The sequence below is a fragment of the Schistocerca americana genome, chromosome 2 (assembly GCF_021461395.2).
Source record: "Schistocerca americana isolate TAMUIC-IGC-003095 chromosome 2, iqSchAmer2.1, whole genome shotgun sequence".
Taxonomy (NCBI): domain Eukaryota; kingdom Metazoa; phylum Arthropoda; class Insecta; order Orthoptera; family Acrididae; genus Schistocerca; species Schistocerca americana.
Genome location: NC_060120.1, coordinates 992,334,011 through 992,406,099, shown reverse-complemented (window position 1 = coordinate 992,406,099; position 72,089 = coordinate 992,334,011).

The window sequence follows — 72,089 nt, the reverse complement described above, 5'->3', positions numbered from 1 at the left end:
CTATGTCTTCAACTGCTGCTGTGTTCTGTGGAGTCACAACTCGTTCTGCCTGACCTGGACGAGGAGCATCTTCCACTGAAGTCACACCATTTGCGAACTTCCTACTCCATTCGTAGACTTGCTGCTGTGGCAAACATGCATCACCGTACTGAGCCTTCATTCATCGATGAATTTCAAGAGGTTTCACACCTTCACTACGCAAAAATCGAATAACAGACCGCTGTTCTTCCTTGGTGCAAGTTGCAAGTGGGGCGGCCATCTTTATACTGATACTGCAACTGTTTGTGTGCATCTGCACTATGCTGCCACCTACAGGCCATTCTGCACGCTGTTTGCAGCACGCTTACCAACTTACAGGATAACGGCGCTAAATTTCGATTTGTTATTACAAATTTAAGGTTTTCATTTGACTCACCCTCGTACGTTGGCATCGAACATAGGCGGTGGTACTGTTAATGTGACTTGACCGTGTACCGTTTACGTTTTGTTCTAAAGATTCTACAGTTCTATTCGTTTGTAAAAATTACCAGAAGATTGCAGGGCGCTTTATACAAGCCAAAGCGTTAAGGCCCCGGCCTAGAGTTAGCATAAATGTCACAGCGCAGAAAGTGGAGTTCGGAGGTTCGTTTGCTCTGTAAAACAGGATACACGACTTTCTGTGACAGATCAGACGCCAGCTCCAACAAGTGTTTCAGAGGACACCATTCAGCGCATATTGCTGAACGTGAGGCTCTGCAGAAGATGATTCCGTGTGTTTCCATGTTCATCCAGTAACACCGTCTATTATGATAGCAATGGACGCGGGGTCATCGACATTGGACCTTGGATCAATGGAAATGTATCGCCTGGACAATTTACTTATGTTCCTTTTAACATCTGGTCGATGGTAGCGTCCAGGTACACCGTTATTCAGGCGAAAGGTTGCTCGAAATACGCACCACGTAGCGGACGCAGTTTGGTCTGGGCACTATTATGCTATGGTGGACATTCACATGGGCTTCCAAGGGACCTGTGGTAGTAATAGAAGGCACCATGTCAGCTGTGGTCTACGTGCATCCCTTCAACCTTGATATCTTCGCCGACTGAAATGGCGTCTTCCGTCTGTGTAACTGTTCGTGTAGCAAGGCCAGAATTATGCTACAGTGGTTTGAGGGGCGTGGTATTGCACACGATGTCTTGGTGTCACACACCTGACGTCTGGCGTCGCACTCTTCCGGATACCCATCAAGGCCTTGTAGAATCTTTATCACGCAGAATCGCTTTTGTATTCCGTTCCAAAGGCTGTTACGAAGGTGGTCATTATGTGTAAACTCATCAATGTGTATACACCATGTACTGTCAGCAGAAAATCTTCCGTACGTCTGCTTGTTCTGATATCGGCGCGTAGCTACATGTTCTTGTCATAGTCACTTTCAGGAGACCGTTCCTATAAAAACCCTTGAAGTTAATTATTAACTAATTCGTTGCCCGAACAAAAAGAAAGAAGAGGAATTTTCGCTTGAAAATCGTGCTGGTTAGCAACGTTTTTCCTTCATATAAAAAAAATTAAACATGGTGGGCCTAAATTATTTGGACCTATTAGTTAGTGTTTTGCCATAAACCCTCCAATTTGTAGTTATAGTTTTAAAATATCAGTGTCTAAAAGCAGAGACTACAGTGGTCTATATAATTCCTGCACTAAATTTGTACTATTATAACATATTTAACGCGGTAAGACTAAGCCACTGTGGTGCCGTGCGATCAAACCTACGATGTTCATTTGCCGGATGACCTCGTTAATAATGGATTTGCTGAGTACTTTTGATGACAACTTCCTTCTGCAGGACGTAGATCCTACAGATCTCTAAAAGCAACAATAGACACCTAACATTGAAGGGTTCGAAGGCTTCCCATTCCTTGTTAATCATTAACCGCTCCCAAATTGGTAGGAAGGAAATCTAAATGCGTATACAGGAAGTTCATTTTTAGATACATTCTGCATTCAAGATTTTTATAGAACTTACAAGATTTACTACTAACACGAGTATGTCACTGTTTTCTGCTCTTGAATTCCGTGGGAAACAGCTTTAAATAAACATAACGCTGCGAGTTCTAACTGGCTTAATTTTGTTCAGAGTTCTTATCATGCAATAATTCCTAATGTGTGCCGCTATAAACTTCCTTCTTTCAGTTATGCGTCATTTATTTCAGGGAACACTTCAATCAGACGCATGAATTCCTCAGCACGTTTGTCCGTGCCCTTTAAAAAATTCTGGTAAGCCCGAGCTTTATATGCAGTGGGGAAAGGAAGAAATTTTGATAATCTACCAGACGCTCACGTTTCACATTTTCTTCCCTGGACCCAAATTCCTCTCGTGGAAGTCATATTTTAATTGTATAATAGTTGTCTGTTGCACAGCTGTTCCGAAGGAAATAGCAACACTTTGTGAAACCACTTTAGAAATCAGTTAATAAATCAGTAGCCTTAAGATCACCATATTATTCCTGATTCCTTCTGTATAGTTAATAGCTTGAAGTATCTCTAATAAATTTATATAATTCTCTTTCTGTGTCACAGAGTATCCACAAATTGCCATTATGTAATAGCGCAGCCTTCAGGCTTGTCTTAGCGCCTATAAATAAACATCACTCTGCAGCATAGTGTTGTTTTCTTCAGTCCAAAAACTGGTTTGACGTATCTCTCCACGCTACTCTACCATATCGAAACCTCTTAATCTCTGAATGACAATACAATTTTTACACCAACACTCCCTCCGGTACCAAATCCCTTGCCGCCTCAGAATGTGTCGCATCAAACGATTCCTTCTTTTAGTCAAGTTATGCTACAAAGTTATTTCCTCGCCATTTCTATTCAGTACCTCCTCACCCTCGTTACACGATCTACCCACCTTATCTTCACCATTCTTCTGTAGCACCGCATTTCGAAAGCTTCCATTCTGTTCTTGTCTGAACTCTTTGTCGTCTACGTTTCACTTTCATAAAGCCTACACTGAAGACACATACTTTCAGAAAAGACTTTTTAACAATCAAATCAATATTCGTGTTAACAAATTTCTCTTCTTCAGAAACTCTTTTCTTGCCATTGCCAGTCTACATTTTATATCCTCTATACTTCGGCGGTCACCAGTTATTTTGCTGCCCAAGTAGCGAAACTCATCGACTACTTTTAGTGTCTCATTTCTTAATCTGATTCCATCAGCATCACCTGATTTCGTTCGACTACATTCGATTACCCTTGTTTTGTTTTTGTTAACGTTTATCTTGTATCCTCTTTGCAAGACACTGTCCATTCCGTTCTACTGCATTTCCCAGTCCTTTTCTGTCTCTGACACAATTGCAACGTCATCGGTATACCTCAAAATTTTTATTTCTTCTCCCTGAACTTTAATATCGTCCCCAAATTTTACTTTAGTGTCGTTTGGATTCTTCCCGTGCAGATACCGGAGCTGGCATCCGAGAACACGTCTAATTGACTAGGATAGGTTAGTGTTCTCGTTATTCTTTTTTTCTTTAATTAAAAGCTGGTTACGTTAGTCAAACAGAAGTAGAGATCAACAACATGGATTGTGGCAGTCACTTGATCGTTAGTATAGCAGCTTGTAAACACTGTTATCTGCTTTTCAGTCTTTGTGTTGTTTTAGAACATTGGTGCCTAGCCTTTCTGAGACAGTTACCCCTGAATGTAATCAGATATTAGCTCGTGCCCACATCCCCCGCCACCGTTCCCCCCTCCCCCCAAATCCCATCCATCATCAACAACATTAGCGTCTAACTGAACTTTTGAACGAAAAAGAATTTTCTTTGAAGACTTTTGTTTTCAAAATTACGAAAGATAGATGGTAATGTTTTAGATGTCTTATTAAGCCATGAGCTACTGAGTTAATGAGACAAGGTTTTTTTATATGCTTAAGCAATTCCCTGTGCACAATACCTTCTCAGAACAGTAAACTAACTGTGTACATTGTTATAGCACATGCTTCCTCAGCACCTCACTATCGACATTTGCTTCTCCCACACTCTGCACCCCATTGAAAATCATCCAAGTTAAAATGCGTGAACTATACTTACTGTTTGTAAACGACTAGAATGTTGAACTCCTTGCATCTGAACCGCCACAATTGGAAAATTTCAGGCGACCAGTGCTTTGTATCTGGCCACTGCCACTAATAATAATAATAAAACAGTGGCAACAGTGACAATATTTACTTGGTTTTAATCTGCTAAAAAGTAGGATTACAAACTTTCGGATGATCCAAATTCCCTAGTAGTATTCTAATCATAAGTCGAAAAACCATCAATATAATTTTCCTGTTTTCTGTTGAGTGAATGAATGTCGTGTGAACAGGGCCTTCCGACGGGTAGACCGTTCACCGGGTGCAAGTCTTTTGATTTGACTTGGGCGTCAATGGGGATGGAATGATGATGATTAGGACAACACAGCACCCAGTCCCTGAGCGGACAAAATCTCCGACTCAGCCGGGAATCGAACCCGGGTGATCGTGCTGACCACTCATCTACCGGGGGTGGACTGTTTTCTGTTAAAAGTGACTGAGAAGAAGGAAAGATAGCAGCACTTTGACGTGTATACAATTTTCGTGTAAGGTTATATACAAGGAAAATGAATATATTTGAGAGAAACCATTTGTACAATGGTTTAAATGCCGTGCTATCGGAGGTAAAACTGACTGCAAGAAAGAAAACGAAACCGATTATTTCTGCCAGTTGGTTTTAACAGAATTCGTTGTTGTTTAAAAAAGTATACGTCCTACACTCCTGGAAATGGAAAAAAGAACACATTGACACCGGTGTGTCAGACCCACCATACTTGCTCCGGACACTGCGAGAGGGCTGTACAAGCAATGATCACACGCACGGCACAGCGGACACACCAGGAACCGCGGTGTTGGCCGTCGAATGGCGCTAGCTGCGCAGCATTTGTGCACCGCCGCCGTCAGTGTCAGCCAGTTTGCCGTGGCATACGGAGCTCCATCGCAGTCTTTAACACTGGTAGCATGCCGCGACAGCGTGGACGTGAACCGTATGTCCAGTTGACGGACGTTGAACGAGGGCGTATAATGGGCATGCGGGAGGCCGGGTGGACGTACCGACGAATTGCTCAACACGTGGGGCGTGAGGTCTCCACAGTACATCGATGTTGTCGCCAGTGGTCGGCGGAAGGTGCACGTGCCCGTCGACCTGGGACCGGACCGCAGCGACGCACGGATGCACGCCAAGACCGTAGGATCCTACGCAGTGCCGTAGGGGACCGCACCGCCACTTCCCAGCAAATTAGGGACACTGTTGCTCCTGGGGTATCGGCGAGGACCATTCGCAACCGTCTCCATGAAGCTGGGCTACGGTCCCGCACACCGTTAGGCCGTCTTCCGCTCACGCCCCAACATCGTGCATCCCGCCTCCAGTGGTGTCGCTACAGGCGTGAATGGAGGGACGAATGGAGACGTGTCGTCTTCAGCGATGAGAGTCGCTTCTGCCTTGGTACCAATGATGGTCGTATGCGTGTTTGGCGCCGTGCAGGTGAGCGCCACAATCAGGACTGCATACGACCGAGGCACACAGGGACAACACCCGGCATCATGGTGTGGGGAGCGATCTCCTACACTGGCCGTACACCACTGGTGATCGTCGAGGGGACACTGAATAGTGCACGGTACATCCAAACCGTCATCGAACCCATCGTTCTACCATTCCTAGACCGGCAAGGGAACTTGCTGTTCCAACAGGACAACGCACGTCCGCATGTATCCCGTGCCACCCAACGTGCTCTAGAAGGTGTAAGTCAACTACCCTGGCCAGCAAGATCTCCGGATCTGTCCCCCATTGAGCATGTTTGGCACTGGATGAAGCGTCGTCTCACGCGGTCTGCACGTCCAGCACGAACGCTGGTCCAACTGAGGCGCCAGGTGGAAATGGCATGGCACGCCGTTCCTCAGGACTACATCCAGCATCTCTACGATCGTCTCCATGGGAGAATAGCAGCCTGCATTGCTGCGAAAGGTGGATATACACTGTACTAGTGCCGACATTGTGCATGCTCTGTTGCCTGTGTCTATGTGCCTGTGGTTCTGTCAGTGTGATCATGTGATGTATCTGACCCCAGGAATGTGTCAATAAAGTTTCCCCTTCCTGGGACAATGAATTCACGGTGTTCTTATTTCAATTTCCAGGAGTGTATATCTGTCTGAAACTTTATTAGAGTATAATTTAATAATTTGAAGTAAATCCCTCAATAACTTTTCGACATTTTTGCTAACAACGTTTCCTTATTATATATTACATAAATATTCATATGTTAAATGAAATTTAAAAATATGTTGCCTATCCATCCACATGTCCGCCCCCGGTAGCTGAGTGGTCAGCACGATAGAATGTCAATCCTAAGGGCCCGGGTTCGATTCCCCGCTGGGTCGCAGATTTTCTCCGCTCAGGGACTGGGTGCTGTGTTGTCCTAATCATCATCATTTCATCCCCATCGACGCGCAAGTCGCCGAAGTGGCGTCAAATCGAAAGACTTGCACCAGGCGAGCGGTCTGCCCGACGGGAGGCCCTAGTCACACGACATTTGCGTTTATTTATCTGTCCAGATCAGAATATCGTGTAAAAACTGAAATTAAATCGGTCAGGAAATTTTAGAGTTTCTTGCTAGCATAGTGTCCTTTTTATATATTATGTATGTATTTGTATATTAAACACACATTTATTAGACTATCGTGTAAAAATTAGAAGAATATCCGCCAAGATGTTTTCGAGATTTTTGTAACAGTATTTCCCATATATATACCCAGTGTATTAAAAATGTCATGTAAATATTTGAAGTAAATCGGTGAAGAAGATTTTGAGATTTTTGGCAACAAAATTAAACAACGACTTGGCTTCATATAGTGGTTTGCATTACCGCCAGCCAAGTCGTCCAGCAGTAGACATTTAGTGCTAAGCTGTGGAGCATCGCTAGTTGTATACAACAAACCTTTAAGCATGATCAAGAATGGCTTTTTTTTCCTAGCCAGGCACGCGACTGGCGAGAAATGTACGCCGGCCGTCTTAATGAAATGGGTTTCACAGAAGCTGTTATACTCGCCGAAGCCGTTCCTTTAACTGAAAAGAGGAAAACGACCCGCCGCCGGCCGGTTGGCGCTACTCTCCATTATTAAATTAAGCCGACAACAGCGAGCCGGCGGAGGTTCGTATTTCACAACAGGCGGGCGCGATCGTTGCAGAGCAGACCGTCCGGCCAGACGCCGAGGAAGAAAAGAAGTGTCGCGTGTAAACAAGGACGTGCGAGCTGCGACAGTAGATCTTTTCTTCCTCCTCCGACGGCGGAAGGGCGACGTCCGGGGAGCGTGAGGAGAGAGACGGAGAGGGGGGGGGGTTCGTCGGCACGTCGGCGTCGGCGTCTGCGGCGTCTAGACGGCGGCGGAGTCCCGGTAATTGGCGTGGCGACGCATTCACAGGGTTCGAGATACCACGGGCGGTACACAAGTGGAGTCTTCAAGTGACGAGTGAGGGCGCTGCCCAGGCACACTTTTGTGGCTTCTTGTGCATTGCTCCTGCTTCGTTTTCAGTGGCTGTATTTCTCGGCTTTTACTCCTGAGTTTGTGTAAGATGTAGGCGCTGGTAGTGGTTTGAGATAAATCTGAGAGGCGGTTTTGGCGCACAAACAAATCTAAAGAGCACCACAGAGCTGAGACAAGGATATGGTATTTCACCAACGGCGTTCAACAATGCTCTCGGAAAGATAAGGAGGGAAGCTTTTCATATGAATTTCTGAGGTGATCGAGGTCAAAGATGAGGCAATCAAGCATCCCCTATTTGCCATATCGTCCTCTCCTAAAGAATAACTGATGTGGTTGAGTGCCATTCTAAAGGCTGCAGCAGGTAAGATCGGTGTCCTGGGAATGAATCGAAAGATCTAGAATCTGTTGACGCTCTTTTCCAGAAACCTATTCCGCCCACAGTTATTAGTAAATGGATCCTACGAAAGAGTGCTCGATTTTAATTATGTGGGGGAGGTCTTTACTGAGGAGGTGTGAAGCAGAGATCGAAGAACGTATCCATGCAGCAAACGGATCTCGCTTCAGTCTCTGTCAGCTTATTAACTTTCGCATCGGGCCAAGAAATTTCATAGTGCAAGCTGTACAAAACACTGATCCAAAATATAGATCTGTAGGAAGGCCGGAGCAAGTTTGTGCGCGGGGCACGTTTACTAAGAGCACTTTTCTCGGGAATAGGGTTGCCAGCCGTCCCGAGGTTACCATCTGTCCTGATATTGAAACACGTATGTATTCAGTGTATTCATTAACAGCGGTGGCGAGGCATGACAGAATCTCTGACCAGAGAGTTATTTATCGTTGCTAGTCTGCGCTTGACCGCGTGAGTTGCAGTTGTGAGTTGGACTCAGTCGGTAGTTGTGTGTGAGGAGTCGGCGGGCGTCGACATGGGTCTCTGGTCACAGTTCTGGACGAGGTATATTGTTATCGAAGGTAATGAAGCAGCATTGCGCTCAGCTAATAACATATGTTAATTGTAATTAATTTGTTCAAGAATTGCCCCAATAATAATTTTTCTACAAAGTAACCTTTTTAAAGAAAAAGATTCATTGCAAGTTAAATAATATTTCCCATGCATTCCCTCCAAGAATCAAAATTAAATACGGGCCAGCATTGCACGGAGCTGTGCCGAAAAATAAGAGCAGATATAGATGCAGTTTACTGAGGTAAGAATTTTGGTTTTTGTGTTCAGGTTTGATTGTTGCACAGGGCAGAAGGTCAGCGCAGCTGGCCTTATAAAATTTGTCAGGTTATCTTGACGTTAATTTTGTGGGGAGTTTACATTTGGGCCATTATTATTCTTTAATTTTGCAAGGAGGTTACGCTTGGTTCATTTTTATTATGCAGTTTTGTGGGAAGATAACACTTCACTATTATTGACATTTTTTTTAGAAAATTTCACGGGGAGGTTACAATATATCGGGAGCTTCACCCATCTGGAGTTCTAGTCTCGACATCCCGACAAGACCCAAGTTTGTCCCGATTTTGCAAAATACTTACGAGTTTGGCTCAAGTACTGAAGAAAACCCTTCTGTTAACGCAACATGTAAATGCGGCCTCAGTTTAACTACAAGCTGACTTTATTGAAGATTTATACATACGTAAAGGGGAAGAACGATTTGTTGAAGCAGGTGAAATCTTCCGAAAAATACTGTGTACCAAGTACCTCTGCCGCAACAAGTTCAATGTAGTGTTCTAAATAAAAGTAATTATATTGAACACATTTTTTACTTCATTTCTACACCTCATCTCAGAGTGCTCCGATGAGGTTCCAGACAGAAATAGCAAACCTTCTCGGGAACTATTCTTGCTAGAGCACAATCGACAATGGACAACATCATCTACTGGCTGCTCTCAGAAATTTCATGGTACCAGTTGAGTGAACGGCTTAACGCGAAGGACATATTCGTGTTTTTGTGCAATGCGAGTAAATTTTGTTACTCAAATACCGAAGCTCCTAGTGAGCATACCAATTAGACTCGGGAATAGATAAATGTATGTTCGTTCACAGGAGATTTTTCTTCTTTATAAGATACATGTGTATAATTTTAACGCCTGGAAGTTACTACAGTAATTTCGACACTAATTCAAATATGGCGATGGGACAAGTTCATGCTGTACTACTGTGGCACGTTTATGCACTACTTTGCACTGCCATTATAACTGATATCCCAGCCAAGGAAAATTTAAGACAGTGGCAGTTGGAAAATCAATCTTAAATAAATGAGTGCACGGGAGAGTAAAAGGTAGAAATTGTTATGGTTCTCAAGCAGAAAGAATTAACTATATGAGAGCAATAACTGATGAGCAACAAATTGCTAAAAGCAGGAACAAGAATTATGTGGATAGGCCTACTTCTGATATCACCATTAGCGTTCCGCCCAAAGGCAGGTTTTCACGTGGTGCGTAATCTCCACTTTCCTTTATGACTTCTATCATCTTGTGTCTCCTCCTTCCTTTCAATCTCCTCACCTAAACTAGTCCTTTCAAAGCATCTGTTCGCAGGCACTCCCGTCTCAACGTATGTCTCATCAGTTCTTCTTCCTTTCTCTTATGAGCAACAGCAGTCCGATGAAGAGGATGAAAATTGCCTTTGTATTTACTGCTTGAAACGACCCAGCTAATGGAACAGAAATAGGAATTGAGTCCACTGAATAAAAGGTGGGCTTACGACGACTGTGCCACAGGAAATACATTATTTTTTGTGTGCATAAACTGCAACTCGGACAATGATGATGACTGGTACTCAAGTTAACATTCCACCTCTTATGTAGCCTACATTATGCTAACAGGGGAAGGTTCTAGAGCAAGACACACTATTTACTTCCATTAAAACTGCTGTGTTTTAACATGTTGATTGATGCAAGTAAGCCTGTAACTTTTGTAGTGTCTTGTACCGTAAGGAAGCAAAGGATGGGATGTTGTTATGGGTGGCTGGCATCCTCTTTCTACAACACAAATGCACAGGTTGATTAATACAGTTCTTTGTTTACATGAACAGATATCTGCTACTTATCTTGAATAGAATACATGAGTTGTGGTACAAGCTCTTCAGTGATAGACCTCTTTCAGAGAATATCGGTAATCTTGTTATTACATTAATCTAATCGCTATGTTCTGTCGTAACCTGAGATGTGAACAGAGCCCGCACTGCAACTAACTCACAGAACGCCAAACTGGAGTGTGACTGAGCCAGTGAGGCTCTCCGGTCAGCGGGGGCGGCCTAAATACGTGCTGTCGGGAGGGCGTTAGAGGAATCTTGCTTATCGGCGTGTCTCTGGCTTTTCTCGTGATAGCCGCGCTTCATCCATGGCTTATTATCGATCTTCGAGCTACATCTTTGCCAACCCGTGTGCCGGCGACAGTTTACGCCAATACAGTTTTATTTACTCCCAACAAAATATATTTTTAAATGTTTAGTAGTATATTTTGTTTACTCATTATTTTGTTCTAAGCTATGCTTAAACGTACCCTAGTAAGTGAGTAATCCTGCCTCAAACCCGGGGCACGTTTACGCACTCGATTTTAGCCAATACAAAATTATTTTGCGCTATTAAACGTAATACTGAGCAAGATGAGGTCAGTGGGGAATGAAGGATACGGTATAACCGTGAACTTGATGATATCTGCAACAGCTTCATTATTGTATGTCTGATAAGAACCAAACGGCTTGTATGGGCAAATCGTGCCCATCTGGCGGACGAGAAAAGGTCGCCTTTGAAATCCATGGATTCTACTGTGCATGGGAGAGTATTACTAGGAAGTCTAAAGAAAAAGTGAGGAGATGGGATCAACGATGACTTATGAAGATAAACGCAGAGGATGACTGGCGACAGAAAGTTGGAATTAAAATTCATCAGCATACGGTCCTTGGAGGTGTGCGTGGAGCACTTGGACTGATTGCGCAAACGATGATGATGATGACTGCTACAAAAATTTGTAACGCCAGAAGACTGCAGTGAAATGCAGGAAGATAATCTGTAATTGATGCAATGGTGGTTCATCTTAAACATAAATTAATTAAACGTACTGCACATAAATAGGCTAAGATACCCATTACTTTTCGGTTAAGGTATTAGGGATGAACCACTGGAGATAGTGACAACCAAAAATAGAGGATAGATATTATTCCATCGAGCTGTATTTTAAAATACTTCATTCTGCACTACTAGTTTTGGGCCCAGTAAATATTCGCTTACGTGGGCGACTAGCATTCCACAGCTCAGACTTTTTTTTTCTTTTAGTCTCCTAAGCATTGCCTCTGTTTCGTTTCAAGTGGCTGTTTTCTTGCGCTTTTATCCCTGAGTTTCCCTAAAACACAGACGCAGCAAATGGTTCAACAAAAATCAAAGATGATGAACGTTGATGACCGTGCTATGCAAAATTACTCTTGGTACGCAATTATTTTACGAAGGAGGACGGGGTATTCACAGCTTTTGCTATAAGTGCATTTGTAAATGGTGAAATCCCTGGGCTGGCAGGACAGAACGGATGCAGTTATATTTGTGGAAAGGGGCCAAAATAAGTTACTGTCAATTGCACTCAACATATAAACTTTATTTCTAAAAACACACAGTCATACAGGCAAGAATCAAAACTGTCAAGGTTTTAACGAAAGACCTCCTTTGATTTAATTTAGATCAGCTGAAGGCCACATCGAGAATCCAAGGCACAAGGCCTAAGCAAGGAATTCAGGTACAGGAGTTCTTAAGGAGGTTTCACTTCATTAAGAAAAAAAATATCTTCAGTATAAATAGGCTGAAAGCCTTAGCTTAAATTTTTCCCATATAACTTGGCTGAAGGCCTCACATTATACAAGAACAGTGTTAGGGCTTAAGGCAGAGACAAAGAGTTTCAAAGTTTAATCTGAATAGGCTGAAAACTCGGCTGAAGACCACATACCAACTTGAAACAAATGTACGGGTTAAGGCCTAGACACAAGAAACAATTTTTTTTTTTTTTTTTTGGCTTAAGGTCTAAGAAGAAGCCTTGCAATTTTAATAAGCTAAAACTCAGCTGAAGGCCACACAGAGTACTTCAGACTAAAAAGGAAATCATTATGTAAAACACAAGGAGCGGCGCTCAGAAGGTTCCAAGGGTCATCCAGGGAAGATAACACTAATGCATGTTTAGGTGAGACAGGCAGCCAGATGGACAATCTCTTAATTGGAAGGCAAACAAACTGACAGCCAGCCGACGAACGAACCAACAAGATCTGTTCTGCTCCACCCAACCGGAAAAATGACAACAAGAAGTCAATAGCACAACGTTCTGGATACTGGTGCCAAATCCAGACAAGTAAAAATAAACGCCCAAAACTACCAACACACCTCAGCTGTCGAACAACACGCCGTGCTGGACAGCATCAACACGAGGCCGGCCGCGGTGGTCTCGCGGTTCTAGGGGCTCAGTCAGGAACCGCGCGGCTGCTACGGTCGCAGGTTCGAATCCTGCCTCGGGCATGGATGTGTGTGATGTCCTTAGGTTAGTTAGGTTTAATTCATTCTAAGTTCTAGGGGACTGATGACCACAGATGTTAAGTCCCATAGTGCTCAGAGCCAGCCATCAACACGACGAGGAAAATACACTGTGGAAAATTATGTCAACGCCCAGGGCAGGTAACCAGAACTCAATGGCCACAAGGCGGAAAATACTGCTGGTATACTTCATTAATGAAGGAACGAATCAAATTAAGTTAAACACCACACAGGAAAACGGCTGCAACTCTAGCCGACTTCAATGCACGCAATGCATCTTGTTGCTCATGGGAATCTCCCAGAAAGCGACAATCAGGATGAAACGAAGATATGTGATAGCAGTTGAGGCTTGATAGTAGGTTAAGTGAGCAGTAAACTTTAGTGTCCAGGATCAGTGGGCGACAAACTTCGTAATCCTAGCAAGAAACGCTTCACAACTTCAACCGATCGCTCACGCCGCCAGTGGCTCCGGCTTGATTACGCGCCACAGAGACTTCCTCACTGCTCTGCCTCAACCGACCGACTGCCTAGGCTCGGAAACGGTAAAAGGACCCAATAAACGTCGGCTGATGAGACGACCAACCGAACGACCAACCAACGGTCATTCTCGCTTCAGTTTCCTTCCGTCGGAAAGTTCAAGTGTATCGCCAGCGGTCCCCGACTTCACTGCTGCCGCGTCCCAACTCCACTCCTGGTCTGTCTCCAAATCACCTTCCGACACACGACGACCCAGAAATACTACCGGTCGCTCCAGAGATGGTACGACAGTGCACCATCAATACGCGCCGCTGCCACTCATGGGCAAGTAAGGCAGGAAGTTAGTGACACCAGTAAATGGAATAAGAAAACGAGGTGGCAGTACCGTAAGAGAAGATGATAAAAAATAAATGGCATGAACACGAGCCGTGCACGGCTCAGATGGGGCATGTGAGAAACTAGCTTTGTGGGATAAAGTATTTTACAACAGAGCCCTGTGGAATGATTCGTTCTTCAAATTTACTGAAGCTGTGGTCCCTACCCAGAAGAAAATCAACGCTAAGTTGCCTAGGAATAACCAGACAGAGTGGCTGTTGTTGTTGTGGTTGTTGATGCAGCTCTCCATGCTATTCTATCCTGTACAAGCTTCTTCATCTCCGAGTAACTACTGCAGCCTATATCCTTCTGAATCTGCTTAGTGTATTCATCTCTTGGTCGACGATTTTTGCCCTCCACGATTCCCTCCAATACTAAATTGGTGATCCCTTGATGCCTCAGAACGTGTCCTACCAACCGGTCCCTTCTTTCAGTCAGGTTGTGTCACAATCTCCTCCCCAGTTCTATTCAGTACCTCCTCAGTAGTTATGTGATCTATCCAGCTAATCTTCAACCGACTGTTGAATACTGTTCATTAGTTTGGGATCCTTGCGAAACGGGGTTAAATAGAAGAAAAGAGAGAGGGAGAGCGAAGATCCAACTTAGACGGTGTGAGAGCGTTATGAAGATGCCCAATAACCTCCAGTGGCAAACGCTACAAGACAGGCGGTGTGCTTCACCATGAGGTTAATTGTTGAAACTCCGAGAGGGAACGTTCCAGAAAGAGTAGGGCGACATATTAGTTACACCCACACACGTCTCGAGGACTGAACATGATAAGAAAATCAAATAAATTAGAGCTTTTCCGGGGATTTACCGGTCATTGTTTCTGCCAGGCACCATTCGCGAATAGTACAGGGAAGGGCAGAAGCGACAGTGGTACCAAATGTATCCTCTGCCACACATCGTATGATGTTCTCGGAGTACACATACACATATAGACAACTGCCGTTTTAGAGGGAGTGAATGAATTCTGCTGTCCTGGGAACAATGTCACTCATGACGGACGAAGCAAGGAGGAAAAGAGAGCAATCCTGGGTAAAAGAAATCTACTGGTATAAAATATTGGCATTAAATTGTGGAAGAAATTTCTCAGAAAGCACGTGTGGAGCGGGACTTAGTACGGAAACGAATAATGGGCTGTGGATAAAGGGGAAAAGAAGGGTGTGAGATGTGGATGTGGTGTTACGAAAGGATGCTGAAAATTAAAGACTGCCCTGCGGTTTATACTTTAACGTTTAAGTTAGTAAGAGAGTATGAGCCAAGTTTTTATGACCTGTAAGGTCATCCGCTTTAGATTAAATCCAAACTGTATGTCAATAACGCAATTTTATTGAAATTATAAGTTTCGGAGACCGCGTGGAACAATAAAAGGGGAGATAACATTAACCGAGCCAAAATTTATGGCCTCATTGGACTACTTCAGCCAATCATTTCTTGGTCATCTTCCATAGGTTTCCCATTACCTTTTCATTGGTTCCGATCTTTTATGCTATTCTGCAGATGTTCTTTTCATTGTTTGTCGTTTGTCTGTTTTTGGTTCAAATCTTACTTTTATGTGTTTTCAGTGTCTTTAAATTTTCTGTTTTGCAAATCGTGCAGGATTAATTCCAGTTCTTTCATATTCTCTCTGATTTCCTTTATCCATCCTACGTGTTGTTTCATCTTCCAAAGTTTCACTATAATTTTCCTTGGTGATCTGGTTTCTGGTGCCCTCATAATTTAACCAAATAAAACCCTTTTGTTTCGTATAGTATCTGTAATGGACTCCACTGTACACCACTTGATTGGTCACTGTCCGCATATTGTCGAGATTTCTGATATTTCTTATTATCCACGTTGTAGCTGTTCTTCTAGCTACTTTTGGGATCTGTCCATTCCGTATTTCAGGGTGTCTTTGAAAAGAGTTTCCCTTGCGGATGTCACCTCTCATTCAACCACCGTCTTATAATGTTTTAATTTAGTTTTGATTGATAGACCCTTTTAATGCATGTACACCAAGTTAATTTTTGAGCTTTTATCATTTTGATAACTCTCTCTTGACAAGTAAGTTTCTCGTTCAAGTTGTATGTTATAATTTCTCCTAGGTATTTATATTCTTTCGCTCTTTTTAATTTCCTGTTATTTACTGTTATGTGACTGGTTACTAGTGGATCTGTTACTATTATCTCAGTCATATTGAATGATATCTGGAGTCCTATTTTTTGTGTTATATTTTGTAGGCTTTGATTTCTGGATTGCTGAATGTTATTAGCGAGTAACGCTACGTTATCTACGAATCCCAAGCAATTTAAGTTAATTTGATCTTTCTTGGTTCCACTTCTTGTGTTTTTATAATTTTTCTTGTATCAGTCATCTCGTACACTAGAGCATAGTTGTAAAACTAATGACGATAAAACATTTCCCTGTCTTAACCCTATGTCAGTCGTAAATAGTTCACATAACTCTCCTCTAATCTTTACTTTAGATGTGTAGTTTGTTAAAGCTGAGTTTAACATTTTCCTTGATTATTCCTTAGTATCTTTATCATTGAAGATATGTGGATACAGTCATAAGCTTTTTTGAAGTGTACAAAGGATATGACTAGTTTCCAGAATGAGATTTTCACTCTGCAGCGGAGTGTGCGCTGATATGAAACTTCCTGGCAGATTAAAACTGTGTGCCCGACCGAGACTCGAACTCGGGACCTTTGCCTTTCGCGGGCAAGTGGTCTACCATCTGAGCTACCGAAGCACGACTCACGCCCGCTCTCACAGCTTCACTTCAGCCAGTATCTCGTCTCCTACCTTCCAAACTTTACAGAAGCTCTCCTGCAAACCTTGCAGAACTAGCACTCCTGAAAGAAAGGATATTGCGGAGACATGGCTTAGCCACAGCCTGGGGGATGTTTCCAGAATGAGATTTTCACTCTGTAGCGGAGTGTGCGCTGATATGAAACTTCCTGGCAGATTAAAACTGTGTGCCCGACCGAGACTCGGTCGGTAGGAAACGAGATACTGGCAGAAGCGAAGCTGTGAGACTGGGCGTGAGTCGTGCTTCGGTAGCTCAGATGGTAGAGCACTTGCCCGCGAAAGGCAAAGGTCCCGAGTTCGAGTCTCGGTCGAGCACACAGTTTTAATCTGCCAGGAAGTTTCATATCAGCGCACACTCCGCTGCAGAGTGAAAATCTCATTCTGGAAACATCCCCCAGGCTGTGGCTAAGCCATGTCTCCGCAATATCCTTTCTTTCAGGAGTGCTAGTTCTGCAAGGTTTGCAGGAGAGCTTCTGTAAAGTTTGGAAGGTAGGAGACGAGATACTGGCAGATGAAAAGCTGTGAGACCGGGCATGAGTCGTGCTTCGGTAGCTCAGATGGTAGAGCACTTGCCCGCGAAATGCAAAGGTCCCGAGTTCGAGTCTCGGTCGGGCACACAGTTTTAATCTGCCAGGAAGTTTGATATGACTAGTATTTTTTCTTCTTTCGCTCTAGAATCTTTGTTGTAGATATATTTTCGAAATTAATTCGCTGACTTCCAATACCTTGTCATCAGCTGTGTTAGGTGTAGAACTACTACCCAATAGTGGCGTATGAAAATTACTGCCAGAAAAAGATTCATGTGTCTCTCGGCGGTAGTTTGTATAGTTGTGGATCATCAACAGTGTCTGTTACTTTTAGACATACTTGTAAGTTTATTGTAGACCTTCATGCAGTTACTGATATGCATGTAGGAGAAACTATATCTTATAGATACAATTCGTTTAATTTAATTCTTTTTTCTGCAATCTGTGCCGTGCGACAGCTTAAACTGAAACAATGACTAAGCGTGGTAGCAGAATTTATCTCGATGCCTCCGTCTTCGATAGCACATGTCTTGAAGTTCAACAGCAGCACAAATTCAATTTCATAGCTGATAATTTTATTACATAAATCTCTAATCTCTGCTTCCGGCAGGATATTTCCTCACAATCCTACTAAAATTAATGTGGGACGTCTCGAGAATTTGATTCTCGAACGAACTCATATGGAAGCAAGTAACACGTTGAAGCGGGGTGAAAATAAGCTTATAAAAATCCCAAATTATCCTCAAACCTACCGTAATGTTCAGTATTTGATAAGATATCTCATGTGCAAATACAATTTAGCGAACGACGTGTCTTCACATTAACACAGATAACACTATTTCATAAGTAGATGCCTCAATAAAAATTAGATATTGATCCCCACGTGTTCCAAAGAGGTTTAAAGAGCTAAGAGCGAACGTTTCTCACGTTAAATGCGACGGTAAAATAAATCTAATGTTCCATAATCTGAAAAGCCACGTAACGCACAAACACGGAAATGCATCGCAAATGTACGAACGAGCAGCAATCTAATCATAATCCGGAACGAAGTCCTGTGATTGTGTCAATTTCACTACCACAAGACAAAGCTAAGCAGATTATCGGATCGCCATAATGCCAGCAGGCTGAAGAAGGAAAGAGCGCCGTGTGTCTTCCGGCGACGAGGACTTGCGAACCAGTTCTGTCCTTAAGCTTTCTCATTGGCTTGAGTCAACGCAGGAAGATAGCTGAGTACAGATCTTCGAGGCAGACAAGTGTCTATCACCACACGTACAAATACACAGCATGGAAGGTGTTTCGCGATATATAAGACGCCTTTCGAAGGCTTACGTCCTGTGTGCGTAAAATGTATCTATTTGGATTTTTTTATCATCGTCAACAGATGATCGGTAAACGTGGAATTTTCTCACTTTCATATGTAATTATAGATTCAGTTGTTTACAAACAAGGATTCTCCGTAACAGATTCATACATTTGCTCTTCTCCATCTTCTCTGAAATCAACATCAATGAACATCGACGGAACTCCCGCTACAAACGCCCGTGAATTAGGTGATACATTTGGAATAAATGACCACAATCAGCAAGAAATTCAACGAGTATAACATGAAAAAGATGTAATCATTCTGTAAAAAACCTTCATATGCTGACGGAAAAAAAGAAATCCAATAGCAAGAAGGAGTTGTGAGAGATAAACGAAAGTTGGCAGGCGCGTTTCTACATCTGAATGATGACGTTGGTTTAGATTTCGAGCCAGTCGCATGACAGTGGTATTAGTACCGCCTCCATGAGGACGCAAATCAGGTTTGTTTTAAATACGCACTAAAACGATCGTGAGCTTTAGTCACCCTTTAGAACGGACGTAGAGAGTTCATGTGGCTTTTAAGAAGACGAAGAGGCCATTATCAACAGCTCACTGAGTTTGTCGATGTTGCGAGAAGCTGGATGTTACATTCGCGGTACTGCAGAAAGACCTGACAGAAAGGTAGCCACTTTACGTGACTGCTGGCAGCGGATGTCGCGAGAATGTACGGTCGCAATAAGACGGCTCTGGGCGGCTACGTGGCACTACCGTAGGAAAGACCGTCGTATTCGCCGTATGACTGTGGCGCATCGTACTGCATCTGCAGTTACTTCAAGGAGAGCGCCGAGTCAGAAGTTGTGTAGCGTGCATTCCACTGACCCAAAACCTCCTCCATTTGCGATTCCAACGGTGCCAAATGAGAGCTCATTCGAGGGCGGATTAGAGATCTGTTGTGTTTTATGATGAACCTCGGTACTGCCTCAACGCCAGAGACGCCCGTGTGAGGCCCGGTGAGCATATGCAACCAACCTGTCTGCGCCCTAGACACACTGGATCTACATCTGGAGCTACGGTATGGCTTGAGATATCGTATCACAGCAGGAGCACTCTCGTGGTTATTCCAAACCAGGAGGTGTTTTCCAACAGGATAACGCTCGCCCACGTACCGCTGTTGTAACCCAGCATGCTCTTCAGATTGCCGACGTGTTGCCTTGGGTTGCTCGATCACCTGATCTGTCTCCAACCGAACGCGTATGGGTGGGACATTATCGGACAAAATTAGCGCCGTCCACAACGAGCATTAACCGTCCCTATATTGACAGATCAACTGCAACAGCCATGGAACTCCATCCCACAAACTGACGTATGGCACCTGTATGACACAATGTTTGCATTCAACATTCTGGCAGCTACGCCGGTCATTATTGTATCAGCATTTCAGTTTTACAATGGCTCCCTCGCGCTTACATTCACCTGTGATCCTTGTAACGTCAATCTCTTAAATATATTACCTAGACAAATGTAGTCCCAAAATTACATTAGTCTACATTAATTATTTTTGGTGTTGGAATTTTTCCGGTCACCTATTTCTCCTCTATGCAGGGGTGCTAGTGGATATAAATAAAGTGATACTCTACGTCTATAATCGAGTCGTAGATTTAACCTGTAAATCCTGTCTAACTTTGATGTAACCACTGAACTTCATGTTCTAATCTTTGTTCAGTATTATGATTTTCAATAGTGCGACTAACTATGTGAGACTTTCTTACCCTCAGACGAATTGACATAGGAAAATGATGAACAAACGTTGTCTTAACTTAATTAGTATTCAGTCTTTTCAACTTTTATGTTCATGCCAATCAAGTAATTTCAGAACGAGCGGACGAAACACTTCCTGTGCGACGCATTACCAGACTCTTCTTTTAATAGCCATGGGAAAACTCATAAAGAAGACAAACTGGAGCATGCGTAAGATGTTTGGTAACAGAAAATTTTGTGAAGAATGATGCCAGTTTCTGTTTCTGGATCATCAGTCCTCTAATTTGATGCAGCTTTCATGTTCTAAACTTTTCATTTCGGAGTCGTCAATTATTTATTTAATATTGTCCAGTCTCTGCCTTTTCCTAAAGTTTTTATGATTTACAGTTCGCTATAGCAACATGCTAGTTATTTACTGATGTCTTAACACATGTCCTATTATCCTGTCTTTTCTTCTTCTCTGTATTTTCTTCGTCGATTCAGCGGAGAACCTCCTCATTTCTTATCTTATAATTCAACTTATTTTTCAACGTCCTTCTATAGAACTGTCAAGACATTTCTAATTGTTATTATTTTTCAAAGTTTCAGGTCGAGTCAGTATACATAATTTTAATTCACCCTAAAACATTCTGAGAAACGTTTTATTTTGCTGACGTTTATTTGGTAACAAACATGCAACCAGTCGCTTTTTTACGATTTATTCAACCATGAAAATGTTTTCGAGCCACAGCATCCTCATCTTCAGATGGAGGTGTTACAGGGACATTATCTTGTGGACCAGGTGTAGCTAGGTGCAGTGCTTGCGTTGCTCCAGGAAATTACGGAAATTTAGTAATCTGTGTCGAAACATTCACGAATCGGAAAGTTTTTTATGTTTTAGGTACTTACAGTGCACTGCCTTGTGGTATTCAGGTCAGATTGCTTCTTATAATGTGCATTGTTACGCTATGTACGCAAATAAACGCAGTGTGCAGCTACACTTGGTATTACACTGGCCAGTTTAAATCACAGTCGCAGTTCGGCATCCACAATGGATATACTGTTTTATTTTGCATTCTAGGGATACCTCTGATATCATTTGGATATTGTGTTTAATAAATCTCAACGAATATACTAAAGTATTATTAATTGACTGGTATGACTGTCGATTTTTCTTGTTTTTCTTTTTTTTTGTTATATGTGTCTTGTGTGTCTTTTGGGTATGAGCTCCGGCGTTTATGTGGTCCTTGAAGTTGCTGGGGGATATTACATGTTTATGTGCTGCATTTTGCGACATGTGTGCGAGCTGTGGGGTCCACCATTATGGATCTGGTTGGGGCCTATCAGAATTAAGTAAATTATTTCTCACTGGGGAAAGGTGTAAATAAAGTAGGAATTTTAGTTCTGGCGGTTGTACGATGACAGATTCCTAGGTTTTCTTTAGAAGCTCGCTATGTTGCAATATTCCCGAAGTAACGCGTGAGCTTACATACTTTTTCAATTATCTTTGGTTGTTATTGCAGTTTGTTTGGCTTATTCTACAATGGCATTCAATGCAATTTCATAATTTATGTTTTTTTTTGTGTTTTTGTCTACTAAATGTGTAAGTGAGTGTAGTAACGGTGATGTAGAAACGGGGTTTCCCAGCTCTCAAGCCATTAAATGTTACTTCACCACGGTTCTGAACTAAATATTTAGGCACATTCACAGTGAAAATTCGGCAGTTTACGTAGCGTATTGTTATCCAATGACAGGGTCGTACTAAAAGTATAATTTGTCAAGGTAACTAAAAAAACACACTTTTGTTACATAAGGTTCTTGTCATAGCCCGTTTCGAATTTTTCCACGTCTCAATCGCTTCGATTCTCTTCTTTTCGGGTTCTACATAGTCCATGTCTCACTTCACACATGCTGAGCATTCAACATACCTTTCCAGAAATTTCTCCCTCAAATTAAAGTCATAGGTTAATACTAGCAATTTTCTTTTGCCCAAAAATGCCGTCTTTGCCTATGCTAGGGATGTTTGATTATTTTCACAAAATATAAATTTTGGTAGTTTAAACATCGCTGTTTCAACACAGTATTGATGTTCTGAAATATCTTAACATTTATATTTTCGGTGTTGCAGTTTAGAAATATATAACTATCTCAATGTTTATTACACTATTGTGTTCAAATTTGAAGGAAATCGTGAAAAACGTTTCCGTATTTCTAGCAACAACATTTCCGTATTAACCATTTCAGGGGCAAAATACAAATACATTAATTTTTAATTTTTCCTTGTTTTTATTGTATTAATTTTCATAGAGTGAGACAGAAAAATGTAAAAATTAAATGAAATACACATAAACTGACCACATACAGGGTGGTTTCAAATGGAGCCACTGCCCGCTAAATGTCATCACTTTTGATGAAATCAATTCCTTTCTGCAGATAAGCATAAGGCTAACTGGCAGTGACTACATGTCCATCTGCTTCTGTGGGGTTCTTTCTTTGTGCTGCAGTGCACACAGCGCCTTGAGGTTCCATGTTTTGGCAAATGTTTTGCTTCCGATATACGTTTCTCATGGGGAACAACACTTTTGAATTTTTTTCAGATGGTTCTGACGGTGTACTGGGATGGCCAAGACTATCTTTGAAGACATTACTGCCTACCAGGCCTGTGGCAACACGTCTTCGAAAATCCTTTAGCACTTGCTTCGCTGTTGGATTACATAATCGAAACAGAATAAATGCATTTCCAATAGAAATATCAACTATATACAAAAATAATCTTAGCCACCACCTTCGTGATTTCCTGTCTATTGCATGAAAATTGTTCATTATATCTGCCTTATCGACACATCCCATATTTGCATTATATGATTTCACTAGTTTTGAGCAAGGTACCTTTGTGATTTTTCCATCCTTTACGGCTGACTTCTTCAACACGTCAACTGTAGACAGCAACATGACCACACGTTTGTCTTTCCACTTGATGCAGGCAATGCCATCAGAACGAACTGACCAGTCAAACTCTCCTCTTTGCAACTCTTTGTCTGCTTTTAGCGTAGGAAGTCCGTTTCTGTGTGATCTATTTGTTCCACAGGCAAAAAGTCTGTCATCTTTTAGCTTCTGTAAAAGTGAGACACTGGTAAAAAAATTGTCAAAATATACATGGTATCCCTTTCCTTCCAAGACACATATCTCTCACAGTTCTCTCTCCTAAGGATTTTTCCACTATGCCTTCAACTTTTCCAGTTGTTGTTGTTGTTGTTGTTGTGGTCTTCAGTCCTGAGACTGGTTTGATGCAGCTCTCCATGCTACTCTACCCTGTGCAAGCTTTTTCATCTCCCAGTAACTACTGCAACCTACATCCTTCTGAATCTGCTTAGTGTATTCATCTCTTAGTCTCCCCCTACGATTTTTACCCTCCACGCTGCCCTCCAATACTAAATTGGTGATCCCTTGATGCCTCAGAACATGTCCTACCAACCGATCCCTTCTTCTGGTCAAGTTGTGCCACAAACTTCTCTTCTCCCCAATCCTATTCAATACTTCCTCATTAGTTATGTGATCTGGAGTAGACAATATTCCATTGGAACTACTGACGACCGTGGGAGAGCCAGTCCCGACAAAACTCTACCATCTGGCGAGCAAGATGTATGAAACAGGCGAAATACCCTCACACTTCAAGAAGAATATAATAATTCCAATCCCAAAGAAAGCAGGTGTTGACAGATGTGAAAATTACCGAACTATCAGCTTAATAAGTCACAGCTGCAAAATACTAACACGAATTCTTTACAGACGAATGGAAAAACTAGTAGAAGCCAACCTCGGGGAAGATCAGTTTGGATTCCGTAGAAACACTGGAACACGTGAGGCAATACTGACCTTACGACTTATCTTAGAAGAAAGATTAAGGAAAGGCAAACCTACGTTTCTAGCATTTGTAGACTTAGAGAAAGCTTTTGACAATGTTGACTGGAATACTCTCTTTCAAATTCTAAAGGTGGCAGGGGTAAAATACAGGGAGCGAAAGGCTATTTACAATTTGTACAGAAACCAGATGGCAGTTATAAGAGTCGAGGGACATGAAAGGGAAGCAGTGGTTGGGAAGGGAGTAAGACAGGGTTTTTGCCTGTCCCCGATGTTGTTCAATCTGTATATTGAGTTTGCAGTAAAGGAAACAAAAGAAAAATTCGGAGTAGGTATTAAAATTCATGGAGAAGAAATAAAAACTTTGAGGTTCGCCGATGACATTGTAATTCTGTCAGAGACAGCAAAGGACTTGGAAGAGCAGTTGAATGGAATGGACAGTGTCTTGAAAGGAGAATATAAGATGAACATCAACAAAAGTAAAACAAGGATAATGGAATGTAGTCTAATTAAGTCGGGTGATGCTGAGGGAATTAGATTAGGAAATGAGACACTTAAAGTAGTAAAGGAGTTTTGCTATTTGGGGAGCAAAATAACTGATGATGGTCGAAGCAGAGAGGATATAAAATGTAGGCTGGCAATGGCAAGGAAAGCGTTTCTGAAGAAGAGAAATTTGTTAACATCGAGTATTGATTTAAGTGTCAGGAAGTCATTTCTGAAAGTATTCGTATGGAGTGTAGCCATGTATGGAAGTGAAACATGGACGATAAATAGTTTGGACAAGAAGAGAATAGAAGCATTCGAAATGTGGTGCTACTTTTCCAGTATATATCTGAAAACCACAAATATATCCAAGCTTATCAGCTCTGATCCAGATTTTGTATCCCTTCTTGATTGGCTTTTGGGGCATATATTGTTTGAATACTATTCGTCCTTTGATCGTCACCATGCATTCATCTATAGCTTGCTCCTTAGTAGGTGCATAGAATTCTTTGAAGTTTATCACTATCTAATTGATTAGTGGACGGATTTTATATAATTTGTCATAATTTCTGCTCCCCTTTAAGGCATAACAGTGTTGTCATTGACGTGAATATGTGTCAAAATCCAGCTGAACCTTTTTACCGACATTAGTGAGGAAATGTACTCATCTCGAAGCTCCTTATCGGATGACCAGCAATCACGATAATAACAAGGATTCTTGATTCCCATTAGAATGTTTATAGCCAAAAATACTTTTAGTTCTGCTTTAGAAAGAGGCCTGAAATTGCCACCTTTCTGTGTTGCATACAGGTTAGACTGGAAAACTATGTGTTCTAAAGTAGTGTCACAAAACAGACACACAAAAAAATCTACTGGTTGCGTACCTTCAATGTCAATTTTAAGTTTTCCTCGTACACCAGCTTCCTCTGAAAAGTTGGCGGCAAAGTACATTGCACTGACGTCATTTCCCCATGAAAAATTCGCAATGGAAGACAGTGGCAAATCGTCATTAGTGCTGAAACTGTCATCACTGTCATTGTCAAAATGGTCCTCACTCTCACTTTCCGAAATAATTTGAGATAAATCACGTGTTTTCATTCGCAAATCCAGATCACTGTCTTCAGCTAGCACATCACTTTCACTGTCACTGCTGGTGTCAATCTGCGAGTCGGGATCTGAAGGAATGTCTGCGAAAAGCCACTCCAGAATTTCCTCATTCTTTAGTATGTGAGAATACATCACGTGAAAGTGGGAAAAAAAATCGTCGTACTTACTAATGCTGCCGTTACAGGAGCAGTGGTTTCAAATGGAACCACCACAACATTCACGGAAATAAATGCATTATTTTCGTTATTATTGCAGTACATATTGTATTAATGTAAACACAACAGTATTCTGCATTTAAATACATGCACAAAAGTTACCTAATACGGAAGAATACAGTCACAATTTGAGAACAAAGACGTTCGCGCACAGCGTACAAGAATGGCTATCCAACTCGCCTCACTGCTTGCTAATATTTACAGATTTTGAAGCGGTTCCAGTGACAGCCGCCAGAGGACAGCACCAAGTAGACTGCTGAATGGTGTCCCCAAATGTAGACAATGCCATTTTGCCACAAAATGTGAAAATTGTAGGTGGTCTCAAACGGAACCACTTCCCCTGAAAGGGTTAAATATGTTTATACACCACACATATTAAAAATTATGTTGCCTATGTCGTATATGGTGGAACGCTTAGAATCTTAAAAGTTCAAATATCTCTGGTACGACAATAGATACTGAAAACGACTTTCAAGGGAAATGAATGTAAGCCAGGGGCACATCAAAGTAAATACTATGAGACATTCCAATACGTAAGCAAATATAAGTTTCAATACTAACTTATGTTTTCTTTATACGGACACCCCCTACATTTTTCTTACGCAATCAATAACATGAAAAGTCACACAAAGAATGGAGTCCGTTGCATAGCAGTAAGTCAATTACACCCCGAGACTTTGCAAAGCCAAGTTTCCGTTTCAAATAAACGAAACGCCCCGCTAGTGCACATCCCGAGATGCAAGCGTGATCCCCACATATCAGTGTTTGTGGGAGGAAATCATGTTACTACTTTCCGACCTCGTGACAAAAGTGACAGTAAGAAAACGTACGTCAATCACATGGCGATTATGAGCAACGTGGGGTTCACTCTTGCATATCGAGATATGCAATAGCGGTGCGTTTCGTTTATTTCAAGCGAACTTCGCTTTGCAGTTTCTATGGGTGTAATAGACGTGTTGCAATGGAGCCAACGCCATTCTTTTTGTGATTTCTCATGTCACTGATTGCGTAAGAAATAATAATACGGGGTATCCACTTAAAAAACCATTAGTTTCTGTTGAAACTAACATTTGCTTATGTTTTAGAGTGCCTCATAGTATTTATTTTTATGAAACTTTGTCTATCCTATATCCACCCGAACGTTTATTAGCGTTTCATGTAAAAATGGGGAGTAAATCGATCAAGAACTGTTAGAAATTTTTGGTAACAACATTAAATAACGACGTGGCTTCGTACACAGTAGTATATAAGTTATAACACTGGTAAATCTAGGATGAAATGACAACAGTATTATGAAGAGGATAGATTGCTGCTCGCCATTAGAAGAGAAGTGGAGTCGCTCCAGGCGTGACAGCCAGAGACAGTAGTCGTGTGTGTGCGAACTTTCTACTTCAGAAGAAGATCATTTGGCCGTTTGTTAGTTACCGTGACGAATATCTCTAATAAGTTCAACAAACCGTGAGACACAAAATCCAGCACCTTTTGCAATGCTATAACGTGTACAAATGCATTACCTCCATTTTGCTACCGGTGCCAAGAAATTCTGGATGACAAAATGTTCAAATGGTTCAAATGGCTCTGAGCACTATGGGACTCAACTTCTGAGGTCATTAGTCCCCTAGAACTTAGAACTAGTTAAACCTAACTAACCTAAGGACATCACAAACGTCCATGCCCGAGGCAGGATTCGAACCTGCGACCGTAGCGGTCTCGCGGTTCCAGACTGCAGCGCTAGAACCGCACGGCCACTTCGGCCGGCTGACAAAATGTTAGGAGTCATAAACTTCAAGTGACCGTTATCGCATACTGAGCTAGACTTCGCACTGTTTGACTATAACAGCGGAGAAAGTATTTATAATTAGGCAACGGACTATTTTGTCGCCATTCCCTGACTCATTTAGCTAGTGCACCGACTCAGATTCAGAAGGTACATTAAATGTGACCTTACTTTCTTCCACGCGTAAACTGTCATCCTCTCATTGTAAACTTTCGCGATCGCTGCTTTCTTTCGCCAGAGACGTGAATACACAGAAGACAATATGAACAGCCCGAAGCGACATCCACAGTTTCAAAACCTCGACTAAGAACAATGGACGAAGACACTACGTCCTGCATTATCTTCCATCTATCGTCAAATAAAAATAAGGAACACTGTGGTAATGCCGCTTCCTTGTTCAGAAGAAACCTATTGATTTCAACTCACGGCTGTGCATAGCAACGACTGCGAGAAACACGAGAGCAAATACGTCACCCATTATGACGAACTGTCGATTGTCCCAATACTTGTGGCAACTTAGCTGGAAAACAGCTGTCGTACGCTTCTCCTGTAGACTCCGGGTTTCTTAAACTTAATCTTCTGCTTACGATTCCCGTAATTACGTGACACGAACTCTTGCAATGAGCCGCTTTAGTGACGTAACGATATTGTTCGACAGGTATCGATTACGGGATAGAAAATAAACCAAAATTTCTCAACAAAAGAAACGTGCATGGGCCATATGAGAAACCTACAAGATTTTACACAGTTTATGTGAAACCATCTGGTGAGCAAGATGTATGAAACAGGCAAAATACCCTCAGAAGAATATAATAATTCCAATCCCAAAGAAAGCAGGTGTTGACAGATGTGAAAATTACCGAACTATCAGTTTAATAAGTCACAGCTGCAAAATACTAACACGAATTCTTTACAGACGAATGGAAAAACCAGTAGAAGCCAACCTCGGGGAAGATCAGTTTGGATCCCGTAGAAACACTCGAACACGTGAGGCAATACTGACCTTACGACTTATTTTAGAAGAAAGATTAAGGAAAGGCAAACCTACGTTTCTAGCATTTGTAGACTTAGAGAAAGCTTTTGACAATGTCGATTGGAATACTCTCTTTCAAATTCTAAAGGTGGCAGGGGTAAAATACAGGGAGCGAAAGGCTATTTACAATTTGTACAGAAACCAGATGGCAGTTATAAGAGTCGAGGGACATGAAAGGGAAGCAGTCGTTGGGAAAGGAGTAAGACAGGGTTGTAGCCTCTCCCCGATGTTGTTCAATCTGTATATTGAGCAAGCAGTAAAGGAAACAAAAGAAAAATTCGGAGTAGGTATTAAAATTCATGGAGAAGAAATAGAAACTTTGAGGTTCGCCGATGACATTGTAATTCTGTCAGAGACAGCAAAGGACTTGGAAGAGCAGTTGAATGGAATGGACAGTGTCTTGAAAGGAGGATATAAGATGAACATCAACAAAAGCAAAACAAGGATAATGGAATGTAGTCTAATTAAGTCGGGTGATGCTGAGGGAATTAGATTAGGAAATGAGACACTTAAAGTAGTAAAGGAGTTTTGCTATTTGGGGAGCAAAATAACTGATGATGGTCGAAGTAGAGAGGATATAAAATGTAGACTGGCAATGGCAAGGAAAGCGTTTCTGAAGAAGAGAAATTTGTTAACATCGAGTATAGATTTAAGTGTCAGGAAGTCATTTCTGAAAATATTTGTATGGAGTGTAGCCATGTATGGAAGTGAAAGATGGACGATAAATAGTTTGGATAAGAAGAGATTAGAAGATTTCGAAATGTGGTGCTACAGAAGAATGCTGAAGATTAGATTTGTAGATCACATAACTAATGAAGTATTGAATAGGATTGGGGAGAAGAGAAGTTTGTGGCACAACTTGACCAGAAGAAGGGATCGGTTGGTAGGACATGTTCTGAGGCATCAAGGGATCACCAATTTCGTATTGGAGGGCAGCGTGGAGGGTAAAAATCGTAGAGGGAGACCAAGAGATGAATACACTAAGCAGATTCAGAAGGATGTAGGTTGCAGTAGTTACTGGGAGATGAAAAAGCTTGCACAGGATAGAGTAGCATGGAGAGCTGCATCAAGCCAGTCTCAGGACTGAAGACCACAACAACAACAACAACATGTGAAACAGCTTGTACCTCTTCTAGCATCAGTCTGACGTAGGTCGCAGGAGGAAAAGTGCGTCAGGACGCTCCAGTTTACAGGAAGGATCGCCGAAAGGGCGCACATACTTGTAACAGGCCTTTATCGCTAACGTGAGTCAGTAGTAGAATTTGGAAACATGTTTTGTGTTGGCGTATTATGATACTTTTGGGGACTGAAAATCTCTTCGTTAGGCATCCACATGGATTCAACAAACTATCATATGAATCCCAGGCCGAACGGAAAGCTGTGGCTACCGGGGCCCCGGTTTATGCCGGGTTACTTGACTTTCGGAAGGAATTTGATACAGTTTCACCCCCTATTCTAATGATAAAAATCTATATGTATGGAATACCCGGACAACTTTGTAACTGGAATGAAGCGTCCCTATTAAATACCACACGGTACGCCATTCGTAATGAAGAGAAATGTTCAGACGTAAAAGCGGCTTCGAAAGTAGCCCAGGAGGGTTGTAGAACTTTTATTGTTCACAATATGTGTAAATGAAAATTGTCAGGAGCTCCATGATGATGTTCACGGATGGTACTGTTGTATACAGAGAAGTCGCAACTATAGAAAATTGTAGATGAATGCAGGAACTTCTTCAGAGGGTCGACACTTGGACAGGGATTGGTAGTAGACCCAGAACAGAAACAAATGTAACATGTTGCGTTTAAATTAATGGTGAGCCATTATCTTATGATTAGACACGACAGGACTTACCTAAGACGTGTCTCATAAATAAACGTCCATACAGTAACATAAATTAGCTCAACAATTTTGTGCCTTCATTGTGCAGTGTGTACTAATATATGAATTGTATGATGTTATTGTCAATGTTCATGTAGCACAAGAAATAATTAAGATGATATTCTCAGTATTAATGGTAAATGCAGTTGTAAGTGCAGAATATTCAATTCTACTAACACGTAATGATGCTCTCTGATATGAAAGGTTGCAAATTAGAAAGTGCAGCACTATTAAAGCCACCTTAATTGAGCTTTGCTATTTTCAATAAAAAGAAACGTACTTTCCCTTGGGCGCCTTGGCCCCAGACACTTTAGATTTATGGGGCCTGTCGTTTTAGAATATTATGTCTCACGTACCTTCAGTCGTTTGCAGACGCAGGGTGCCTCTGTGCAACACGAAGTTGAAATGTTGTGTGGACATGAAAAGTAGCAAAACTAAATGTCGCGTAGATTAAAACCCTACCAGTTTCATTGTTCTGTTAATGAGAAGAGACTCTGGGTTTTCTATGCGGTTCTGTTATAGAACTGATTAAAATTCTTTGAAAGCTATTTTCTATTTACATCTGAATTACAATTATTTTTTATGTAGTGGATCTTGTGAGACCTGATCCGTGCTGACTGGTCCAGGTTAACACAAAAATTGTTTCTGCAATGAAATGTTCATTCACTTTCAAGTGAAACAGTTCAACAGATAATTCTCAGCGAGTGAGTTCCTATTTTTAAGCTGTAATGAAAAATATTAAAATTATGTTCCAACCCGTAATGGCGCCTTTGGAACAAAATTAGCTCAGTATATGAAAACTGCAAATTATTCAGTAGTAATTATGGGATGCCTTTCCCTACACTATTGAAAGGAAAACGCAAGTTTACACATTTATAGAATTAATTATTATTATCATAAGAATGAGTTTTCTTACACTATTACCAACAAACACATACCATTCTCATCACGAATCGTCAATGACGTCCTTCCACAATCAAGAGCAAAACGAAGAGGACTTAGTTTGTTTCTCTTTCTTCTTCGTTGGAGGACTGTCTATTCATTTTTATCTTTGATCACAGATTATCCTTGAAGTACATAGTTTTGATATTAATAGTAATTTTAATTGTTTTTTTCTATATCATTTTATAATGTTTCACTGCAATAATCACATCGTCTTTATGGCTGTTATCAATATTTTCGTTATTACGATTGTTTTTATATCGTCGCACTAGTTTCGTAGATTTTCACAATAACGTCATGGGGATGGCACAAGTGTCTTCATGCTAACAAAGATAGGAAGCGTTTCTAACTAGCATGATAAACATAGCTTTATAGTACTCACCTATTCCAAGTAGGTTTCCCTCCTCTGGAACATTTCCAGTTCTACATAGTGCCACTATGAGGGGTAGATCAGGTTTGCTTTACATAGACGCTATAATGGTCGTGAGCGTTAGTTACCTTTGATAGTGTACGTGGTAAGTTGATGCTGTGAGAATGCTTTTAAGGCGACAAAGACGCCATTATCAAGACCTCTCGAGATCGTGTAAGAGGGCTACGAAAAGCTCGATACTCCTTCCGCGATATCGCAGAAAGACTTGCCAGGATTGCAGCCACTGTACATGACTGCTGCAGCCATGACCACGAGAACAAAGTAAGAGCATATGGATTATCAGACCAATTGTGCAATTTGATTGAAGAGTTCCTAGATAACAGAACGCAGCATGTCATTCTCAATGGAGAGAAGTCTTCCGAAGTAAGAGTGAGTTCAGGTATGCCGCAGGGGAGTGTCGTAGGACCGTTGCTATTCACAATATACATAAATGACCTTGTGGATAACATCGGAAGTTGACTGAGGCTTTTTGCGGATGATGCTGTGGTATATCGAGAGGTTGTAACAATGGAAAATTGTACTGAGATGCAGGAGGATCTGCAGCGAATTGACGCATGGTGCGGGGAATGGCAGTTGAATCTCAATGTAGACAAGTGTGATGTGCTGCGAATACATAGAAAGAAAGATCCTTTATCATTTAGCTACAATATAGCAGGTTAGCAACTGGAAGCAGTTAATTCTACACTCCTGGAAATTGAAATAAGAACACTGTGAATTCATTGTCCCAGGAAGGGGAAACTTTATTGACACATTCCTGGGGTCAGATACATCACATGATCACACTAACAGAACCACAGGCACATAGACACAGGCAACAGAGCATGCACAATGTCGGCACTAGTACCGTGTATATCCACCTTTCGCAGCAATGCAGGCTGCTATTCTCCCATGGAGACGATCGTAGAGATGCTGGATGTAGTCCTGTGGAACGGCTTGCCGTGCCATTTCCACCTGGCGCCTCAGTTGGACCAGCGTTCGTGCTGGACGTGCAGACCGCGTGAGACGACGCTTCATCCAGTCCCAAACATGCTCAATGGGGGACAGATCCGGAGATCTTGCTGGCCAGGGTAGTTGACTTACACCTTCTAGAGCACGTTGGGTGGCACGGGATACATGAGGACGTGCATTGTCCTGTTGGAACAGCAAGTTCCCTTGCCGCTCTAGGAATGGTAGAACGATGGGTTCGATGACGGTTTGGATGTACCGTGCACTATTCAGTGTCCCCTCGACGATCACCAGTGGTGTACGGTCAGTGTAGGAGGTCGCTCCCCACACCATGATGCCGGGTGTTGGCCCTGTGTGCCTCGGTCGTATGCAGTCCTGATTGTGGCGCTCACCTGCACGGCGCCAAACATGCATACGACCATCATTGGCACCAAGGCAGAAGCGACTCTCATCGCTGAAGACGACACGTCTCCATCCGTCCCTCCATTCACGCCTGTCGCGACACCACTGGAGGCGGGCTGCACGATGTTGGGGCGTGAGCGGAAGACGGCCTAACGGTGTGCGGGACCGTAGCCCAGCTTCATGGAGACGGTTGCGAATGGTCCTCGCCGATACCCCAGGAGCAACAGTGTCCCTAATTTGCTGGGAAGTGGCGGTGCGGTCCCCTACGGCACTGCTTAGGATCCTACGGTCTTGGCGTGCATCCGTGCGTCGCTGCGGTCCGGTCCCAGGTCGACGGGCACTTGCACCTTCCGCCGACCACTGCCGACAACATCGATGTACTGGGGAGACCTCACGCCCCACATGTTGAGCAATTCGGCGGTACGTCCACCCGGCCTCCCGCATGCCCACTATACGCCCTCGCTCAAAGTCCGTCAACTGCACATACGGTTCACGTCCACGCTGTCGCGGCATGCTACCAGTGTTAAAGACTGCGATGGAGCTCCGTATGCCACGGCAAACTGGCTGACACTGACGGCGGCGGTGCACAAATGCTGCGCAGCTAGCGCCATTCGACGGCCAACACCGCGGTTCCTGGTGTGTCCGCTGTGCCGTGCGTGTGATCAATGCTTGTACAGCCCTCTCGCAGTGTCCGGAGCAAGTATGGTGGGTCTGACACACCGGTGTCAATGTGTTCTTTTTTCCATTTCCAGGAGTGTATAAATTATCTGGGAGTACGCATTAGGAGTGATTTAAAATGGAATGATCATATAAATTTGATCGTCGGTAAAGCAGATGCCAGACTGAGATTCATTGGAAGAATGCCAAGGAAATGCAATCCGAAAACAATGGAAGCAGGTTACAGTATACTTGTTCGCCCACTGCCTGAATACTGCTCACTAGTGTGGGATCCGTACCAGATAGGGTTGATAGAAGAGATGGAGAAGATCCAACGGAGAGAAGCGCTCGTTACAGGCTCATTTAGTAATCGCGAAAGCGTTACGGAGATGATAGATAAACTCCAGTGGAAGACTCTTGAGGAGAGACGCTCAGTAGCTCGGTACGGGCTTTTGTTGAAGTTTCGAGAACATACCTTCACCGAGGAGTCAAGCAGTATATTGCTACCTCCTACTTATATCTCGTGAAGAGACCATGAGGATAAAATGAGAGAGATTAGAGCCCACACAGAGACCCACCTACAATCCTTCTTCCCACGAACAATACGAGACTGGAATAGAAGGGAGAACCGATAGAGGTACTCAAGGTACCCTCCGCTACACACCGCCAGGTGGCTTGCAGAGTATGGATGTAGATGTAGATGTAGAATGCACGGTACCAAGAAGACCGCGCTCCAGACGGCCACGTGAAGCTACCCAGAGAGATGACCATCATGTTCAGCGTATGGATCTGGTCATCGTACTGCACCCACAGCAGCAATTTGGGCAGCTGTTGGCACGATAGTGACAAAACTTCTGTTAGAAATCAGGTACTTCAAGGATAGCTCCGAGCGTGCATTCCGCTGACCCGAAACTGACGCCGTTTGCGACTTCAGTGGTGTCAACCGCGAGCTCATTGGCTCATTGAAGGGCAGGATGGAGGTATGTTGTGTTTTCTGATGAAAGTTGGTTTTGCCTCAGTGCCAGTGATGCTCGGATGTTGGTTAGAGGAAGACCAGTTGAGCGCCTGCAAAGAACCTGTCTGTAGCCTAGACACACTGGATCTACACCTGGAGCTACGGTACGGGTTGCGACATTGTATGACAGCAGGAGGAGCACTCTTGTGGTTATCCCACACACCCTGACTGCAAATCTGTGCGTCAGTCTTCCGACTTCTCCTGTTGTGCTGCCATTCCCGAACAGCATTCCCGAGTGTTTTTCCAACAGGATAACGCTCGCCCACATACAACTTTTATAACCCATCATGCTCTTTAGAGTGTCAACATTTTGGTTTGACCTGCTCAGTCACCAGATCTGTCTCCAATCGAGCACATATGGGGCATCATCGACCGACAACAACAGCGTCATTCACAAACAGCGTTAACCGTCCCTATATTGGACGACCGCGTGCAACAGGCATGGGACTCCATCCCATAAACTGACATCCGGCACCTGTTACGACACAATACATGCACGTCTGCAGGCTTTTGTTCAAGATTCTGGCAGCTAATCTGCTTATTAATGCATCAGCATCTCACATTTGCAGTGGATTGCATTAACCTGTGACTTGCAACGCTAATCACTTAAGTGTTTTATCTAGACAAATATATTCCTTAAATTTCATTACTCTACGTTAATTATTTTTTAGTGTTGCAATTTTTTCCCGTCAGTTTCTACGGGATATTAAAGCTTAAGATTTAGAACAAATGTGAACAGCAGCGTCATAGCAGCGTTTGATGCCGTTCAGATACCCAGTACCCTATTGTTGTTGTTGTGGTCTTCAGTCCTGAGACTGGTTTGATGCAGCTCTCCATGCTACGCTAGCCTGTGCAAGTTTCTTCATCTCCCAGTACTTATTGCAATCTACATCCTTCTGAATCTGCTTAGTGTATTCATCTCTTGGTCTCCCTCTACGATTTTTACCCTCCACGCTGCCCTCCAATGGTAAATTTGTAATCCCTTGATGCCTCAGAACATGTCCTACCAACCAGTCCCTTCTTCTTGCCAAGTCATGCCACAAACTCCCCTTCTCCCCAATTCTATTCAATACCTCCTCATTATTTATGTGATCTACCCATCTAATCTTCAGCATTCTTGTGTAGCACCACATTTCGAAATCTTCTATTCTCTTCTTGTCCAAACTATCGTCCATGTTTCACTTCCATACATGGCTACACTCAATACAAATACTTTCAGAAACGACTTCCTGACACTTAAATCTATACTCGATGTTAACAAATTTCTCTTCTTCAGAAACGCTTTCCTTGCCATTGCCAGTCTACATTTTATATCCTCTCTACTTCGACCATCATCAGTTATTTTGCTCCCCAAATAGCAAAACTCCTTTACTACTTTAAGTGTCTCATTTCCTAATCTAATTCCCTCAGCATCACCCGACTTAATTCGACTACATTCCAGTATCCTAGTTTTGCTTTTGTTGATGTTCATCTTATATCCTCCTTTCAAGACACTGTCCATTCCGTTCAACTGCTCTTCCAAGTCCTTTGCTGTCTCTGACAGAATTACAATGTCATCGGCGAACCTCAAAGTTTTTATTTCTTCTCCATGGATTTTAATAACTACTCCGAATTTTGTTTCCTTTACTGCTTGCTCGATATACAGACATCGGGGATAGGCTACAACCCTGTCTCACTCCCTTCTCAACCACTGCTTCCCTATGCATATACCTATTCTATTGCGGGCATCTTGAAGATTGTATGAAATTAAAATGGAATGTAGACCTTTAGCTGCTTACAGGCGTTATAAATATCAACGAGGATAGTTGAAAATGTGGGCCACGACCGGCACTCGAACCGGGATCTCCCGCTTACATGACAGCCGCTCTATCCGTCTGAGCCACCGAGGACACAGACGGTAGTGTGACTGCAGGGACTTATCTCTGGCACGCTCCCGGTGAGACCCACATTCCCCACTAACTGTCCACACACTACGTTTGTAGTGCCCCTGCCCACTATACTCATTACTCGCGGCAGTCAATCTACAGACCCCCGTAAGAGTTCGGGCAACGTGAGTGCATCTGCATTGAAGATCACTGGCCGGTTAGGTTTATCTATATGAAGATTGTAGGTTTATTACCGACAGACGTCCCGATCCGAGATACTCTTACAAATCTAGGGAGAAGACGTGTCTTCCTGAACATGTAATATGAATTCCGCGTGTGCAGTAGATTCTTTTGGTTGTCGGTGACCAGTAGCTCTATACGCTATGACTAAACATATCTTCTTTGTTTCTGAGCAACTTTACTGTGATAAAATCTTTTCGTAGTCCAAGAATCGTGCCAGAACGGACTAATTGACAAACTGCTCCTTACGGTATTATTTGGGCCTACCTGAAATGATGGCACCATTACCACAATTCAAAGTGTCTCGCCCGAGCCAAAACAGTAGCGTCATTACCATAATTCAAAGTGTCTCGCACGAGACAAGCTTTTGGCACTTCTAAGTAGAACGCCAGCTCTTAACACAGAGTATCTTTATTTAAAATTACGAATAATGCGATTAACTTCTTCAGTCATTATGCTACTGCAGGCGAAATGTTGATTCATTATCATACTAAGCGACTACGTGCAAATATATCGAGGACAACAGGAAAAGTAAAACGCACGATATTTGTCTGTGGGCAACGTAGAGCATTCTTCATTACGTGAATGGATAATTAAAGAATGAAAATAAGTGGTCTTAAACATGCCTGTTAACAGCAAATCAGGTTTATTTATTTAAACTTGATCACGGTTTCGATAATACTGTGAGTATCTTGTTCGGAAGCACATGATGTTGCTTTCTTACATTTATTAACACACGTTTACATGACTCGAGAGCTAACCAGCTCAAGTCACATGCGGTAGTTGTAATTAAAATGTCCATTGAAACCGTAAGGATGAAATACGTATGGCTGTTGATCGAAAGCAAACGTCGAACTACCGACTAAAGAAACTGCAATTAGAGAAAAATCTAGTCTCCGTCTTCGGAGACAACCTTGCAGAAATGTCTCATATTGAAATGTGAAACGTATCCACAAATTAGTAAAAGGCTGTTGAGACGACTACTAGAGAAACTTTGACTATAATTAAAATATCTGGTTAACAGTTTCCAGTGCGCCCTCCACACTACAAAAGATTGCCTCTTATCACGACAGTACAATAGTCATATTACCGATCCATATGTAACTGTCAAATGAGGAAAACCGGTGGCTATTTCACCAAAATAAAAACCTGGTGTACACAACAGTTGAGCATGTTAACATTACAAATAATAGCAAAAACTTTTCTACAGCTTAAATCAAAGTAAACTGAATTTCCCCGGCATGTTGAAGGTGTAATCATGTGACTGTCTCTAGTGAGACCAAATAAAAGTCAAATATCTGTTGTGGTAACAGAATGTCGACTGAATTCCTTATACAGACACAGAAATACTATTACATTACCGAGAGGAACAAAATAAATGCAGCACCTATAAGCGCAACTGCTGAAACAAATAGTACGAAAGAAGCTGACCGCTTTTCTGTCCCCCTCACTGAAACTTTTATATACTTTAGGCGAACTTTGGGTTGTGGCTACGTTCAAGCCACGTATTAATGGCGCTAATATAACTAGCTGACGTCTCATAATACAGAATGTGTGGACTGGAATCTGTACTTGGGAGATGTGGAGACGGGCAGGAGTAGGCGCTGTTGGCGTTGTGAAAACTGATGTACCTCGAAAATGCAAGTTTTCTTTTGCCCACGCAACACACAAATGGATCTTTGGTCTTTCTCCTGTAGTTATCTCGTGCTCTTTCTCCAGTAATACGTCTGAATGCTTTCAAAGTCAGTTCAACAGAAGTGATAACTATCGAAATGATGCTAGGCAACTGAATATGAAGTTCTGAGATACCTATTATTATATTTGCATTTACACTAGAACGTTTTATATTAATTGTAGAAGGATAAAAATAATGATGGAGATAAGAATAATGCCTCGATATTAGCAAGTATGATTATACGTCCACTTACAAGTAAGCTGGTGCCTAATTTAAACGTTGTTCATCAAAGGGGTCATTTCCCTATATGTTATAGAACAGAACAACCTGTTTCCACTAAGAACAGTTATGTATTCCATCATTACAGATAGCTGCGTGTAAAATGTAGAGCACCTACCTCGCCGCTATCAACATAGTTGCTTTCGTAGGACAAATTTAACAGCCAACGCCAGTGACATCGTAAGTATGCAAATCTGTTACAACATCTGTATTTTTCGTTGATTACAGTGACATACTATTCGTCAGATATCTAACTACCGGAGAACGAGCTCAATAATTCCTTCTATATTTCACTACATGCGTTCAACAGAAACAAAAATTAGATCGAGTGTGCCTCATAAAAGCATAGTAAAACACCTAGTGTTCCCAATTCAAGCAAATTCCTTAGATAGACCAGTTGAGTATTGTTGTCGACAGGAAAGTGTACATATGTACCAACATTAACAATTTTCAGAAAGTGATAACAAGTAGGGTTTCTTTTCTCAGTTTTGTAGATAGAAATTCTGTCTGTAATGTAAATGTTAAGATATTTCAGAACATCAATATTGTGTTGAAACAGCGGTGTTTAAACTACCAAAATCTATATTTTGTCAAAATAATCAAACATCCCTAACACAGGCAAAGACGGCATTCCTGAGCAAAAGAAAACCGCTAGTATTAACCTATGACTTTAATTTGAGGAAGAAATTTCTGGAAAGGTACGTTCGGTGCTCGGTATGTATGTGGAATCCGAATAGAAGAGAATCGAAGCGTTTGAGACGTGGAACTTAACGAAACGGTCTCTGGCAAGAACCTTATGTAACAAAATGGTGTTGTTTTAGTTACCTTGACAAACTACACTTTTAGTAGGACGCCCGGGTTCCCGGGTTCGATTCCCGGCGGGGTCAGGGATTTTCTCTGCCTCGTGATGACTGGATGTTGTGTGATGTCCTTAGGTTAGTTAGGTTTAAGTATTTCTAAGTTCTAGGGGACTGATGACCGTAGATGTTAAGTCCCATAGTGCTCAGAGCCATTTTTTAGTAGGACCCTGTCGCTAGATAACACTACGCTATGTAAACTGCCGAATTTTCACTGTGAATGTACCCAAAAATTTAATTCAGAACGGTGGTGAAGTAACATTTAATGGCTTGAGGGCTGGGAAACCCCGTTCCTACATCACAGTTACTACACTCACTTACGCAGTTAGTAAACAAAAACACAACAGTCCTAATTTGTGTTTCCGTGTTTGTGGGATATGTTTCAAACCTTCGTCATTATGCAACTTTATTTTCAAGGTAGGAAATAGCCATTCAAAGAATGCTGTAAATAGATAATGGCTGTTGAGTGTGTCTAACGTCTCTGGAACAGTTCAGGTGGAGATCTCAACACAGCACTGATACAGTACGTATAAGTGAAGCTTATCGTCGTCTTCCCGATTTAGAGAAAGATCGAACACTGACGTGAGAGACACGGGAAAATCATACCAACGCATCGTACAGACAGGTGGCTGTGGAACGGTATCGCAAGAATGGTAACTGCATTGAGGTCTCAAGTTATCATACGTCGTTTACCACTGACACCAACCCATAGACAAGAGAGATTCGCTTGGTGTGCAGCCAGATACAGCTGGGACATTGAGTGGCGCTCTCCAATGCACAGCGATGAGTCTGTGTTTGTTACGGTCAGGTAGACGCCAATGTGTACGTAGACGACCTGCTGAAAGGTCGCAAAAGAAGTGAAGGTCGAGATTAATACCTCTCCAATTCCTGGTATCACGGCGTTAAGCTCGATAGTAAGTGGGTCCTATGTGGCGGCTTGACTGACCAGAGTTCAGGATATGCTGAAAAAGTCACTGGTGTCGCCAAAGACTGCAACGTAAGGAGCAACTAAAAATCGAGCGCAGGAAAACCATCGAACAATTATGCTGTTACGTACTGAGGTTCCATCATGCACGGGCCATATCTCGCGTCCAAGTGTCAACGGCACATGTTTGAAGCGCCTACCCGTATGTGTTGTGGAAGTTTATGAAATCCCCCATTCCTGCCCAACCGACCGGCGCGTCATTTATCAGCCAATGTCGTCACTTGGTTGCGATGTGGATAGGCATGTGATCAGCATACCGCTCTTCTGGCCATTAACAGATAGCAGACTTGTAGTCGCAGCTGTTCTGTCAAGTATTTTCTTAACTGGCATTACGAGACTGAATGGACCCTGCTGGATCTCTTCCACCAAGGAAAATTCGGGTAGTACTGGGAAGCGAACCCGGATTCCCACACGACAGCCATCTAAACTGACCACTTGGCTTCGGGGGCTGAAAGTTTATGATATCAGTTTATGATATCACCTCGTCCCCATCCGACCTCGACGGTGAACAAAATCTTGAGGCAGGGTTCCACGTTTTGCGTGAGGAGAGTTCTTCACTACGAAAGAAATATGTAGTACACATTCATGGGATCATTCTGTATTGTTTTAACACCGCGATCAGCCTCACAAAATTTTATAAATGTTGAAACACGTTACGTTTCAGTGCGAAATATAAACATTAAATTTAAGATTAAGAGAGTGAAGAGATCACTTAAGGAAAAAATCCATTAATCAGGAATTCTACCAAAGGGATTTAATAGACAATACGTAGGTGGCTAGAGGAATGGAGCACTGAACGGTACTGCGACAAAAGAACGAACTAAGAATTGTATAAAACACAGTGATGTCATAAGAGGAGATATCATTGCGCTTTTGTTACTTGTAGAATTACGCAAAAGGTGCACTGTGCTGGCAAATTGGCACATGTTTTTCATTTTTAATTTTGTTAAAAATATTTCTCCTTCATTTCCCGAAAAGTATTTTTTTCTGTAGAAGCTTGAAAAACTGTATTTCAGTAATATCAGTTTGTTTTCTAATAAGTATGTGAAATATCATTAATTTCAATTTTTTCTAATGGACAAGATCATTCGCCTCATAACACATGGGACATGTTCCCACAAAAATGCTCCGAAGCTACTTCTTTTGTGTTGCTTGTGGAACAATATCGTTTTCAGTGTGCACCATCTGCTCACAAAAGTTCCGACACCGATAAAAAAACGCGCTAGTATATGCGACGTCAACACGTTATCTATAGTGACAGAAGCGACGTCAGAGCATCAATTACGGCGCTGGCTTGAACTACTCGTAGCAACTGTAAACAACAAATATCTATTGGAGGTGTGAATTAAACAATGCCTTCAGTCACAACTTTTTCGTGTTTTATTAACTACACGATGCATTTCGGACCCTTTGGGTCCATCGTCAGGTGTAATTTGTCTTAATACATGTTTTATTTCTTCTCTTGAATGAGATGAAATGCATATTCCTGTCACGAAAAGGTTTAATGTTAGGTTATGAATTTCGTAAGTCGAACGCGGAAAATATGTGCAAAATAGTGGAAAATGACCAGTGTAAACTTACCACACAATCCAAGGAAAGCATTTTTAACGTTTTAGCACCGGCAAACATTCTTTTCTCCGGCGTTTCAGTAATGTCACTTCATTCAAGAGGTACATTTGCGCACACATGTTTATAAACACTTCACAGATGTTTTTGTACATGGTGTTGTCGAAGATGAATTTATTCATAGGGCTAAAGATATATTTATTAAACAAATTACATATGCAAGAAATAACTTTAGAATAGGTCTTTAAAATTACTGAAATAAATATGGCTTGCGAAATCTGTTTGTTAATTTAACATAGATTCTGGTTTTTGGATATTGTGGAGGTGTATCTCCAGTTGTTCTAACAGACTTAGGGTTTTACCATTGGCTTCGTTATGTAGTATTACTATATTGTTTTCTAGGCTGCTGATATGTTTCCAACTTATGTTGTGGAATGACTGATTTTTCGCATATGTCCGAAAGAACAGACACCATATCCATATAAATAAATAGTTCGGGCAATACCGGCCATGACCTTCTTCTTCTGTGCGGATGCACACATATTAACCGAACTCTTACGGGACTTGGTGCGAATGTCTTCCATGAGTAATGAGTGTGTTGGGTAGGGACATTACGAATGCAGTGTGTGGACATACAAGGTGATACTGTGGGGCTCGCGGGAGGCGTGCGTGCGATAGTCCCTGTAGTCGCACTATCCTCTATCCCCTCGGTGGCTCAGATGGATAGAGCATCTGCCATGTAAGCAGGAGATCCCAGGTTCGAGTCCCGGTCGGGGCTCACATTTTCACCTGTCCCTGTTGATATATATCAACGCCCGTCAGCAGCTGAAGGTATTAATATATAATTCTAATTTCGTTCTAGACGGCTGCAGGTCATCCATGGTGTCTGTTCTTTCGGACATGTCCGAAAGAACAGACACCATATCCACATAAGTAAACTGATGTGGCCCAATCGCTTGATGGTGAATCGTTCTATTATTTCCCGGGTGTGGCGACGGTTTATAAAGAACGAAAGTGTATCCCAAAGACCAGGGCAGGACCGACCACAAGTGACATCAGAAAGAGAAGAACGTTATTTGGCTGTAAGGGCACTACGGTACCGTCTTAGCAGGGCACGGGCATTGGCATCTGTCCTTTCATCATCCAGTTGACATGTTGTATCGAGACAAACGGCGCACAGAACGTTTCGGCAGAGTGCTCTTTATTCTCGGAGATCTGATGTGTGTGTACCTCTGACGCGTCTTCACAAAAGGGAACGCCTAAAGTGGAGTCGCCAACATGCCACCTGCACCGTCAAACAGTGGGCCAATCTCCTTTTGACAGATCTGTCCCGATTTGGTCTGGAGAGTGATTCTCGACGGATTCTCATCTGGAGGAAGCGTGGAACACGATTTCGGGACCAAAACATTGTGGAAAGAAACCGATATCGAGGAGGATCCCTAACGGTGTGGACAGGAATTGCGTTGACCACTCGAACACTTCTTCATGAACTTGTACGGCTGAATCAGCAAGGTTTAACTCCTGTTAGGTATCGTGACGAAATTGTGGGACTTCATGTGCATTTGTTGCGATGTGCTTTGGCCCAGATTTCACATCGATGGACGATAATGCCCGATCTCATACGGCACGAGTGGTTGATGTTTTCTTCAAAACGGAAGATATTGCACGCATGGCGTGGCCTGCTCACTCTCCCGATTTGAATCCAATAGAGAATGTCTGGGATGCACTATGGAGACGGGTTGTATCACGTTAGCATCCACCAACCACTCTCTAAGACTTGTTAGCAGCTCTGCAGGAAGAATCGTCGATATAGCCTCAACAAGAGACCGATGACATCATTCACAGCATCGTTGTCACGCCTAAATTGCTGCCAGAGGTGGTCACACCCAATACTGAGCACATTAATTAGTTGTCGGAAAGTGTGCGCAATACGTTTATCTACCGTTATGCATGTTGCAGTTGTTAACGTTCTGTATTCCCTACATTGTTTCTGCTCCACTATCACCTGTTTATACTGTCTTGTGGCAAAATAAACGCAACCTCGCAAAATTTCCCTTTGTTGCTTAATTTTGGACAGCAGTGTAGTTGGATATACAGGGTGAGTCACCTAACATTACCGCTGGATATGTTTCGTAAACCACATCAAATACTGACGAATCGATTCCACAGACCGAACGTGAGGAGAGGGGCTAGTGTAATTGTTTAATACAAACCATAAAAAAATGCACGGAAGTATGTTTTTTAACACAAACCTACATTTTTTTAAAAGTGGAACCCCGTTAGTTTTGTTAGCACATCTGAACATATAAGCAAATACGTAATCAGTGCCGTTTGTTGCATTGTAAAATGTTAATTCCATCCGGAGATATTGTAACCTAAAGTTGACGCTTGAGTACCACTCCTCCGCTGTTCGATCGTGTGTATCGGAGAGCAACGAATTACGTAGGCATCCAAAGGGAACGGTGATGGACCTTAGGTGCAGAAGAGACTGGAACAGCACATTACGTCCACATGCTAACACCTTTTTATTGGTCTTTTTCACTGACGCACATGTACATTACCATGAGGGGTGAGGTACACGTTCGACGGGCGTTTCATAGGACGTGGAGGACGCATAAATTGGCCAGCCCGTTCTCCTGATCTTACACCTCTGGACTTCTTTCTGTGCGGTACGTTAAAGAGAATGTGATGTGCCTACAACCCCAGAGGATATGAAACAGCGTATTGTGGCAGCCTGCGACGACATTACACCAGATGTACTGCGGCGTGTACGACATTCATTACGCCAGAGATAGCAACTGTGTGCAGCAAATGACGGCCACCACATTGAACATCTATTGGCCTGACATGTAGGGACACACTCTATTCCACTCCGTAATTGAAAACGGAAACCACGTGTGTACGTCTACCTCACCCCTCATGGTAATGCACATGTGCGTCAGTGAAAAAGACCAATAAAAAGGTGTTAGCATGTGGACGTAATGTGCTGTTCCAGTCTCTTCTGTACCTAAGGTCCACCACCGTTTCCTTTGGATTCCTACGTAATTCGGTGCTCTCCGATACACACGATCGAACAGCGGAGGAGTGGTACTCAAGCGTCAACTTTAGGTTACAATATCTCCGGATGTAATTAACATTTTACAATGCAACAAACGGCACTGATTACGTATTTGTTTATATGTTCAGATGTGCTAACAAAACTAACGGGGTTCCATTTAAAAAAACGTAGGTTTGTGTTAAAAAACATACTTCCGTGCATTTTTTTATGGTTTGTATTAACCAATTACACTAGCCTCTCTCGTCACGTTCGGTCTGTGGAATCGATTCGTCAGTATTTGATGTGGTTTACGAAACATATCCAGCGGTAACGTTAGGTGACTCACCCTGTATACTGCAGCAAGTACGTATCGTAGTTTTTCTATAGAAGTAACCTCGCGCCTTCTAAAATTTATCCCTCTTGTCGCAGAAGGTAACAGTCGTGGCTTCATGTATGAAGTGGTGCTGGAGCTGTGATGATCGTAGGAAGATACGGAACTACCTTTCAGTGAAGAGCACAGAAATATTTTTCCAAAGGATGCCTTTCTATTAATTATTGTACGTCTTGACATAGCACTGTTAACGTTACACAAGGTGCTCCACAACGTGTCACTCGTATAAATCAATATTGGATAATTGTGAATAATAATCCTGCAGTCAATAACAAAGTTTAAGGCACTTTCTAATGCAGAAGTTCAGAAAGATCAATGTAGTTTACGTCATAATTGTGCAGTGACTTGACATTCGCGTATGCGCTCACCTATGGACGCCACCAGACTCGCTCTGATAAATTCTCAGAACTATTAACATAATTGCACAGATAAGCGATCGCACTCAGCTCTGAACCACTCCTAATTGACTTTATGATAAAATCTCAATCTGCTCGTATTAACACCATCTTACAGGCCTATCTGACTGCTCTCGACAACGGTCAGCAACCAATTCCACATGCTACCACAAAATACCTTGCGTCTCAAGCATTTTAACCAATCATAGCTCAATAAATGAATGCTACCTTACATGATCATGCTTTGTTCAGCCTATAGCAAATGGGTTATGACGCTGTACCTCTTCGCTAACATGTCACTGCGGTCCTTCATCATCACAGTAGGTCTTGTGACATTCCACACTGTATTACGATTTACTAGATATCACTTTAATGTAAGTGCTTCAAAGAGTCGTGGGAAGATGTCGAGGCGGAATTCTTTTTCCACAACAATGCTGGAGGTCCTTTTGTAGCGGACAAAGTAACACACGGTGCTTCTTCTTGTTGTCAGTTTGCATCCCCCTCCCCAGTATTTTGCTGAAGTGGCACTCACTGGCTTCTTCATCTTCCCTCGGAAGGAATTTCAAGAATAGTGATTGAAGTGATTTTCGAGGAACTTCCCTGATTAGACAAAATGAAACGCTTCGTTGGCCGTATTTGCTAACTGCGTACTGGCGGCAAATTGGAGCCCATGAATTAGTCGGCCTTAGTTGCAGTTCGGCCTGCTGGCGGTAATATCAAAGGGTTGATGGTTGATTGGCCTTGGGACCCCTCTCCTAGTGTGGACGCCAGGTTGAATGTTCTTATGTTCACTTGTGATTTTCTCTGTTTCTAGAAAGGGTGTCTTTTTAAGTTTCTCAGGACAGCCCCAAATCACACCTCGTGGGTTTTACTGACCGATTCTGCTCTTTAGTTTGAATAGAGCATGGTCAGAAACTCTGTAATTTACAGTTTGAAGTACAGTAGTCGGTTGTTAAATTAAAGAGCCAAACCCGTCAATAAAACATACCGAGCGCAATTTGTGGCTGTCCTGTCAAACTTAATTTCAACAGCCGCTGTTTCGCCTGCAGACAATGCCTGCTCTCGCGAAGGGTGTGTATTTATTGTTGTACTGGAGTGAAGAGTGAAATAGAGAGATAGCATTAAATCTGATAGAGTTTTGTCATGAACGGAAATGCTTACGGGGCCCTACGAGCTGCAATTTCACAGTGAAGCGCCAAAGAAACTATCATAGGCATGCGTATTCAAATACAGAGATATGTGAAACTGCAGAATATCGCGTTGCGGTCGGCAACGCCTACATAAGACAACAGGTGTCTGGTGCAGTTGTTAGATCAGTTACCGCTGCTACAATGGTACGTTATCAAGATTTAAATGAGTTTGAACGTGGTGTTATAGTCGGCGCACGAACGATGGGACACATCTCTGAGGTAGCGATGATGTGGGGATTTTCCCGTACGACCATTTCAGAAGTGTACCGTGAATATCAGGAATCCGGTAAAACATCAAATGTTTGACATCGCTGAGGCCGGAAAAAGATTCTGCGAGACCGATGACTGAAGAAAATCATTCAACGTGACAGAAGTGCAACCCTTCCGCATATTGCAGCAGATTTCAATGCTGGGCCGTCAACAAGAGTCAGCGTGTAAACCATTCAACGAAACATCATCGATATGGAGACTAAGGCCCATTCGTGTACCCGTTATGACTGCACGACACAAAGCTTTACGTCTCGCCTGGAGCAGATGGACGTGTACGGGTATGGAGACAACCAGGCAACCTCATTAATCCATGGATCTTGCATGTTAGAAACGGAATTTTCAAGCTGGTGGAGGCTCTGTAACGGTTTGGGGCGTGTGCAGTCGGAGTGATATTGAATCCCTGATACGTCTAGACACGACTCTGGAAAGTGACACGTAAGCGCCATGTCTGATCACCTGTATCCATTAATGTCCATTGTGCATTCCGATGGACTTGGGAAATTCCAGCAGAACAATGCGACACCCCACACGCCCAGAATTGCAACAGAGTGGCGCCAGGAACACTCTTCTGAGTTTAAACACTTCCGCAGGCCACCAAGCCCCGCAGACATGAACACTACTGAGCACATCTGGGATGCCTCGCAAAGTGCTGTTCAAACGAGATCTCCACCCTTCGTACTCTTACGGACCTATGGACAGCCCTACAGGATTCATGGTATCACTTCCCTACAACACTACTTCAGACGTTAGTCAAGTCCATGACACTTCGTGTTGCGGTATTTCAGCATGCTTGTGGGGGGCCCTGCGCGATGTTAGTTAGTTAGTTAGTTAGTTCTTTGGCTCTTCAGTGTAAAAGCAAATTGATATTATTAGACGGTAGAAGGGAAATAAATGAAGTACTCCTAAAATTTTAAGGCCTTCGTCTTCTTACCTCACACCGTCGGTTGGTGAAATCGCAATTAGAACGCTACTTTATAACAATAGCAAAACGGGTCTAGCATCGGCGCTGGCCGGAGTGGCCGAGCGGTTCCAGGCGCTACAGTCTGGAACCGCGCGACCGCTACGGTCGCAGGTTCGAATCCTGCCTCGGTCATGGATGTGTGTGATGTCCTTAGGTTAGTTAGGTTTAAGTAGTTCTAAGTTCTAGGGGACTGATGACCACAGCAGTTAAGTCCCATAGTGCTCAGAGCCATTTGAACCATTTGACTAGCATCGGCAAGTAATCAGAGATAACTGCGATTCCCCACGGCCGAATCCATTGGCCGAAAGTCCTTCGTTTGGTGACGATGAGAAGCCTAACGCCAATGCAATGGCGATAAACATTCGACCGAATCGAGTGTGTTGTTTGTTGGCCTTCATTGCTATAGTCTGTGTGGTATCACATATCGATACCACCCGACAGGCTTGTTTAAGTTGGCAATGAAATTGTGAGTTTCCATCAGACGCCGATAGCAATCGTGCAGGATCCGGCGGATCCAATGGAGCGCGCATGCTGAGGTATGCCTCCTGGTCTACGAGCGCCCTCTGCCGCCACGGTATAGGACGGACAGCGGCAGCCACTCAACCACTCGCACTTGGAGCCTCTTCATTACTTGATGCTATCCAGTCGTGGCTATGACTCCATTGTTCGTCCTTTAATATTTGTAATTTGTCTTCGTTTGTTTGGACAAATTAAGCCAATCTGTTTGCTGTGTTAACTGTTCGCTAATCGATCCTGTTCCTGTCCAGCTCTCCAACAACGACAGCTGCCGGACCTCTCTGTAGCCCACCTCACCTTAGCGTTGTGTACGAAGTCGTACACGACAGTGCGCGCGCGCCTTAAGGAGGACTAACCCAATCGCCAAATTTTATGGTTGCATCTTGGTCTTCCGAGGTGATAAAAATTTATGAGCACCTTTCGTAGACGACCGTTACGCGAGTGAACGGGACAGAGCTGTGCGGTCTGACTCCCGGTTTGGTGGCGCCGCAGTTGGCACGGCAGTGAGCGGGCGGCGGCACAGGTTCCGGATTTAGCCGCTGTCTGCCGCCCTCTGCCGCCCCAGCGCACAGGCCTGAAAGCCGCACGCGCCGCGCTGGCGCCAGCCCAGCCCGGGCGTGTTTACAACAGATGCCCACTTGTCACGGCGCCCGCCAGCCCGTACGCCCGTGTTATGCTAATTCGACTCTCGCCGCCAGTCGTAAATACTAAGGCAGTTTGTTGCAGCCGTGAGCGGGGAGGCGGGCCCGTTGTCGCCACCATTTCAGCCTCCCGGGATCGACCGATCGATATGCGCGCGGCTCTTGAACAGGTGAATGTTGCGCTCACTAGTGGGATAAAGCTGAATAGGGAAACAAGTAAATGCGTGCAAGCCTTACGGTCAATCTCTTGAGCACTGCACCTTCCTTCTACATCTATCTACATTCAGGTGTGCCGCAGGGGAGCGTCGTAGGACCGTTGCTATTCACAATATATATAAATGACCTTGTGGATAAGCCGCCGCGGTGGTCTAGCGGTTCTGGCGCTCAGTCCGGAACCGCGCGACTACTACGGTCGCAGGTTCGAATCCTGCCTCGGGCATGGATGTGTGTGTTGTCCTTAGGTTAGTTACGTTTAAGTAGTTCTAAGTTCTAGGGGACTGATGACCACAGATGTTAAGTCCCATAGTGCTCAGAGCCATTTGAATTTGACCTTGTGGATAACATCAAAAGTTCACTGAAGCTTTTTGCGGATGATGCTGTAGCATATCGAGAGGTTATAACAATGGAAAATTGTACTGAAATGCAGGAGGATCTGCAACGAATTGACGCATGGTGCAGGAAATGGCAATTGAATCTCAATGTAGACAAGTGTAATGTGCTGCGAATACACAGAAAGAAAGATCCTTTATCATTTAGCTACAATATAGCAGGTCAGCAACTGGAAGCAGTCAATTCCATAAATTATCTGGGAGTAGGCATTAGGAGTGATTTAAAATGGAATGACCACATAAAATTAATCGTCGGTAAAGCAGATGTTAGAGTGAGATTCATTGGGAGAATCCTAAGGAAATACAGTCCGAAAGCAAAGGAAATAGGTTACAGTACACGTGTTGGCCCACTGCTTGAATACTGCTCGCCGGTGTGGGATCCGTACCAGATAGGGTTGACAGCCGGCCGAAGTGGCCGTGCAGTTCTAGACGGTGCAGTCTGGAACCGCGAGACCGCTACGGTCGCAGGTTCGAATCCTGCATCGGGCATGGATGTGTGTGATGTCCTTAGGTTAGTTAGGTTTAAGTAGTTCTAAGTTCTAGGGGACTAATGACCTCTGAAGTTGAGTCCCATAGTGCTCAGAACCATTTTTTAGGGTTGATAGAAGAGATAGAGAAGATCCAACGCAGAGCAGCGCGCTTCGTTACAGTATCATTTAGTAAGCGCGAAATCGTAGATAAACTCCAGTGGAAGATTCTGAAAGAGAGACGCTCAGTAGCTCGGTACGGGCTTTTGTTGAAGTTTCGAGAACGTACCTTCACCGAGGAGTCAAGCAGTATATTGCTCCCTTCTGTGTATATCTCGCGAAGAGACCATGAGGGTAAGATCAGAAAGATTAGAGCCCACACAGAGGCATACCGACAATCTTTCTTTTCACGAACAATACGAGACTGGAATAGAAGGGAGAACCGATGAAGTACTCAAGGCACCCTCCGCCACACACCGTCAGGTAGATTGCGGAATATGGATATAGATATATTTCGAGCAAGTCAGCGTAGCGAAGTGGTAAAGGTTCACCGCTACAGCGCTAGATGTACCATGTTCGGATCCTGCTCGTGTACTTTCTTTTTTCAAAATCGACCAAAATTTTCAATTTTATTTCAAAGAATATCAACAGCCCGTGTAAGGCGTGCGAAATTACAAAGATATATTCAGTTATTAATTTTTTCTGTCATACAATATTACAAAATTATATTTTTCGTCGTCCACATTGCTTGATGTGACAGAACAATATCGTGGGTGATACTTACAGAAACAACCGATCGCAGCACCACGCGCATTTTATGAAACCAACCGTCTTGCAGGCGCACGGTATCTTTATGAGCGACACCGGGAAACACAGTTCTTTTCCTTTTAGAATGATTTCTCTTTCATCTGCTAATTGCGTTGCAAACCATGCGTGTCTAATCATGCTTTCAAAATTAGGTTCCCTGAATTGATGTAGGATTAGCGAATGTAATTTTATGGAATCTTCCCCAGAACCGATCTCTCTATTGTCTTTCATCAAGTCGGGAGCATTCTGAATAATTTTCGTGAAGATTTTCACCTGTCGGTAAAAGTAAATATTGCAGGGCTGGCAATAAGAAGTACACTTCGGTGGGACCACTTTTAGGGTACAGGTTCTCGCTTTCCTTTCATCAGTGAATAGATGATCGTATAAAGCTGAATCAGTTTGCCCTCCCCACGAATCGATAATTTACAAAACCTTTTTTCTGTCCCACGTACGGACGAGTTACAGAACGCAAAAATTCTTCATGCACCAGTTTCGTGAACTTCCCGGATTTCGTGCAGGAAACGACTACAGTTCTGTATTTCGCAGTTCATTCGTCTACTCGGTTTTTAAACGTTAGAACTAAATTTTCGGGACGGTTCTTGCATACATAAAAAAACATATGGGATCACCTTTCCTGAGGTTCTTATGGTATACTGTGCCGTATAAGAATGAGTATGGATGAAATAGGTTTCTGTTCCTTTTTCCGAAAGTTATGTATTATACGTTGCCAGATACTGGCAGCCAGTTTGATCAGTTTTGATTGCGAAGTCAATGTCGAAATTCTCCATAAGTATTCTGTTTTGTATGCGGAATTGTTCGGCAGCCGCTAAAACTTCGTATATCGTCGCAAATTCTTTAGAGCTGACGAATCTCGTTAAGTTTGAAAAAAAAAAAAAGTTCACGAGCAGGATTCTAACTCGGTACCTCCAGCGTGGTTACCGTGAACCTTCACCGCGGGGCTACTCTGGCTTGCTCGGAGTATATGTAATTTTACCGATTACAAAGCAAGCAATGTGCTTCAAAATCGATTTTCTCAAAAACCAAGGCCTGTCGCTAAAAAACCGGATAATCAGATACTCAGGGTAAGTTCCTCCACAACATATTTGAAGCGCATCAAAATCCGTGGTTTACAGTATGGAGGATCCCCTTGTTAGAGTAGAGGCAGGGATGTTACCGATGAAGACAGATCACCTATGCTGATTTACATGTCATCATCGACGTCTAAATATAATAATCGGCCACAAAACGTCATGATTTTAAAGTCGATATTAAATTATGAATACGAGTACCGGTATATAAATTCTCGTGGAAAACAGCAACATCTAATATCATATTACTTAATCAATAAATATGGCAGGCCGGCCGAAGTGGCCGTGCGATTAAAGGCGCTGCAGTCTGGAACCGCAAGACCGCTACGGTCGCAGGTTCGAATCCTGCCTCGGGCATGGATGTGTGTGATGTCCTTAGGTTAGTTAGGTTTAAGTAGTTGTAAGTTCTAGGGGACTCATGAGCTCAGATGTTAAGTCCCATAGTGCTCAGAGCCATTTGAACCTTTTTTTTCACGAAATTTGTCGAAAAAAACTTTCAACAGTGGAAAATACTGCAAAATATTCCAAATTCTGAGAAAAATAGGGGTAAAATATATTGGGAAAGAAGTAAAATATACAATTTATAGGGTGAACATTAATAAAACCTACAAACTGCAGGGACGGCTTCCTGGCTGGAAATGGAGGAGAAAAGGTCCCGTGAACATGTATCCGGAAACGCATCACGGTAGAGGGCACTGACGAAAGAAAGTTCCTCTGATCAAGTGCCCCGTCTGTAGCCCACCGATGACGATTATCCAGGTTGATGTTGCCAGTTCTGGTAAAGGTTGCTTCGTCGGTAAAGAGAATTCATGACAGAATCCCATAATTGGGATGCTCTGGGGCAAAAACCATTGAAAAAATTCTTCCCGTAGAGGGAAATCCGCTGTGCACTCGTTGCGAGTGTTAGGGAGAGCAGCTGTTGTCATGCGAGCTACACATAATCGTACTTTGGTTCAAAATGGTTCAAATGGCTCTGAGCACTATGGGACTTAACATCTGAGGTCATCAGTCCCCTAGAACGTAGAACTACTTGAACCTAACTAACCTATGGACATCACACACACCCATCCCCAAGGCCGGATTCGAACCTGCGACCGTAGCAGTCACGCGGTTCCAGACTGAAGCGCCTATAACCGCACGGCCACACCGGTCGGCAATCGTACTTTGGCTTACACCATGTTGGCGGGCCACTTGCCTGGAGTTTGTACTAGAGTTCCTTTCAATACCCTACAGAATTCGAAAGTAAAATTCTATGTACCTACTTGACAGAAAATCCTAGGAAGTTCTGGTCTTACGTTAAATCAGTAAGTGGCTCGAAACAGCATATCCAGACACTCCGCTATGATGATAGCATTGGAACAGAGGATGACACGCGTAAAGCTGAAATACTAAACTCCTTTTTCCAAAGCTGTTTCACAGAGGAAGACCGCACTGCATTTCCTTCTCTAAATCCTCACACGAACGAAAAAATTGCTGACCTCGAAATAAGTGTTCAAGGAATAAAAAAGCAACTGGAATCACTCAACAAAGGAAAGTCCACTGGACCTGACGGGATACCAATTCGATTCTACGCAGAGTACGCCAAAGAACTTGCTCCCCCCCCCCTCCCCCCCCCCCCCCCCCCGTCCTCTAACAGCCGTGTACCTCAAGTCTCTAGAGGAACGGAAGGTTCCAAAAGATTGGAAAAGAGCACAGGTAGTCCCAGTCTTCAAGAAGGGTCGTCGAGCAGATGAGCAAATCTATAGACCTATATCTCTGACGTCGATCTGTTGTAGAATTTTACATGTTTTTGCTCGCGTATCATGTCGTTTCTGGAAACCCAGAATCTACTCCGTAGATATCTACATGAATTCCGGAAACAGCGATCGTGTGAGACCGAACTCGCTTTATTTGTTGATGAGACCCAGAAAAGATTAGATACAGGCTCCCAGGTAGATGCCATTTTCCTTGACTTCCGGAAGGCGTTCGATACAGTTCCGCACTGTCGCCTGATAAACAAAGTAAGATCCTACGGAATATCAGACCAGCTGTGTGGCTGGATTGATGAGTTTTTAGCAAACAGAACACAGCATGTCGTTCTGAGTGGAGAGACGTCTACAGACGTTAAAGTATGCTCTGGCGTGCCACAGGGGAGTGTTATGGGACCATTGCTTTTTACAATATATATAAATGACCTAGTAGATAGTGTCGGAAGTTCCATGCGGCTTTTCGCGGATGATGATGTAGTAAACAGAGAAGTTGCAGCATTAGAAAATTGTAGCGAAATGCAGAAAGATCTGCAGCGGATAGGCACTTGGTGCAGGGAGTGGCAACTGACCCTTAACATAGACAAATGTAATGTATTGCGAATACATAGAAAGAAGGATCCTTTATTGTATGATTATATGATAGCGGAACAAACACTGGTAGCAGTTACTTCTGTAAAATATCTGGGAGTATGCGTGCGGAATGATTTGAAGTGGAATGATCATATAAAATTAATTGTTGGTAAGGCGGGTACCAGGTTGAGCTTCATTGTGAGAGTCCTTAGAAAATGTAGTCCATCAACAAAAGAGGTGGCTTACAAAACACTCGTTCGACTTATACATGAGTATTGCTCATCAGTGTGGGATCCGTACCAGATCGGGTTGACGGAGGAGATAGAGAAGATCCAAAGAAGAGCGGCGCGTTTCGTCACAGGCTTATTTGGTAAGCGTGATAGCGTTACGGAGATGTTTAGCAAACTCAATTAGCAGACTCTGCAAGAGAGGCGCTCTGCATCGCGGTGTAGCTTGCTGTCCAGATTACGAGAGGGTGCATTTCTGGATGAGGTATCGAATCTGTTGCTTCCCCCTACTTATACTTCCCGAGGAGATCACGAATGTAAAATTGGAGAGATTCGAGCGCGCACGGAGGCTTTCCGGCAGTCGTTCTTCCCGCGAACCATACGCGACTGGAACAGGAAAGGAAGGTAATGACAGTGGCACGAAAAGTGCCCTCCGCCACACACCGTTGGGTGCCTTGCGGAATATAAATGTAGATGTAGATGTAGAATGGTCCTCCAGATCTGGTATACGCACAGTCCACCGTCTCCCTGCACCTTCGTCTGTCGGAAAAGAGCCATGATCACACAAACGCCCAAAAATGGACAGCCTGCAACGCACAAGGTACACACGGCACGTGGTCAGAGGAACTTTCAGCGCCCTCTAGCGTGGCAACGATACATTTCCGGACATATGTTCATAGAATCTCTTTTCCTCGATTTCCGCTCAGCAATCTGTCCCTGCAGTTAGTCGGTTTTTTTTTTTTCAATGTTTACTCCATATACAAGGACCATAAGACTGGAACATCAAGACTGAAACGCTCGGATTAAAAAGGGTGTAAGGGACATAGTCTTTCGCCTCTACTGTTCAATCTGTACATCGAAGGAGTAACGATGGAAGAGTGGGATTAAAATTCATGGTGAAAGAATATCAATGATCGGTCAGCTGATGGCATTGCTACCCTCAGTGAAAGTAAAGAAAAATTAAAGGATGTGCTCAATGTTCAGTCTAATGAGTACAGATTATGGATTGAGAGCAAATCGAAGAAATACTGAACTAATGGAAAGTAGCGGAAACGAGAACAGCGAAAAATCTTAACATCGGATTGCGGATCATGAAGTAGGCACTGTTAAGGAATTCGGCTACCTCCCTAGCAAAATAACCCATGATGTATGGAGCAATGAGGGCATGAAAAGCAGACTATCACTAGCAGAAAGGACATTCTTTACCAAGATAAGTCTTCTAGTACCAAATACAGATCTTAGTGTGAGGAAAAATTTCTGAGAGTGTACTTTTGGTGGTGGAATATGGACTGTGGGAATAAAAACCAGAAAAGAATCAAAGCATTTGAGATGTGGTGTTAAAGAAGAATGTTGAAATTTAGATGGACCGGTAACGTAAGGCATTAGAAGCTCCTGCGCAGAATCAGAGAGGAAATGAATGTATTGAGAACACTGACAAGAAGAAGGAACAAGATGATATCTGTTAGGTCATCAAGGAATAACCTTCCATAGTACTAGAGGCAGCTTTAGAGGATAAAAACTGTAGAGGAAGGGAGAGAATGGAATACTGTCAGCAAATAACCGAAGACGCAGGTTGTAAGTGCTACTCTGATGGTTCAAATGGCTCTGAGCACTATGGGGCTTAACATCTGAGGTCATTAGTCCCCTAGAACTTAGAATTGCTTAATCCCAACTAATCTAAGGACATCACACACATCCATGCCCGAGGCAGGGTTCGAACCTGCGACCGTAGCGGTCGCGTGGTTCCAGACTGAAACGCCTACAACCGCTCGGCCACAGCGGCCGTCTTGCTACTCTGAGACGAATAGGTTAGCACAGGAGAGGAATTTGTGGCTGGCAGCATCAAACCGGACTGAGGACCCAAGAAAAGAAAAACTGGTATCATACGTTGGCGAATTCGACGTACCTACACTGTTACATCATTTTCTAATCATTTTTAATGTTAACACAGACTGCGTGAAAATGAAAGAGTGCTGTAAGTGTTTATAGTTTATAGTAATTATCTTACAAAAAACAAAGGAAAAGAGTAAATTTATTCGAGATTTGACAGAACACAAGCAATTGAGAAATCTTATTTGCGGTTAAATTGCCTGTTGGCTTCTGTCTAGTGTTCTTCGGCCGAAGTTTGTTCGAAAATTTTTCTAACGTTTCACCAGCACGAATGGCTGGCATTGTCAAAGTTTCACCCTCTATTGCTGGTGTTGGTCTCTAGTCGAGCTGTCGCCGGCCACCAGCAATAGAGGGTGAAGCTTAGGTAGTCCCTGCCACTCGTGCTGGTGTAGCGTCAGAAAAATTATGAATCGTCGGCCGAATAACCAGTCACAGAAGCCAACAGGCAACCTATCATCAAGTGGACACGAAAGCCTTAACAATTTTGTACTTAATTCTGGGCATTTTCAATTACTTTATATAAGTACTTACACTGAAATGGAGCAATTTAAACTTACGAATGATGAGTACAAAACGTATTTGCATAATGTGAAACATACTTTGTGGCAATTTTAAAAAGTTCCAAGCAATACAGGCATTCCCTACTTGATACCACGAAGGAAAGAATTGAATGAAAAATGAGAAACGTTAGTCTACAGCTGTAACAAAGGCTGATGTTACTGCTTTAGTTTGTTCAAAGTTATTGCTCCCACCCCTCTCACAGCCACGCTTGACAAGTCGAAAAAGTGCTGCACTGCGTATCGCTATGAAACATGTCACCAAAGCCATTGGTTTAATGGCTAAAATCTTAGTATCGTTTGTAAGAAATAGGCTAATTTCTTGAGAACGTCGAAAGTCGACATTTTGTTATTAACATCGATGTTTCTATATCAATTTTGAAACATCTATTTCTAAACCCCCAACATCCATATTTTGCAAGTACAGTTGAACATCGAACATTCGTAGACAAAACTAACGATTCTAGTCTTATTTGGTAGGTGTAACGAAGGAGGAGTCCAAAGCCCCGTAGACGAAGAGGTTGCTAGAAAAGAATCACAGGGTCCAATTTTACAGGGATGATGTAAGATCTCGCGTGACGTTGCATTGAATCAGTGTCATCATTGACTTGACAGGTTTAAACCACGAAGTCCAAATCTGAAAAGCCACATGAAGGTTTAGAGCCCCCAATACGAGTCAGTGCCCGAACCACTGCACCATTCCGTTATGTGCGATGAAACAAACAAGTCAAGAGTGTTTTCATTCAGCGAGATTCGTATCACTTGTTTTTGCAACAGAACCTACAAAAACTTCATGAAAACTGCATCTACTCGGCATGTTCTTATTACGTTCCATACTAGTCATGTTTACGTTATTAGAGATGGAGTAATAGTTCAGTTTGGCAAGGATAGTGAAGTAAATCAATCGTGGTGTTGTTAAGAAAGTATCACAGCATTCGTTTGATGTGACAAGGAAACGAGGAAAATACCTCAGTCTGGGTGGTTTGATTTAAAACTCCCTTTTCCCGTGAATACTATATTTATTCCAAAGAAGCTGAGATCCACGTTCAGGCACCTTGAAGTCAAAGCAAAGATAATTTTTAAAAATTTTATAACGGTATTATCACACTCGGACATAGCTACTATAAGAGAAGGTCTGAGACAAGGCCTACTACTCATATTTTGCACGTCGCTTGTGTATCACCTAAAATGGAGGACTCAAAGATATTTTTGACTCACTACCCCCATCTCTTCTCATTTCTGAGAACACTAGTCCTAAAGGTAATGCAGCACAATCGACTCACAACTGACAATATTGATAGATAACTGAAAAATAAATATTTTTCGTCGTCATATGTGTGATCTGCGAGCCCGTAGTTTCCCAGGGAATCAAGAACTAAAACTCTTACTTGTGTACCATTAAGGTTAAGGTTCTGCAACGAAAGTGGCTCTGGCCGAACGACCAAGGAGCCTTGCTGGTGAGCAGAAGTCTGATGTTCGATTCCCAGGTGCATTTCGTCGCATGTTGTTTTTCATGTATATTACTCACCGTATTTTGTTGGTGGGAATATGAAGGAAACAAGTCAAAAACTAACATTAATAGGGAGGGTAAACAAATTTCTCAAAGGAAATGGGTTAGTGAACAACTAAAATTTAAATCCTGGTTGTTTGATAACAGACCCAAGAAGGTCTGCTTCAGATTCGTCACAAGGAACTACAGACAGTCGACGGCACGAAGCTATGTTTTCAGCGAGGCCAGATATAGAATGTGGTCAGGTAAAGGAATCCAGGCATGTTATCCCGTTGCCTGTTCATTTATAAGAGTGAGGGCTTCCAGCAATAAGGGTACGTAAGATAGTCGGAAGGAGGTCACCATTTTTAGTCTGTTGCGGATCTCAAACGTACTTTTAGTGGATTGTTATCTTACGACAGCAAAATAAAATATTTTTTGTATCTATCATCTCCCGTAAGCAATATATATTTTGTGCAGTATTTTTGTTTATGCAGTAATACCAGGCGGTTTTCAGTCCAGAGTTGTACTAATAGACGCCGAACAGAAGTCAGTCGGGAAATGACCTACATGTGTTTTGTTTTGTCCAAGAGTAGACAGGCATAGTATCAATGCACCACCCGAAGCAGGCAGTTCTTTTTCTCCTAGTTCTAGATTAGTAGGGGCGGCTATCGTCGAAAGAATTGTGGAGTTAAAGAACGGGATGACTTTCGTCGATGTTGGAAAACTCTACCACAAGAACGAAGTTGAAGGTGATTAACTGTAAGGGATCGACAGTAGTGAATCCAAAATTGTTTGTAACGATTCGGAAATGTCCACGTCGCAGTCGAGAACTGCTTCATTAGTTCCGAATGAGAACTGTGAGCCGGTAACTAACCGATCGAGCAAGGGACCAAAATGGTTCAAATGGCTCAATGGGACTTAACATCTGAGGTCATTAGTCCCCTAGAACTTAGAACTACATAAACCTAACTAACCTAAGGACATCACACACATCCATGCCCTAGGCAGGATTCGAACCTGCGACCGTAGCAGTCACGCGGTTCCGGACTGAAGCGCCTAGAACCGCTCGGCTACAACGGCCGGCGCAAGGGAACAATAACCCTTGAAGTTAAAATAAAAGGTCCATCCAAATTGGAACACTGCAAAAGAAAGGAACAACAACGTCCTTAGAAAGTAAGAAATATTTAACATTGTGGGCAATAAACATCGTTGAAGGAGGAGGAACATCTGATAAATACCAGTCGATAAACAAATGTATTTTACAACGATCTGTTGAATGTTGCCATTATAATGAGAATTCCCAAGCAATGGGCTACAGGTGCAGCGCTTCAGTATACGACCAGTAGGTGCTTCACGTTGGCTGCATCATTATCCTGAGAAAGGAACTTTAGATAGGCTTATAAAACTAGTCGGCTGCGTGTAACGTAAGGAGATATAAAATAGCGAAGAACTACACAAATTGGCAACGCTTTTCAGCATATAGGCAAGCATTTCTTACAACCCATGCTAATCGTGGTCAGCACCAACTAAAAGGGATAGATGTGTTGAACGAACACTGGATACTCGTCACTACACAAAGTGACAAAACGAACCCTTGTCGCTTTCATTACCGACTAAAATTTTTCTGGGCTTACGTCACCGATAAAATTGGTCCTCGGGTTATACAAAAGGTCAGTCGTCTAACAGAATCTTTGAAAAATGTTCACGACATATGCTCCAAATACGTGAAATTGACAAACTGAAATTCCGAAACACATATTGAGTACGTCTAAAAACCAAACGTTGCTGATAACAAGTTTTGTCTCATAGGATTACTGGGTGTGAAAAAGCAATACCGTCACGTCCAAAAAACTTACGTGAAAACAGCCGGGTGACACCTGCGACAACCATCGATACTTCGACAGCTGAACACACAGTCATTTTAAAGGCACAAGAGTAACACGCAAGGAAAATTAAAACCGCGGTGTGGGAGGACATGCAAAAAAACAGCATGGCACAAAAAATTGCTCTGAGTATTATGGGACTTAACAAATGGTTCAAATGGTTCTGAGCACTATGGGACTTCACATCTGAGGTCATCAGTCCCCTAGAACTTAGAACTACTTAAACCTAATTAACCTATGGACATCACACACATCCATGCCCGAGGCAGGATTCGAACCTGCGACCGTAGCGGTCACGCGGTTCCAGACTGAAGCGCCTAGAACCGCTCGGTCACAGGGATGTGCTTTCTGTATACATAAATGACCGCTCTGTTAGCGAGAGAAGCAGTCGGCAACTGTCTTTTGATGACACTGTACTGTACAGGACAGCATAGTTTTTTAGGTAACTTTAGGAGGATAAAGAATGTCGTGTGCAGAATTTCTGTGTTATTAACAACAGCTTTTCTAAATGTAAAAAATGTATGTATATTAATGCAAATGAGTAGTAAAAACTATCGTGTAGTGCTCTACAGTATTAGTGGCGTGCTCTTCGATAGACTTACGTCGATTAAATGTCTAGGCGTACAGTTGCAAGGGACTTGGAACGAGCACATTAAGTCGGTTATAGGGAAGGCGGTTGGTCAACTTCGGTATTTTGGAATAATTCTAAGAAAGAGCAGCTCATCTTTAAAGGAGACAGCGTACAGAATACCGACCTATTCTTCAGTACTGCTCGAGTAACTGGGATTACAGGAAGACATGTTGCTGGATCGAAGGAATATATTACACAAATTTAATGGCTGTCAATTCAGCCAAATATCTAGGAACCACAGTTACCAACAACTTAAATTAGAACGACCACGTAGATAATGTGTGGAAGGTAACTACAGTTTACAGGCAGGACATTTAGAAGATGCAATTGGTCTTCTAAAGACACTGCCTACGCTGCGTTTGTTCGTCCTCAGCTAGTGTACTGCTGTGCTGTATGGGACCCTTACCAGACGGGAGTGACGGAGTTCAAAGAAGGGCAGCTTCTTTTGTATTTTCGCGAAGCAGGGGAGAGAGTGTCACGGATATGACAAGCGAATTGGAACGGCAATCGTCTAAACAAAGACAGTTCACGTTGCGGCGAGGTTTTTTCGAGAAATTTCAATCATCAACATTCTACTCTGAATGTAAAAATATCTTATTGTCGCCAGTCTACAAAGGGAGAAATGATCACTATAAAAAATTAGAGAAGTCGGAGCTCTTATAGAAACATTTAAGTATTCATTTTTCCGCTGTGAAACAGTGTAGCTACAGAGGAACAGTCTGAAGGTAGTTCGAAGAACCCGTGCCAGGCTTAAACAAGAATTTTAGAGAAATGATGCAGGTGCAAAAAATGGTTCAAATGGCTCTGAGAACTAAGGGACTTAGCTGCTGAGGTCATCAGTACCCTAGAACTTAGAACAACTCAAACCTAACTAACCTAGGACATCACACACATCCATGCCCGAGGCAGGATTCGAACCTGCGACCGTAGCGGTCGCTCGGTTCCAGACTGTAGCACCTAGAACCACTCGGCCACTCCGGCCGGCGATGTAGGTGCAGACGTAAATGAAGACAAGCTGTTAGATTTGATACCGATAGATTCGTTCAGTAGGTAAGTACGACGGAAATGCTAAGTAAAATGAAACTGGGATCCCTCGAGGAAAGAAGAGATCCTTTTTTCCAAATACCAGAATTACAGATAGTCGTTTTTCTCTCGCTCCATCTGCGGATGGAACAGAAAGGAAATGACTTGGAGTAGTATATCTACGTCTATCTACATCTACATCATACTCCGCTAGAGACATGATGGTATATGGCGGAGGGTACTTTTGTAACATTAACTGAGCCTTCCAACCCTGTTCCACTCACGAATAGCGCGTGGGAAGAATGATTGTCGGTGAGCCGGTGTATTAGCTCTAATTTCTCGAATTTTCTCCTCGTGGTCATTACTCGAGACGTATGTGGGAGGAAGTAATATGTTCTCCAACTCTTCCCGGAAAGCACTCCGTCAAAATTTCAATAGAAAATCTCTCTGTGATACACACCGCCGCTATTGTAACGTCTGCCAGTGGAATTTGTTAATCATTTCCGTAACGCTCTCGCGCCGGCTAAACGATCCCGTGACGAAACGTGCCGCTCTTGCTTGGATCTTCTCTGTCTCTTCTATCAGTCCTACCTGGTAGGGATCCCAGATAGATAAACAGTACTCAATAATCGGTCGAACAAGTGCCTTATAAGCCACTTGCTTCGTGGATGAGTTACATTTCCTTTAGCACAAGGTGTCCTCCGGCATACATCGTATGGTGACTTGTGCAGCATTTATGTAGACGTGGAACATGCGTCCCCACGATAAGCTACTGCTGCACGGACGTTTACCACGGTCCCACCACCCTCCATCACTTACTGCGCGGCGCTGCCTGCAGCCACATGTGCGACCCGCAAACTGGGGTCTGTCTAGCTGTTGTACTCTCGCTCCCCCTGCAACGGCAAATGTCGCCGCCCGGGCGTGCTCCTGAGAGCAGGTTATCAGCGCCGTACCGCAGCAATCTCACGCCCTCTTACCTCTCACGCCGCAAGCGCCACAGTTACTCGGCGGCCTGTGTTGGGAACCTATTTTTTACCATCCTTTAACCCGGGCTTTTTTCTCTGAAACTCTTCTAGCTTCAGTGAGGTAGCAATGCTTTTAAAGCGAGGCTGCATCCAGCACTCTGTTAAACTCATTTGCCTCACAGAGATATGCAAACGCAAATGGTAACCGTAAGAAATGTCCGCCCCCCGGTAGCTGAGTGGTCAGCGCGACAGAATGTCAATCTCGAGGGCCCGGGTTCGATTCCAGACTGGGTCGGAGATTTTCTCCGCTCAGGGAGTGGGTGTTGTGTTGTCCTAATCATCGTCATTTCATCCCCATCGACGCACAAGTCGCCGGAGTGGCGTCAAATCGAAAGACTTGCTCCCGGCGACCGGTCTACCCGACGGGAGGCCCTAGTCACACGACATTTTATTTACAGTAAGAGGTTTAGCAGGTATAGTTCGAAACCTCATTTGTCCCCACGTCAGTCGGTTCCAGCGACGAGGTCAGCTGGCTTCTGGGCAGTCTACACTAGTCACTTCCGTGTTGTGCTGTCCAAGCGGGCGCTGTGGTTGCTGGTCCTACCCTCCCATTCGTTTGTCTGACGTGTGTGTGACCCTCCCGCCCCCTATGATTCACTGGTCCGACCGCCACACATTTATGTTCCCATAATTATTTGGTGGCACCTGAAGACCAAGCTTTGCGCTTTGATACCGGTCGTGGATTAAATTAAAAAATTAGTGGCAACTGAGGCGGATTTTTGTTCTATAAAGCGGGGAGCTGGTTAAATCTCCGTCTGGCCATCTCAAAACCGTGTAATCTAAATGCTTTGACGGTTCATTTGAAAACGCATGGCCTATTCCTTTCCCTAGCAAATAGTTCGAGCCTAAATGATCTCGTTGTCCACGCGAAGTTAAGCCCTAATTAGCCCTCCTTCGAAGCCGGGATGGTGACGGTTTGATTAGCCACCTCTTTAGCTAAGGTGATGCTCGAAACGGCATGATAAAGTTCGATGAACACATTTCTATCCTCATAGCAATTGAGGAATAATTGCAGGATCTGATAAATGAAAGGAACAGCCTAATGAGCACACAGTGTGGATTGCGAATAGGCCGAAGAAAGACAAAAGTGATGAAGAGTAGCAGAAATGAGATTATCAGAAAAATTAACAACAAAACTGAGGAACACGCAAGGAATTCTGCAAAACATGTATGTGGCACTTAGCAAGGAGGACATCATTAATAGACTAGCATAGAGAGCATTCCTCACTAAAACAAGAACCCCACCAGAATCACAGGACTGATTTCTTAACAATGTACGTTCGTAGTGCAGCATTAGATGGAAGTGAATCATAGACTGTTGGAAAACCTGAAAAGATGGAGATCGAAGCGTTTACGATATGAGACTATGGAAGGATGTCAAAAAATAATTAGATGGACTGGTAAGATAAGAAAAGAGGAGATTCTCCAAATTTACTATGTAGTAACCACAAAAAGAACAGACAGAAAGATGGGACACGTGTTAAGACATCAGGAAGCAGCTTCCACGGTACTAGAGGGAATTAGAGAAGGTAGAAACTGTAGGGCAAGGAAGAGACTGGAGTATTGCAGCAGGATTGCTGCAAAGTCAAGCCTCTGATTTCTTTGTGTGGAAAATCGTAAAGCTTTTTAAAGAGAACGAACGTTACTAACATTCTACATCTTTATTCTTCATGTCTACATCTTTGCAGCCCTCTGCCGCCAGAGCGCTCCTAATTGTAGTGTGTAGCGTCTCGGTGTCTAACTTAGCTATGTCGATGCGTGGAAACAGCGTGCTGTAATCCACTTTCGAATTCGAAGAGTTTGTCCACACATGGTCGTGCACGAAGGCTGCGACATCTGCAACAATCCGAAACTTTGGATTCACTGTCCTCGATCATCCTCCATACAGTCAAGACCTGGTCCCATCTGATTTGAATCTGTTTCTGAAACTTAAGAACACCTTCGAGGACTTCAGTTTGATAGTGATGAAGCGGTGCAAGCAGAGGTGAGATTATGGTGTCAACAAAGTCAAACATCCTACAGTGACAGCATCGACAAACGGGTCTCTTGTTAGGAGGAATGTGTCGTCGCCAAGGTGACTATGTTGAGAAACACTCATAAATTTGTAGACATGAAGAATAAGGATCTAGAATGTTAGTAAGTTAGTTTTATGTAAATAGCTTTAAGAGTTTTCACACAAAAGATTCGGGGCATTACTTTTCAGCACCCCCTTCTAATAAATGCGCACGTCGGCTGCAAATTCTACACTGACTTGAAGAGGTTCGCACAGGAGAAGAAAATTTGTAACGGGTTTCATGAAACTAGTCAGTAGACAGATGATCCTCCCCTCCCCCCCCCCCCCCGTTCCCCCTACCCACTCCAAAAAAAAGTCAAGTCCTCTTCACAGTGTCTCGTGGAGTGACGGTATGTATCATTGTTAATTCCGTCGACATCACCATAGTATGGGGACGTTCAGCTCGGCGATTACATGGTGCTATCCAAGACTACTAGGCAATGTATCCACGTCAGGTTTCGCTGTCTCCCATCATACAATACGACATCATACAAACGTTCATTACAGTCACCTATTATCGACAGATACACTCTAGCTTACCACATGGAAAGTGAACTTTCTGTAAGCAGGAAGAAGGTGCTTTTCGTTTAGGCGGCTGATCTCGCAGCCGACAACGCCATACGAATGTCGTTTTTATATGACTGGCCATCTCAGCGACGTAAAGGGCGCTATAGATGGCACACAAGTTTGAACTGGACAAGGAAGGAGGGAGAAATTGCTACATTCTTTTCAAAGAAACAGTTAAAACATGGTTGCCTTCATCAGGCTTGTTGCTTACTACGATATTACTAATGTTCACGGCTACAGTTAGGCAGAGTTGAGACGTATAGCAGAGGGTGATTTGTTACGACACAAACAACTGGTATGACTCCAGATGGTGAAAATGAAACAAAGATGTCTGGCTAGTGTAATTTATTGCAGAGCGGATTGATCGACGGACAAGTACTGCACGGCACGCGAAAAGTATGTTTAATACTATCGCTAAGAATGTGTGGCATGTGAGCAATCACTGGCATGAGCTCCATATTGGAAACCTCCACAAAGTATAATTGCCTTTTTATGTGTTTGACGTGATTAATTAGTGTTGGCCAAATGAAATAAATGCGAAACAATAATCTGTGAAGGGCTTCGGCATTGGATAAACAATTTCGGTCAAACGCGTGTTGACGCGCTTACTCTGTCAGATGTCGCTCACTCTATGATCAGTGCTTTGACCGATGAACCACACCGCTATAAGTATTACTATTTACAGAATGAATTTTTCACTCCGCAACGGAGTTTCCGTTGATATGAAACTTCTTGGCAGATTAAACTTGTGTGCCGGACCGAGACTCGAAACTCAGGTCTTTTGCCTTTCGCCGGCTATTGCTCTACCACCTGAGCTACTCAAGCATGTCTAACGAGCCGACCTCACAAAATTCATCCTGGAAACATCCCCAGACGGTAGCTAAGCCACATCTCCACAATATTCTTTCTTACAGGTGTGCTAGTCCCTCAAGTTTCACAGTACCTCTGTGAAATTTGGAAGGTTGTAGATGAGGCACTGGCTGAAGTAAAAATGTGAGGATGGGTCCTGCTGAGCCGTGCTTGGGTAGCTCAGTGGGTGGAATACGGCTTCAGAGGCCGAGCAGAGCGGACGTGCCGCTTGCTTCCACCTGCAGCGCGGGCACGGTTACCTTGTTTACTTCCTTCTGACAGCGTTGATTTTCGGTATTGATTCGCCATCACCTTGTCGCTCAACGGCGTCAAGTCAAACACTGAGATTCACTTTTACAGATGACTTTTGCTACACCAAAAGCACTTGATGTCGAGCGTTTTTTAAAGGAAGAGGCCTATATCTCGGCTGCCCACGTCGTCGGCATCCATTTCTCGATCATAAGTAAGATGGTTTATTTGAAACTTATTAACGACGTTAAATGTGACGGGGTTCTACGAGACATTAAGCAAGTGCTAATCTTCTACCAAGCAGATGTAAATGTTGGCAAGGTCGATGTTGCTCATGCCAGACTGAGACGAGAGACCACACGCATTCGATCTAACCTTCGATCTTGTGGCGGCAGACGTAGTGATGGTGCTGCCCCCCTCCCCCCCCCCCCCCTTATGGTACAGTACATGAACACGTGGCAGAAAGGTGTACACAATTTAAGACGTATCAGGTCCTCAGCGGAGTACACCAGGTGCGCATTGAACTCCGACGGCATGTACCGTCGTACCTTCAAAAAGGAGGCTGGGAGGCCATAGTTATCTATGACGGCCATCTTAAATGTGTTCCGGATGCAGCGAGGGAGTTCACTTACGTTCCGAGTGCATCCAACGTCCGATGATGATGATGTTTGGTTTGTAGGGCGCTCAACTGCGCGGTTATCAGCGCCCGTACAAATTTCCAACCTTTACGCAGTCCAATCTCGCCACGCGCATGAATGATGGTGAAATGATGAGGACAACACAAACACCCGAGGCAGGTGAAAATCCCTGACCCCGCCGGGAATCGAACACGGGACCCCGTGCTCGGGAAGCGAGAACGCAACCGCGAGACAACGAGCTGCGGACCCAACGTCCGATCACACGTGTTCCACCGCAGTACGTGGCACCTGCTCCGACGCCGACAACCCTGCCAGTAGCTTACGCGTCGGGGCTCACGACGTCTCCTTCTATCCAGACGCAAAAGACAGAGGTTGCAATACTGGTAACACCCTCCGCAGACTGGCTTTGGGCCGATCAGTCAAGGTGGCCATTGGCCGAACTCCGTCCTACGCCATCGATATCACCGGACAGCCGGCCGGTGTGGCCGAGCGGTTCTAGGCGCTTCAGTCTGGAACTGCAAGACCGCTACAGCTGCAGATTCGAATCCTGCCTCGGGCATAGATGTGTGTGATGTCCTTAGGTCAGTTAGGTTTAAGTATTTCTAAGTTCTAGGGGACTGATGATTTCAGATGTTAAGTCCCATAGTGCTCAGAGCCATTTGAACCATTTGAACCATCACCGGACACAGCAGGTACCGTCACCAGCAGTCTGACAATCGATGCACTTATCGTAACAACAAAACCCTTTGTGCCGGCGAGGCGTGAGTTACCGCCACCGTCAGACACGAAAGGTCACACGCGAAAGCAGTATTATCTGAAACGCCGAAAACAACTCCGAAGGGCCGCGTCGGAACACGCCAGTTCGCACTCGCAGGACGAAGAAGAACTGATCCTCCAGGACGCTACCCATGAGCGTGACATCATTGTTGTCACGGACTACACCCACGCAGAACGGACGGCGGTGCGGGCGGAGCCCGTCTGCCAGTCCTCTTCGGCAAACAGCGATCAACAGGAAGACTCCAACCACAGGCCGTAGTGCCCTGGTTCCCCGCCTATCAACCACTACGACCTTACGGAATACGATCTACTTCCGCGCCGACATCGTGGGCCGAGGAGATTGAGCAGGGCCCCGATCCGAGGCCCGCTGGGATCAGAACACAACCGGGAGGGCCGAGTTCGGTGTGACGTCAGTCTTCCGCTTCGCTGCACGCTGCACTATCACCATGAATAAGCCTTAGGAACCACCGCACCGCCTGGCTTACCACCTGGCCACGATGAATATGATTAGCTCTCCTGCCAAAATCCAACTTTTGAGAGAAACAGTACGAGCCATAGGACTTTGCATTCTTGCAAGAAGTACGATTGACTGCACAACGTACGTGACGCCTGGTTTTAGTGTGTGATTGTATCAAAGTCACTGATATCACCTATCTCCTCTCCGCACGAGGATTATCGGTCACGGCGCCTTACCCCAGATCATTCATATATATGCACCGTCGGGCACCAACAAAGGTCGCAACCAGGCCAGGTTCTACTACGCTGGCATTGCCCCATTTTTCAATAACGATTCCACCGTTGCGTCTTCGCTTGCTTCCTCCATTCGAAGGACCAAACCCTGCACTACAGGCCTTGTCCGGAATTGGGTGCGATGAGTCAGGATCTTCGCTTATACGGCGACGGGTCTGGACACGCGCATCTTACCAGTGAGTCAGCAAGTCTACTGGATTGCATATAAGTGTCACAAGGTCTTACACAGGGAATGGTGGCCGCCGAACAATGGCCTCTGGCATATTCTGACCGCAGTGGCTACATCTGCACCATGCATCTCCACCCTCAACAAGTCTGGAACAAAATGGTTCAAATGGCTCTGAGCACTATGGGACTTAACTACTGAGGTCATCAGTCCCCTAGAACTTATAACTACTCAAACCTAACTAACCTAAGGACATCACACACATCCATGCCCGAGGCAGGATTCGAACCTGCGACCGTAGCGGTCGCGCGGCTCCGGACTGAGCGCCTAGAACCGCGAGACCACCGCGGCCGGCTGTCTGGAACAGTAACAGCCTTTGGGAAGTGAATGTAACAAACCTCCAGGACCCGGATTGCCATCAGCAAGTGGGCCAACCTGTGAACGACGTCACTCCTGATACCACTCGACTTCGTCGTGGTGGCTCCTCCGCGCCGTAGCAACACGCCACTTATGCAGTTTGGCCAGGACACAGCTGCATGGCACTGGCAGTCCCTAATCTTTCATCATGCGGCAATCAGGGATATGTGGCACTCAGGGATCTTGACGCTCTACCCACATCGCCGGACACAACGAGAGCGACAGCCAGTCAAGGCTGACGTATTGTTGTTGACGAAGCACCGCTTGAAAGGCACCGTAGTCTACTCGCGACGACACGACCGATCAGCTGCAGAGATCCCCACCATGTGCCACATTGTGGCGGACATTCGCCGACACCGCCGATAATTAATCACACGCCTTGCGATCCAAGAACGTCTCTGATGTCCCGACCAAAGCAATCATTTTGAAAGCCATGGAGCATCATTTTCGTCATCTTTACCAGGACAGAGCGGTAAACGTCGAGGCCACTGCATCAGGTGATCCGCTCTATCGACAGGGCAACAGCGATGGCGTTAATGGAAGAAATCTTATCTGAGGAAATGGAGGACCCCTTGGACAGAGGTGCGGTCAGTATGTCTCCCGGACCCGAAGGATTACCAGTCGAGTTTTACCTGTCCTTCCGAAATATTATGATGCCCCGCTGTGTTACAATATTCCGAAAAGTCATGACCAGACTGCACAATACCGTCTTCTTTCGTTGAAGGACTTCTTATACCAACACAAGCCAACAGGAGGACAATTAGTCAATGACTACTGGCCACTTACAGTGTTGATCGTCGACTACAAGATCTTCGCCAAGCTTTTGGCAACAGCATTAAGAGACTTTGCCAATGATTTTCAAGCCAGAAGGGACGGCGCAGGAGGAGAGACGACAAAGTACAAACGATCCCGTTGACTGCAGGGACTTTGATCGCCTCGGCATGGCGCCAGCTAGCGGCTATCGTCTCCATCGATTTCAATCGGGCCTTTGATAGAGTGCACCATAACTTTCTCCTACAGGTGATGGACCAAATGACATCTCCCCTCACGTTCTTCGACAATCTGCAGCGCGTTATGGCAGCAGCCAGCTCTCAGGTCCAGGTGGGCCCAATATCCATCAAAAGGTGTCTACGGTAAGATTGCCCCCTTTCTGCGTACCATCATGCAATCGCGCTCGAGTCATTCCTCGAGGGTCTCAACTACAGGCTATCTGGCATCACCATGCGGAACATCATGTTCCACTATGGAGCGTACGCTGACCACCTGTTACTTCCGGTTCGTTCCTCCGATGGAATCCGCAGCGCAGTAAACTACACTCCTGGAAATGGAAAAAAGAACACATTGACACCGGTGTGTCAGACCCACCATACTTGCTCCGGACACTGCGAGAGGGCTGTACAAGCAATGATCACACGTACGGCACAGCGGACACACCAGGAACCGCGGTGTTGGCCGTCGAATGGCGCTAGCTGCGCAGCATTTGTGCACCGCCGCCGTCAGTGTCAGCCAGTTTGCCGTGGCATACGGAGCTCCATCGCAGTCTTTAACACTGGTAGCATGCCGCGACAGCATGGACGTGAACCGTATGTGCAGTTGACGGACTTTGAGCGAGGGCGTATAGTGGGCATGCGGGAGGCCGGGTGGACGTACCGCCGAATTGCTCAACACGTGGGGCGTGAGGTCTCCACAGTACATCGATGTTGTCGCCAGTGGTCGGCGGAAGGTGCACGTGCCCGTCG